The 57,927-nt window shown below is 41.5% G+C and overlaps 2 protein-coding genes across 9 annotated transcripts; one reads left to right on the forward strand and one right to left on the reverse strand.

Annotated features, from left to right (window-relative positions):
* Positions 1 to 274: 274 nt before the first annotated feature.
* LOC101873352 (SERTA domain-containing protein 2-like) lies at positions 275 to 14,755 on the forward strand. 5 transcript variants are annotated; one of them, XM_031049425.2, is made up of 5 exons: positions 1,056 to 1,448; positions 2,295 to 2,393; positions 3,012 to 3,166; positions 3,375 to 3,493; positions 11,107 to 14,755. In XM_031049425.2, the coding sequence occupies exon 5, from the start codon at positions 11,111 to 11,113 to the stop codon at positions 11,960 to 11,962; it is 852 nt and encodes a 283-aa protein (XP_030905285.2). In that variant the 5' UTR covers positions 1,056 to 1,448; positions 2,295 to 2,393; positions 3,012 to 3,166; positions 3,375 to 3,493; positions 11,107 to 11,110; the 3' UTR covers positions 11,963 to 14,755. The 5 variants fall into 5 exon arrangements, with proteins under 5 accessions (XP_030905284.2, XP_005149651.2, XP_030905285.2 ...); XM_031049424.2 differs by lacking the exons at positions 1,056 to 1,448; positions 2,295 to 2,393 and adding an exon at positions 275 to 428; XM_031049426.2 differs by lacking the exon at positions 2,295 to 2,393.
* Positions 14,756 to 19,677: 4,922 nt separating this feature from the next.
* On the reverse strand, positions 19,678 to 30,672 carry CLBA1 (clathrin binding box of aftiphilin containing 1). 4 transcript variants are annotated; one of them, XM_031049458.1, is made up of 6 exons: positions 30,614 to 30,672; positions 28,827 to 29,506; positions 25,237 to 25,385; positions 23,248 to 23,377; positions 21,868 to 21,978; positions 19,678 to 20,434 (listed from the first exon to the last, which is right to left on the reverse strand). In XM_031049458.1, the coding sequence occupies exons 2-6, from the start codon at positions 29,283 to 29,285 to the stop codon at positions 20,279 to 20,281; spliced, it is 1,005 nt and encodes a 334-aa protein (XP_030905318.1). In that variant the 5' UTR covers positions 29,286 to 29,506; positions 30,614 to 30,672; the 3' UTR covers positions 19,678 to 20,278. The 4 variants fall into 4 exon arrangements, with proteins under 4 accessions (XP_030905318.1, XP_030905319.1, XP_005149729.1 ...); XM_031049459.1 differs by having other exon boundaries at positions 30,644 to 30,660; XM_005149672.2 differs by having other exon boundaries at positions 28,827 to 29,285; positions 30,614 to 30,654.
* Positions 30,673 to 57,927: the final 27,255 nt, after the last annotated feature.

Genomic DNA, 57,927 nt, shown 5'->3' on the forward strand with positions numbered 1-57,927 from the left:
CCATCCCCCGACCCGCGGGCGGGGCCCCCTCCCGGAGCGTGAGCGAGCGGTACTCGTCTTCCGATTGGGTGAAGCCGGCGCGCGGCCCCGCCCACCCTAGCTCTCCCGTCTTTCTCATTGGAAGATGCCGCGGGGCCAGTCGGACCTCGACCCCCCTCCCCGGCTAGCCGGCCAGTGAGAAAATGGTTGCTGGGCAGGTTGAAAGGGCGGCTGACCAATGGGAAGGCGGCCAGCTGGCGGGCGCGGTGCACGCAGCACCGCCTGCCCCCCGCCGGCGCTGTGGGTGTCGCGGGCGGAGGGAAGGGCGGAGCGGACGCTGCCTCCGCCTCCTCCCGGTCGGAGTCCCAGCCCTGCCGAAGGGAGCTTGGCCGGTTGGCTAAGGAGGGCACGGCGGGCTGCGGAGGAACGGGGGGCTCCACTGTTCGCAGGTGGGGGTGCCGCGCAAGGCAGGGTCGGGTCGGGTCGGGCTGGGCTGGGCTGGGCGGTGGCTCCGGGGGAGGTGCCGTGAGGGTCAGAGGGCGGGAGGGAAGCCCCGACTCTCCGCGACTGTGGAGCCGGCGAGTCTGCGTGCGGGGAGACGGCACGGTGTGCGGGGGTGGGCAGCAGCCGCCGCCGAGGGGCCGCTGGGCCGGGCGGGGCGGGGGGCGTCGGGAGCCTCCTGAGGGAGCAGGGGGCCCTGCCCGGGGTGGGGCCAGGGCGGGGGCCCGGCGGGGACGGGGAGCGAAGACAGGTGGGGAGGGGCGGTGGGAGGGGGAGTGTGGTACGGCGGGCCCGGAGGAGGAGGGGCGGCGGGGTGAAGAGTGTGGGGGGAGCGCGGCCGGGGCTGGGGAGCAGGGTGTTGGGAGCGGGGACTGCGGTAGAAGTTGTTAGCGCCGTTATAATTAGCTTGGCCGGGGTCTCTGGTAAGCCGGGGAGGAGGAAGGGGGAGGAGTGTAACTTTTCGCAGCTCGGGAAACCCAAGGTTGTCTCTGGTTACTGCTGCCCGCCGCTGCGGGGGGGGGGAGGGGGGGGGGGGAGGGAAGGCGCGGGCGGCCGCTGCAGGAAGTACCAGCTACTCTCCTTCCACAAAGGCCAAATGGTGGCAGGCTCCCTTGGGCTTCATTAGTACGTATGCACTCGCAGGAGTGGCTGCAGGAAGGGTGGCAGGAAGGAGGCTTTCCCTGAATCGCAGCTTTTAATGTTGGCACTCGTTACCGCTGCCTCTGTGGTAGCTACGATTTGTGTATTCTCTGCAGTTAGGTTTTTAATAGCTGGTTTTGTCCGACTCGATAAACGCATATGTTAGTCTGGCCTGGAAGTCGGTGGGAAAGACTAGAAGTGCATAAGCTTGGCGTCTTTTATGCATGTCGTAAATTCATCTCACTAATACATGCAGTTAATAATGTCTGCCCTAGATAGGCCTGGAATTTTTCAAACTGTGTTGGAATAGTTCATTTCCAGAAACAGAGGTAAGAGCCCTGTGCAGTAGTTTTCTGTTTTGTTTTTGATTCGGCTAATATTCTTTAGTTCAGGCAATGAACTGCAATGTGGAAAATAATGTTAACATTGAAATAAATGCTGTAATATCAGATTTCTGAAGTGAAAGCTCTGTGGGGAGATGGTCAAAGAAAAAGACAGGAAAAAGAATCTACTGAACATACAGTTTATAGTGATTTGCCGCTACCGTGTGTCTTGTGTAGTTTAGATTTGCTTGGGGTTTTTTAATCAGATTGTGAAAACTAAACCTTATAACCTTACATCTGTAGCTCTTCCTGACAGTCATCCTAATGTCAGGATGAGAGAAAGCATAGTGGAAAAATCATAACCTCAACAGTTAATTTTGCAAGAGTCCTTTAAAGTATGTAATAAAGGAATTAAATTTGGTAACTTCTTGGACTTCTAGCAGAAGGTTGGACTTCTAACATACAATCAACACAATTAGAACACTTGTTAGCTTCTCGAGGATTCTTTAGTACTAAAGAGACTTAACATTCTAAAACATTTGATGTTTTATGTTCATTGCATAGAAAATGCAGTGAATGTGCACCTCCCCCCTGTGATCTAACAAGTACACTTTAATAAACCTCAGCAGTGACCTTCTGAAGTCCTGCTGTTTCAAAGCAGAGAGGTTGTGAATCTTCATTTGTGTATTTGGTTTTATTTTTTCATTCACAAGTAGCATGGATCTCCTTATGATGGGAAAAAAGTTAGCTTCTAGAAGGAGGGGGAAGATATTACTATGTTTATTGCTGTGGGTTAGATTTGGCCTTCTTAGGTCATGGGCATTTTACTACTGTTTTACTGCATCTTTACAGTTCCAAGATTCTGTAAGCGGAGGAACCATTTGCTAGCATCAGGCTATGAGTTGCTATGTAAGATGAACTGTGTTCGTTTACTTGTCCATCAATTCAAATGTAAGAGTGCTTTTTCACTGTGTATTATGTTAAGATCTGTAAAATAACTTATGACCTCCTAATCCTTGATCGCAAAGGACTGTATTTATCTGGATAAGTAATGATCCTTGCTCTTGTGGTAAATTGGTGAAGTAATTGGTTTGTGGTAGTTGAGGGGCAGGGATGTGTGTGTGTGTATTGTATACAAACAAACCTCACATACAGTCCAGGCAAGTAGTCTCTTAGTTTATATAAGGCTTTAGTTCTTGGAATTAAAAACTTTGCTTCTTTCAGTGGAGTTGAGACCTCAAGAGCATGGATCAATCAGTTTCCTCCACATCTCGTAGTCGAGTCCATAGTTCACTGTCACTTCAGCCTTTTTGCATTTTCTAGCATTTCCAGTGCCTTGATCTAATCCATACAGTTTCTGCCCAAACTGCAGATGCTGCTTTATCAGGGTTTTGATGAAAATTGTGTGACACTGAATATTATATGCAATCATAGCATATCCTGCTAGCTATCTTCTTATATTAGTTTTGTGTGTGCTGAAACTAGAAAAATTAGGGAATTTAAGAAAAATCAAACTCCTTTTGCAGCCTGTAAATGTTAGGGGTAATTCTAAGATGTATTTCTTTACAGTTCATGGTATTGTCTCTACTGATACGTGATTACTGAGATGACTCCAACAGTAAATGGGTGTTCAGTAACCTGAAGAAGTATCAATGCAAGTTCTTATCCTAAAGCCTAACACTTAGAGGATCAGCATTCTATTCTGTAGTATTCATTAATGAAAGGTAATTTCCATGGTTTATGTGTTCATAGGTGAAACTGTTAGGTCCTCTTATTTCTGTGTATTCATGAACTTCAATTTTTCTTATGTAGTTTTAACTGTTTTAATGGGATTTAGCACAAATTGTTTAAAAAGTTTGCTTAATAGTTCTGATTAAAAAAAATTGCATGGTAATGAAATACTGGGTTTTTTTTGTTCTTTTTCCCCTTAAGTCACATCATCCTGCCTCAGTAGGTGGCTTGGCCCTGTGAATAGTTCAAGACTATTGGATGACTACACTTTATGCAAAACCTGGAATCTTCCTGCCTGGACTCCTTTCCATTTTCTAAGGGTAACTACTTGTATGTTCTTATGTGCATAATGCAAGTTCTGATAATCAGCTGTAGATGTTATTTTTGTAGTTTAGGATGGTAATCTGAAAAATAAGAATGGGGTATGTAATATAAAGTGAAATGCTTTAGGCTTACTGAATAGGATAAACTCTTTGATTTGCATATTCTGAATTTACCTTCCCCCCCCCTTTATTATAACGTATTATAATGTCACAAAGAGCATAACATTGCCATCAGATCACATCTGTTGGAAATTTGGTATCCAAGGCCTCAGTCTTAAAGTGAGGTCCACTGCTCAGTTGCTGAAATTGAGTTTACAGTCCTGTCTGGTGAGGAGAAGGCACTTTGGACACTGAAGAAAAGCAGTGTGTTACTCTGTTAGAGAAAATTTAAAGTGATTTCTGATTTGGCTGTTGACCTAAATATCCCATGCAGAGAGCTAGAGTGGATGCACAGTCTTTAATTAATGGTCTGATTTTTTTCTGTTACAGTATGGGCGTACTGATCTGATGTAGTTAATAAGTTAAAAGTTTTATCATGAATGGATCTTTATTTAGATCACTGTAACCCTAAAATACATGTCACTGTTATGTAGATGAATACATCTAGTATCTCTGTATTTGAAGTAAATAGATACTGTTTAGAAAAAGGGTTGAGAACTGTTCAGTTGAGTAGAACAAGCTTTGAAGAGGCATATCATTGCATTTGTAGTTCTAATGATCATTTCTTCAGTGAGATACTTCGGTGGAACTGTGGTGGTGCGGTTCTTGTTGTTTGGGTTCCTTTATGTTCTCATTTAATTACAGTTTAGTTTTACTATGGGAGTTCCTAGATTTACTGACTGTTCATCATGTGTTAGCTTTTGCTAACTACTGTTAAACCTTGGTTTAAATGATCCTGGTCCCTTCTTCCACTAAAAAAAAAAAGAATCTGTTAAACAAACTTGCATTAAGAATATATACGTGTGAGTTTTATTTGTAAATGTGGAACTAAATACACAAGTGTAGAGGGGGAGAGGAAGGAGAAGAGTGATAGTGATTTTGTTTTGTTTCAAGGATGAAATTTTTTTTCTGCCTAAGTAGAGAAAAAATTAAGACTGGTGCTGCCTGAGCAGTGGTCTGTATTAGCTGCTAGTGATAGATACTAGTGCTGAGAATACGGTTCATTTACTATTGTAAAGAACCCACATCCACTTGTTTTAGTGTTTGGAAGGTCCACATCGTAAAAGAGGAGTTTCTTCTCCAGATTGAAATGTTGTGCTCTGAAATCTAGCTGCAGTTGTGTGTAAAACAAAGCTCTTATTATCAGTGCTTTATGAAGTAAAATCGGAGTAAGGAATTTAGGAACATGTCCTTTAAATGCAGGAATTTTACAGATCCCACTAGACATAACATAAACAGGTTGGGAAGGGGGGGTTTCAAACTAGCTTTTAAATCAAGGTAAAACTTAAACTGCAAATGCTTTGTAAACATCATTTCAGCTCCTAAAATACTGGAGTATGTTATACTTACTCTCTGCTTCCACAAATAGTGAAGTGGCAGTGGGAAGGTTATGAATTCCAGACTAACTCTGTGCTAGACTTAGTCTTCCTCTCATTCTGCTTCTCTACTTAAATACTGTTCAGCCTGCATGTTGATTACATCCATAAGTGTGAGGATTTTTTTTCTGTGTGATTTTGGGGTTTGCTTTCTGTGAGCATGTGGGTTATTCTGTTTTGTTGTGAAGTCTGAACAGTGTCATATCTTGATTCTGTGTCCCAGTTGCTTTATTAGTAACAGACTTATATGTATTATAGGTTAGGATGGTGATCAAAAAGTTAACATTAATTCTCCCTTCTTTGAGCAGCTGTTTTCTTGTCATTTGTGACTCCTGTAAAGAAGTTGTTACATAGGAGTTTAGGTATGGGAGTAAGCTGGTAGGACTGCACTCCTCCCTCTATGCACACTTCTAGTCACTCATGCCTTCTTCAGCAGTTACTCATCTTGGCTAAACTGGGGCAGAGCTGGAGGGGGGTGGGGAGGTAGTGGACTTAAACACTTTTTGGTGTGTTTTAAAGTGCCTTCAGGCTGAACTTCCTTTTTTTTTTTTTTTCTCCTATGGTGTTTTCTAAGATGTTAAATCCTTCTTCCTTCACTTCCTCTTAATATTTGCTAAAAGTCAAGATGTGATGTTATATGGAGATCCCTAGCACTTGCTGAGGACACCAGATCAGATGCACTGTTCTATACAGTCTGAGAGCTTACTGTGTTATGTAAGTCATGTCTAAATGATCAGTGCTAAGTCTGGATGGGAGAAAGAGATTTATACTGTGTCTGCGAACCATACCTTCAGCTGTACCCTTTTCTTGTGCAGCTTCTTATACATGGAAAATGTATAATATACATTATACTAGTCTAGAGCCAGTCCACAACTTAATAAATACTAAAGAAGTTGTGCTGCCTAAACCAAAATCTATGTCAGGTAGGGGAAAATTTATCATTAAAAATAGTATATGACATACATCAGGTAATTTTGAGAAATAATGATAACTCTAAGGACATTTGTCTTCCTTTGCATTTCCCACAGATAGATGCGTGCTTGTGAAATGTGTGTCTGTGGAAAAGAGCAGTAAATCAGGTTTTCAGCAGGCTTCCATCGGTCACTAACACAAGGGTATAATCTGAAGAGACTTCTGTTTGGGTTTACTGTTACGTGGCTTCTACAGTTAGGAGCCAAAGGAAACTTTGAAAAGGAATTACCCAAATTACAATAGCAAGGAGTCTCTAATTTTGATTTTAATACAGAAGTTGTATTACTAAAAACTAGACAGGCAGCTTTCACTCATGAAGTGCTTACACCTGTTCAAATCCGGTATTCCTGTCGTACAGGGAAAGTAAGTTTTCACTTTGAGACAGTCTTAGGCTGGAAAATACAACAGTGTGGCTGTATGAAAAGGATCAATCAAGTCTGAATTTAATAACATCTTAAACAGAAAAGTCAGAATGGACCACTATCAGTAAAATTATTTTGACCTGTGTAGTGCAGGCCAAGTACCTTACTGATGATCTTGCTATTTAAACATGTTTTGTAATGGTAAATGAATCACTCTTGTGTAGCTGACTAGCTTGTTCTGTGCACAAAAAGTTTGCATTCAGACAGTGCTGTGCCAGTTGAATTTTTTATACTCATTACTTTTGAAGGTTTTTTTTCTACTGAAAATTAAAGCTCTGTGTTGTTCAGAGTTCTAAACATTGTTTAACTTGCTCTTAAAATGTTTTTTGGAAGGTGAGGAAGAGGAAATTTAGTAGGTTGCCCAAACAGAAGAAAGTGAGGGGTTTCACATGCTGCATTCTTTTTTGTGACTGTTTCCAGATGTACTTCCTAACCATGTGTCAGTAGCAGCTGCACTGGACTTTCAGGCCCTATGACAGATGAAGCCTGTGTTTTTTCCCTCTGAAATGGTGGCACGAGTCCTGTATTGCCCGTAACGCACTTTGTGGTAGCGTGGAATGTTTCTTCTGAGTAACTGCATGCTCTGACCAGGCCTGTTTGTTTGGTATTGTGTGTGGATTTGCCAACCCAGGGACATGCCTCTTCCCTCCAAGTTTTTTCAAACCTTGGTACGGTGTAGGATTACAGTGCATGGTGCTTCTTCCCATCTTAGCAGGGAGGAGTTTCTGTGAAATGTCCTCCATAGAACTGGAAGGAACTCAGGAATATGGTGTCACAGGCAGAATTTCTGTGCACAGACTCCTTTGTCGCTCAGTGACATGAACTACATGAATTTGGTGTTCCTAAATGCTGTGTTCACTTTGCTTTGTTTTCTATGTATCTGCAATGTAATTGTAATTAAAAAAGCATTCTGCCATAAATGGTTTGTGGCTTATTTTTCATTACTATAACGAGAGAATATGAGAAAATGCCAGAAAAAAAATTATGGCTATGTGGTGTTCCTCATTGTTCTTGGGTTTTTTATGACAAAAGATTCTAAAATAGAGCATCTGAACTCAAAAAAATTTGGTTGTTGAACTTTAAGAAAGAGTTCAGAAGGGTAACTTACAGCTTATTATTGAACAGCTGTGTATAGACCTCACATTTGAAGCTGGCATAAACTTTTAATTTTTGAGTTTATTTACTTACAAATTGCAGTTATCAGATTGGCACGTTCTGAAATCCTGTTACTTGATCCAGTTTTTTCCATGATCTGAGTAGGTTCCTGGAATTAGTCTGGAGTAAGGAGATTGCAGTTTCTAGACACTCTTTGTGTTTTATTGTTCTCAATTTATGCTTCTTTGAACTAGCTGTGCCATTCTCTCAGCTGAGTGGAAGGATTGACAACTGTGCAGCAGTCATTTTGTCTGGGCATGCTACCATGGATTTTTGTGTGGACTTGCATTTGTTTTTCTTAGTACCAAAAATTGAAGTGGAGAAGCACTTTGTAATAATGTGACCAACGTCCTACGTTGCAAGTAATCCTGTCAGAAGAGTGCATTTCACTGCTCTGTGAATTTTGGATTTGGGATGTGTGTGTTAATATGTAATGCTACAAAGTGACAAGTTATTTAAAAAATACAGAGCAGGTTGTTAAGGTTATGACTCTGTCAGAAATTCTCATGTTAGAAAATAAAGCAAAAGGCCTGATAAAATGTAGATTAGCTGGTAACAAAGGGGCTTTGTATCTTTTGTAGGTCAGCAGCTGAGTGTTTGACAAGAACAGAAATTTAATGTCTCCTGTAGCAACCATGACACTAGTAATTTTTAAATGCCCTGTACCAGTGTTACTCTGGCTTTCATTAGCCTGTTCCAAATTTTTACATAACTTCTGAAGTCATCTTGCTTCTGCAGGGGGACTTGGGGATCCTTGCAATTAGGCATAAATCATACTGAACAGGCAGAATTTTTACAACATAAGCTAGGACTGTGTGTATTTAAAACAAAATGTATCTTCTGACATCTAGAGAGTGGGAAGTCTGTTAAGTAGAAATGTCTGAAGTTGGAGCAAATAATGTTTCTTGCACTTCATTTTTGTAGTTCAAAGTGCTGTCATGCGCAAGCTTTGTTACTTGTTTCTAGAATGCTCCGGGACAAATTTTATGAAGAAAATTTAAGGAATGAAAAGGAGGGTGTCTGCGTATGTGAGGATGAAATGTTTAGCTTGATTAGACTGCTGTATGAATTTAAAAGTTAAGCATTTCATTTTAAGTTGGTTTTGTGTAATTATATATCCTTGCGTATCATAGTTGCTTGCTTTATAAGTTTGCTTTAAAGAATTTAAATACTAGCACATTTTGGGGATGTTAGAAATTAACAGTATTTATATAATTAACATAGATAAGTCTGTTATTTCATGTGTCTAATGAAGTGTATATATGTATTTTAAAATATATTAAAAGCAGTGAATTGTCAAAACCAGGCATTCTGAATGTATAACATGTCAGAATTGCTTTTTGCTGTATGGTGTTAATTTTGTTCCCTTATGAGTCTGAATTTTGGTCTGCTTAAAGTAGTGAAGAAAAAAAAAGCTAAAATAGAAAAAGCCAGATGTGCAGCATATGGGAGCAATGGTGGTTAGTGACCAAATAGCCATTGTAATATATGTTTTTATTTGTTACAGTAATGGTATGGGGTGGTGCCTTGGATAGTGCACAACATTTAAAAGCTACTGAAAATGGAGAGTTGTTGATTTTATTGTGAGTTTTCTGTGATTTACAGACACTAATTGTCTTCATTATATGAGTTGGTATGTTTAGCAACAGTTTTACTGTAAAATCCTGCATAATCGTGATTTTCCATAGATTGTGTCTAAAATTGCTGGTTGCTAACAGTGTTGTCAATAGTTTGACTAAGATGCCTGACATGTGCTGCCCCACAAAATACTTCCTGTTATTATATTTGCTGTCTGAACTTTGTGTTCAGCTTTCTGATTTTGTTTGTTTGAGTGCTCAGTACTGTCTGATTCTGTTTGCTCTGAAGGGGGGGTGCTGGAATGGGGGAAGCAGTGCGTGGTAGGTGTGGTAAGATCACCCAGGTAAATAGGCACATCCAGATACCTTATGATGTTTAAAAATGCAGCACTGGTAAAATTACAATGAAAGTTTTTTTGTTTTGTTTTAATAGTGAACCTCTAGTAAACTGAGCTATAGGCCAGACTGCTATTACCTGTTATATATAAATGCATTTTTATGACAAATTTAATTTTATCCAGCTATGTCTACCTCCCCCTTTCTTTCCCTTTCTTTCCCGCTGCCCCTCCTGAAAGTAGGGTATGCTCAAGAAGTCTTAAACTTCTCTAGCAAGTGTCTGTATTTTCTTGTGTACTCTGTGGAGCAGTATGCACTTTTCCTCCAGAGGAGCCGAGTTCTCCAACACTCCTGTCTAGGCAGATGGATGTAGCCATGGAGCCCTGCTGTGCTTCCTGCAAATCTGGAGAAATCCCAAAAGCACAAGAGGCTTTATCCTGCTGCCTCCTCCTTGTCCCCAAAAGTGTAGCAACAGGCTAGCAGCTGGCAGCTGCAGAAATCAGCTGAGCTATTGCTGGCAGTATCCAGTGCTCACATGAAAAGGAAGTGGGGAGGCCCTCTGCAGCAGGCAGGGTCTGGATCATTGTGTGTGAAGGATCTGCCCTTAATCTGCCATTGGGTGTCTGAGTTATGACTGCATAATTTTTTTTTCAGTTGTTTGGGTCACATGTATTTTAGGTGTGTGTGCATGTAGGTTTTTTGTACCAGTGTTCTAGACTTACCATATTTGAATGCAAAAGCACACAAAGCAGACTGAAAGCAGCTACGTTCTGTTTCTTTTCTTTTAGGTATTTACCAAAATTGGTCACTTGTAAAACGCCATTTGATAGTCTGCTGCTTGATATCCTTAGCATTAAGTCAGTAGCAGATTGTGAGCACTGATCATCATTCTGTGAGCTCTGTCGCCCAGCCAAATTTCCTCCCCCATTTAGATAAACTACCAAGCTATGGAATGGATAAAAGGATCCCATGGGAGACCCTGTTGCTGGCCTGGCTGTGTAGTTCAAGTGTAGTAAAAAAGCTTTAAGTTACCAGCAAGGGAGAGAAATTAGTTTTGTAGAGGTTTCTCATGAGACACACTGGGCAAGACCCTCGGAGAGATAAAAATGGGTGTTGAAACTAGCTTTAAAGTCTTACCTACTGGACCTAGGAATGAATGTTAAAATGGAAATGTTGAAATAGTCTGTACAGTTATTATAATCCTTAGTATAAGCATTTGTTTATTTCATGTGGACATTCAGATGTTTCTCATTAATGAATTTGCTATATAATATAAAGAAGAGGCTAAAAAGCTCAACTATTAAAGATTTTGAATAATTAAATTCATTTTCTCATAGTACAGTTCAAATCAAACCTGTAGCCTAAAACATAAAAGTATATAGTTTTTTTTACAATTTTACATTTATTTTCATGTTTTCTTACAAAAAACAAATTGCTCCAAAACAGTTGAGCTGGAAAGTGCATCTTCTCAATTAAATTCTTTCAGTATTCGGTGGCATTAGAGTCTAAGTTAACCTGTACATTGTGCACCACAGACTTTTCAAAAGTATCTGTTGAGATCTTGCAGAAGTGATAGTCTTGCTCAAGATTAATTCATAATTTCTGTCTTTCAGGTTCATGTTGGGGAGAGGTCTAAAACGCAAGCTGAGTGACTATGATGAGAACATGGTTGGCCTCTCGAGTGCCTTTGATTCCAGTCGAAATCTGCCATACTCGCTTAAGAGGCAGTTGGTGCTTAATATGTGCCTCACCAAGTTACAGACATACAAAATGCTGGTGGAACCAAACTTGCACCGCTCTGTCCTCATAGCAAACACAGTACGGCAAATTCAAGAGGAAATGAGACAGGAGAGTAATCAGCAGCCAATTAATGTCTGCCCTGGCATTACTCCTAGTTCTCACAGCTACACAGGGATGGAATCATCTGGAATTTCTCTCCAGTCGCCTTCAGGTATTAGTCAGCAAGAGTCTAACTGTTGCGACTTGCGGTCTGTAGAAGACCCAATTGAAAATAGCCTGCTGATAGTTTCAGATGATGATATGTCATCTGCTATTTCATCTATTTTGAAAGATTTAGACTTTGTAGAAGATATAAGCCCACCTACTTGTCTGGTTCCTACTGGAGATGACCAGCCAAAGTTTCCAGAAAATACTGGTCTAAAACTAGAAGATGATAGACAGGATTTGAAGGGAGCTGAATGTGTGTTTGGTTCCTTTGAGATTTCAAATTCAACTAGTTACTTGAAGGATTTGGCGATAGATGACATTTTTGAAGATATCGACACTTCAATGTATGACTCAGACTTTTGTTGCCCTCCACTAATGCCACCCAGACCACCATCTCTTGCTACAGAAGAACCATTGAAAACCTTTCCATCTTGTAATTCTTCTTCAGCAAGCAATATTCAGATATGTAGAACAGATCTGAGTGAGTTGGACCACATCATGGAAATTCTCGTTGGATCCTGATACTTGTTTTACCCAAAGATACTTTTTAACTGCCACTTTTCGTTTGGTTTCAGGATAAAAGCCACTGGAAAAGTTGTAAAGAATTCTTTAAAACACAAACTGAAATAATTTGTCCATAGTGGGATTTTCTAAGTAATTCCAAAACTTCAAAACCAAAAGAGTGGCAGATTTAATTTTTTTTAAGAAATATTTATTTATCAGAACTGTGCAATCATCATTTTCCTTCCAAGGGCGTATGTGGAACAATAGGCACATACCCTTATCACCCCTCATGCTTCTTTCAATAAACTTTTTTATGTGCAATTTTTAATTTGTCAGAAGAAATTTACATGCAAAATGAATTTCATATGAGATGATCTTTTACAAAGCCTCCACTTTATTTTTAATATCAGAGTCTATGCCAAGTTGGCATCCGTCAAGTTGCGTAGTTGGATTGTGTGGATTGCAGATGCGTTACTAGAGATGGTATATTTTAAAAATGAGACACACTGCTTTCTTTTGGTCAGAAAAGCAGATTAAGACACTTATCAACGAAGTCTCTTGCATTTTCTAAAGCATTCAGAACTATTTATTTTTGTAAATTTTATAGTCTTTCTACATTTTACTACGTTATTTCATCATAGTTCAAATATAATGGACTTCTAGTTGGATGTGTTTAGCACTACCTCTGAACTGAAATGCTTTAACTCTTTCCAGTGCTTCATCTAAGACTACAGATCTTTTTGTTTCTATATTTTTCTGGGGGAAAGTACTTCTAACACATTAAGCTGATCTTTTGGCAGTGACATAGCTGATTTGTGAAATCGAGGGTATTCAATGTTTAAACTTTTAAGTATTTACAAATGTAATTTATATGTAGATTGTGCAATTTAACATTTTTCTGTCAGTATTATGTGCTTAGATTTTGAATAATCTTGGCGTTCTTTAAATTAAAACTTATTATGTACAGGTAGCTTTTTAATCTATTTTGGAAAACACTGTCCTTCAACCTGCTTTCACTACAAAGTTTAAGATGATTTTTATGTGCAATATTATTTAAGAAGATACACATTTGTAAACCTGGCATTGTGGAAAGAAACTTAAGACTTAAAACTTCTAGCACCTTTGGAGGATACTGAAGAGTCAACATTGCTGTATCCTTTAAGAAACAAAGTTGAGAACACTTCTTGCTATGCCAGTGCTTACTGCTTTGAATACTCCTGAAATACTCATGGATGCATGGGGAGTCAGTGCTGATGACTGAGTACCATCGTGCCGCTGTGTCGGTACCACAGAGCTCAGGGTCTGACCGCTCAGGCACAGCGCCGGGGCTGGGGCCTGCATGGGCTTTGGAACATCATAGTGGCAGCTGCTACAGCTGCAGCCTGGCCCAGGGAAGGAGGATGCATTGGATGGCAGGCGTGTATATAAGTATATGTAAGCGCACTCGTCAACTGAAGATGAGATTTGCAGTGAGAACTACTTTTCCATAAGGCAGTTTGGATACTGTGTTTCAGCTTGAACTGAGGTCTGTATTGATCCTTGCTATTGTCTTCTGAATTACACACTTGCACATTAGGTTTTGGGTTTGTTTTTAATTTTATTTTATTTTTTAATTCTAAAACCTTTACTTCATTCTTGAAAGATGCAGCACCTGTCTTGTAAAAAAATTTGCAGTTGTAAAAGCTTTGCTTTGGTTTGTTGTTTGGGGTGTGTTTTTCTGTTGTTTTGCTGAGACTTTTCAGGAATGGGGCATGAGCAGAGATAAAAACTGCTGCCTGTGTGTTGCATCTCACAGAAGTTGAAATCCTGGCCCTGCTGAAGGGACCAGGGTGTCACAGAATTATTTCTAGTCTTAACTGATGCTGTGGCACACCTACCCTGTGCAAAGATCTCTTATTTTTTACTGTGACTATTTTGGTTAACAGCTGCCATTAACAGTTTGGTATCCCAAACCAATGGAGAAGCAGTTCAGGTCACATCCTCCCAGCCATCTGGGTTGTTTAGCAACCGAAGGGTATAAATGTATTTATATGCATATAATGTATTGATTCTAATATAAAACTTCTGATCTAAAGTATTTTGAATTGCTGGATAAAGGGATTTGTTTGAAGAGTGTATAAATAGTTCTTGAAGAGGTACAGCTTCAGAATGTACACAGATTGTGCATTGTGTATAGACTACTCTGGCTTTTCCTCAGCCTCTACTTTTGTATTAAAGATATGACTGAATAAATCCTTGAAATATTAAGGGCCTTCTGCACTGTGATGAAACGGAGTTGTGGTTAAAAATGTCTTTAAATTTAGTGATGAGTGATTAAAAGAATCCAATTTCTTTTTGCATTTGAAAATAGGGAATGTTACTATGCAGTAAAGATATTTTGGTATGAAAATTGTATCATGTAGCAAATAGTGAACACTTATTAAATCCACAGACTCACCTTGCAGCCCCTATAAAAACGTGAGAGGAGACAGCTTGTTTTTCAGCATTCACATGCTGAAGGTTTTTGTATACTCTGGAAAAGGAATAAATTGGTGGTAAATATTTTATCAACAATTCAGAATGCATTTGTTGTTGAAGTGCTTGCTACAGAGCTCTGTTTCTAATTGATTGCTTGCATCACAGTGCCAAGACCATAAGTTGGTGTGTAATGCAGTTCGGTTATGTACAGAATTATGTGCAAAGGGAAGTTTAATTTTTAAATATGCACAAATTAATTTTAAAATCCTTCCATGTAAAATGAAGTTAGAGGCTAGTTGTGGTGGACCTATTTATTGTATGTTTGGAAATAAAAGCCACAGTTTTGCAGTTCAACCATTTATTTTCTGAAGCCTTCCGTATTTTAAAACTAAACCAGAAAAACATGGTACCTTGGCACACTTCATTTAGTCTTTCACTCATGAAGATGTAATGTGTTCCCTAGGTTGTTGCTCTCGTACACACACCCACACCCACATTCATTTCTCACCAGAAAGACTAGATACCTTGCACAGCTTCTCTGTTATGGAAATTAGGCATGCCAGCCACCATGTCTTCCACCTAAGACAAAAGGTAGATTCCTTTATGAAAGTGTTCTACATTAATAGTGCTGCAGATTGAGCTCAGTGCCTCTGAAGAGGAACACTGAAAGAAGAAATCCCGGGCAATTGCACCTTTAAGTCAAAGTTCCCCCCCCCCCTTCATGTGCTGCTTCAGGCAAATAGTAATATTACAGCTTGGGGTCTTCTTTTTATTAGTTTGATTTGTTTGCTGTCTTGTTACTAAGCAGCTGCCAAGTTGTCATCTTCTTACACACTGTCAGCATCCTCCTGGGTTGGTTTTGGCCAATTGTGTATCTTACCATTTGGCATGTTGTAATATGGTTGCTGCAGTTCATATACCACAATCTATAGGTTTTGCCTACTTCACCTGTTTGTATTTAAGCTGCTTCCTTGCGTCTGCTCTAGCTGTTACTAATGTTAGTGCTGTTAGCTCTAAGTTTCTACTAACTTTTTCTACAACATTGCATTCCTTTGTGTGTCCTGTCCCTGTAGAACAAGGGGTGGCTGGTGGGGTTGGGGGTTCCTGCTGTGAACACATGGCATGTTTGCTAGCACTTACCTGTCCTCTGGTTGCTGTCTTGACTGTCCTGCGTAGTCTTCCCAGCCCATGCCATTCACGGTGTTTCTTCAGGAGTTGGTGTGCTTGAAACCAAGTAGTGGATGCAAGTATCCTTGCTGCACATAACATTGACGCTTCAGACTCATGTATTGTCTGTCTGGAACAAAAATACTGCTGCTTGGTTCTAGTGGAAGAGTGTTTGCTGCTCCTACACCAGCAGATTACACCAGCACCTTCAGGTTTAAAGGTTTCCACCCTGTTGCAGACCTCTAAAATGAGATCCTGACTCTTTTGTAATGAACTTTGTTGACAGGGCTGCATTGGCTGCTACTTACTGACTGGGAATTCTTACCTTTGTCCCGGGGCCTGCTGACTGCAGCATGGAGCACCTAGGTCTAGAAGTAACTTCACACACACCTGGTTTTGGCTGTGAGGTGGTTACCATCATGGTGGCAGCAGTCTGCATTACTGGAGTGGGACACTGCAATACAGACCTGTGCTTGTACTTGTGGATCTTGAAGTTCAGCAGGAGAAAGTGTTGTCTTGCAAAGGTATGCTGCAGTTTAGTCTTCTACGAAAGTATTTTTAAGTATTACTTTCAGGTTAAGACATTTTAAAGATGGTGTGCAACTTCATAGATTATCAGTTTTAGCCACACTGAAAGATCTGAACTTAAAAGCCTGCTGAGTAGCATAGCCCAGTGCAGTGCTGGTTTAAAACATGGCTGGCTAGGGAGATGCAGGTGCTGCCTGAAGTGCTGCATCAGCTGTTCAATATACTGGAAGGGACACTTAAAAAGGTTCACTTTCCAGCTCAAGCAAGAGTAAAATAAACAAAAGAAAACAACCTACTCACTAGTTCTGCGAGGAAGATGAGTTATACTTAGTTGCAAAAGTAATTTTGAGTTATTAAAAAACATTAGAAGTGAATAACTATTAAGATTAATAAATGGCTATAAATAATGTGTTATTAAAGCAGATGTTGGGGAGGATGGAAGATATTTTGTGTGTATTTGCCAGGCATTCACAGGTATCTTGCCTTGCTGGAAGAAGAAAAAAAATGCTGCACATGCATTCCATGTGGTTTTTTTCTCTGGTTAGGACCCATCCATGCCAGCAGAGCACTAAACTGGGTTAGCTGAGCTTTGGCTGTGCTGTGGGATGACAGTTCTGGAGGTTCTCGCCCCTGTTTCTGCAGAAGGTGCTCTGTGTGGCTGAAGTGAGCTTGTTGCATCTGCTGCTGGAGTGCGTTGTGTGTGAGCCCTTCAAAGTGGAGGTTAAACTCGATCCACAGAGAAGTTTGAGGTTTAAGAATTAACTTTAATGCAACTCATTTTTAGCCACACTCCCTCTGCCACCCTAACTGGAGTAAGAGTGCTACAGAAAGTCTTCCCATTTTTGAATGGGATGACTATTACAACAGATCTTCACTATGAAAAAGATCAGAGTGCTTTTAAACCCTGTGAGGGCTCTGAGCTTTGAAAAGAACGTTTAAGCTTTAACAAGGTGTTTGTTTTTCACTGAATCTTCTGCTTGTCTCAAACGAATGGTGGGCTTATAGTCCACTTAGAAATCGTCCTAGGCTCTGGAATGCCTTCTCCTCTTTTATTAATAAAATTCTACATATTACTTGGACTTTTTACTAGTAAGTCCACAAACACGGGCAATATGCTGTTTCTTAAACTTCTTTGTTATACATTTGGACAGAATATGCATGGAGATTTTCAGTCTTTCACAGAGTAGTCCTTTTTTTTGCATTACAGAATTCTTTCTACAAAGGAAACATGTCAGTAATAACACTGCTGATTTGAGCTTGTTAAAACTTCATTCTATGGGTATATTTTGCCCGTAATCTCGGTGGAAGAAAAAAGGCGTTTCTGCTTAGCTGTGCTGTCTGAAACTCTCACCTTGCTTTAATTTTCACCTTTTCCTAATCCTAAGCAAATGTCAGAAGTCTGTGATATTTGCTTTCTGCAAACATGGAGTACAGTAACTAGTTCATCAAAACTCGTCGTTCTACAGTGAAGAGCTCACAACTATGATGAGAAATAATGAAGTTTGTACCTTAAAACACACTAAAGTACAAAGTTTTATTTCCTCCATGCACCGCTTTCACGGGATAAGCACCTGCTGCTTCTCTGCAGCCGTGCGTCAGGAGCGCGGGCGTGCTGCAGTTGCTGGTGTGCTTGGCTGGGTGCCGGGGAAGGCAGGAACAAGGAAGTGACTGAAGGAAATGAATCGCCAGCATTTGTGCAACACTCTCCGGAGGGGTTTCCGGCACCCCTTTGTTTCCCAGGATAACCGCGGAAGGCTAGGCTACTTCATGCTATGCAACACGCCTCAAAAGGGGCTGCTACGATTTGTTTTGCCCCCTGAGCATGCTCGCTTGTCCATTAAAAGGAACTGCAGTTTTTCCTTTGTGAGTACCCCCAAATACACAGATTGTGCCCAAATTCAGGTGAGGGCTGGAGGGCTGCCAGGGTACTGCAACCATTAAGCCGAGTTGAGTTCCTTTGTAATTCAGATCTGCTAGTCTCTCAGACTGAGGTCTCTCCTTGCAGCCAGTGCTCACAGACAGGAAGGGCTCAGGTGGCCCAAAGCATCGTCCAAAACAGAAGGACCTGAAGTGTGGACCCTGTCACCTGTGTAACCCCAGTTGCATTTTTTTTTTTTCCTACTGAATCATAAAGGGCTGAAACCCTTGTTTCCCCCAATCTGCACCTTGGACAGGGCTGAAAAGCCTGCTGCTACAATGGAAAGCTGATGTATTTGCCCTTCTCCAGGGGTAACAGTGCAAAACACACTTCAATAGCTTCATCTGCTGTTAGTAAAAGCAAACTTGGAACACCCAGAAGAAAGGAGGACCTCCATGCCCCAGTGTATCAGCTGGTGCCGTATGTGCCACAGACAACTCGCTTGGGCCCTTCCACAGGGCCCTGCTTGTCTGAAAGCAGAAATGTGGGATTTTATTCTTATAATCGATGTCAATAATGTTTATTACGAACCTCAACTACCCTTTTATCAGTTGGCCATTTACTATTTTGTAAGTTCATGAGTACAGCCTATTTAATACATGTTTAACTCATCTGAAAGACCTAAATGGGGCCTACAAGAAAACAGAAAAGCAGCTTTTTACAAGGGCATGTAGTGACAGGACATGGGAAATGGCTTGAAATTGAAAGAGGGGAGATTAGATATTAAGAAGTTCTTTACTGTGAGACACTGGTACAGGTTGTCCAGAGAAGCTGTGGCTGCCCCGTCCCTGGAAGTGTTCAAGGCCAGGTTTCATGGGGCTTTGAGCAACCTGGACTAGTGGAAGGTGTCCCTGCCCATGGCAGGTGAGTTGGAACTGGATACCCAAACCATTCTGTGATTCTATGAATTGAAAACTCCAATCCAGCATTTAGTGAAAAAGTTGACTCTGCTCTTGCAACCACATTGAATTTTCAGTCTGGCAGTGCAGAACTTCCCCTAGAGCCAGAGAAGCTGCTCAGACATTTTCAAATAGTGCTTTCCCAAATGGCTTGTTACCGTTTACTGAGTAACTAATACACCATTCATCCCATGCGAGTTGCACTGAGCCATCACAAACATTACTGAAGTCATAAATTATTATAGCAACTGTAATTTCACTGCTGAACAGCTTATTAGATTAAGGGTTGGAGTCCGCCAGTGCTTTATAGTATTTTTAATTCTAAGAACAGAATAGGCACATCATTAAATAATTAACTGACTTAGTTTTGGAATATCCAGGTTTATTCCCTGCTTTTAACACATAAAATACCATTTAGGAACTCTTCAAAAGCCATATAAAACTCTCACACTCAGTATGGTCAAATAAGTAAACAGGTAGTAACCTGTGTAGAAGTTATTACCAGTGAATAAATAAAGCTGGTGCAGTTGGCAAGGAAGCACCACGGTTACATGGATGAAGGTGAAGTGCATCCCCTCTGGCACCCAAGCACACAGGAAGATGGGCAACATAGTCGATAGTTACTATAAAATTTTAAAAGGGCAGCAGTTTGCAGCCTTGTGGAATGCAAGTTCTGAGCTACATCCCTGCTAGGCTTTAACAAGTGTGGCTGTGTGGGGTGGAGGTGTTTGGTACCTGAATGAATCCAAGAAGTACTGTTAATGTCAGCTGCAGAGAGGCGATTTATTTCAGTTAGAAACCTATGCCAGAGCAAAACGTTTCACTGACTCTACTCAAATCACCACAGCAGGCTTTATCAGAAGTCAAAACAGTTTTGTTCTAAAGATCAGTGAAAGCCACCATATGTAGATGGCTCCTGTTATTGTGTTACGCAGTGGAGAAGTAACAGATCTCCGCTGATCCAAACTGGACCAAATAGGAGTGATGGTGACAAGGCACACCTTACAATGCACCAGAGCTGCATTTAGATTTTGGCAGGAAAAGGAGTTTTTTGATCAGAGGCATTAAGGCCTGAAAGATCAGTAGTTCAGGTCCACTGCAGTACCCTTAAAGCGTAACTGCAGTGGGATTTACTATAAGAGACATGACTGCAGCAAAACTTAGTAGGGCATAATTACACCTCTGACTTCACAACTAAATATCTTCTAGTAACATGGCTTTAGGAACCTCATATACAGCAATATGTCAGTTTCCTAAAGGACACATGTAGTCTACAGTACCACGCCAGTAACAAAATTAAGATAAATTGCATTCAGTTCAAAAAGAAAACAAAATGATTAAAAAGTGCATTTGGTTCAAACATCACTACTGAAAAAATTTCATTTTTAGGTTGCATGCAGCAAAAATGTGCTTCTTCCTTGGGGTTGTGATATACTGCATGTTTCCATTTGATGATGTGGTTTTCAAAAAGAGGTCCCAGGTGAAAAGATGACCATGTCTGGAATCTGGTGTTACAGAAAGCTGAGTGAACAAGAAAAACTAAGTTAATTGTTTCCATCCTACAGTAAATTAATCACTTTTCATATTTCAATCTAATTTTATAGAGTTTTCATAAAAGTAAAATTAGCATTTAAAAAAGGACATAACTAAGAAGATAAATAGAAATTGTTCTAATGATTTAACTTACTTAGAAGTAGAAATGGCAACATATGCTTCCTGATGAGCTTTACTTTGAGACACCAAGCTGTAGAGCTTGTTCTTCCCCTTCAGAGGCTACTCTAGGAAAAATACTGTCCATTTACCTCAACTTTGTATCATGTATCTTTTTACTCTTTCTCCTTTTTCTTCATCTACTTTGAACCACTTCTCCTTTGCCTAAACCCTGCCTTTGTATTTTACACATTTCAAGTATGTCAGCTACTGGGATCCCATCGTCATGTACTCACTGAAAAAGCAGAACTGAATTACGAAGGAATAAGCTACACCGTCTCTTTCAGCTTTCTAAGTCTCCAGACTAACATCTCTTATGTACAAGGTTCCCAGAATAGTTACACATCTTCATTGTCTGATGCAGTAAAGAGAATAAAACAGAGCAATGAAAGTGCACCTCAAACTATGCATCTCCACGGCAACACCAGTTGTTTTAGGTTATTTTCCTTAACTGAAGAAGGGACCTTGACTTAAGAATATTCATCCAAAGTACTCTGTTAAAAGCAGAATGTAACTGATTTTATCTTTTTTTACCACAACAGGGAATGATAATATTCCTTCCAACTTGCATTGCTTTAGCAAGAAAGAAATTAAGTTTATTACATCCTGTTTGAGCAATGATATAAATGCACTAACAACAAAGCATTTAATTTCACTCTCTGTTTTGTGACACGGCTTCAAAACAGTAATGTTCTCAAATCCTTATAGTTACAACATCAATTTTGCCTTCCTCTTGAAGTAACTCCTGTTTTCTCCCTGAGTGAACCAACTAAATCTGAATCATTCCAAATATCTGAATTGCAAGTTTGAATGTGATTTCTCTCTTACCATGTATTTTTGGAGTAGGTTAGAACCATCATTCTCAGTGACCAACGTGTTGGTACTTCCATATATATGCTGATCTTCCTTCGTCATCAAGAGCATCCTAACTACTTTTTATATATTGCTGCTGTCTCTCAACCAACAAAAAATTTGTCCTGCAGTCCAGCTCATGAAACAAATAACCTTATATTTAAGCATCCCCCATTTTATGTTGCTCTGTATTTGGTACATTATATTGTACCTCTTCTGAAGATGTCAGACACATTTCAAAGAGCAAAAAGCAACTCCACATCCAAACAATTATATTGACCAAACAATTACATTAGGACACTTCCTAGAACAGCGGGCTAGAACAGCAGAGAGGAACACATAAAATACACTCTGTGGTTCTTTGAAGCACTTACTTTCAGAGCAATACTTACCTTGGTCTGGATCAGTGCTTTGCAGTCATTAATATTGAATCCATCAAAACTGAAGTCGTCAGTATCTTTAACATTTGATTCCTCAAAAATATCCTTGCTCTCTGAAAAGTCCTAATAAAACATATTTTATATTTTCTTTATGAATTCCTATCTAATCTCAAAGCACACAACCTAAAGAGAAGCTACCCTCAAAGTAAGAATAACCACTAAATTTTACCTTTTGAAGCTGTGTTTTGATTTATCATGTGTCCTCCTTGCATTAAAGCAATTTTATGCCAGAATAAGTTCTACACACATTAATTTAATTGACTTAAATTAATAAAAAAGTAATTTCCAAATAAAATTAGCCTTAATAAACTACTCCAGAAAATAGCTGAGAAATACATCTTCATCAGTATTCTTAAAAGCAATACAATCTTCCTGTACCAGAAAAGAAGTAATGACCTCAGTTTAAGCTGCCTGGGCATTAATTTAATGCCAGTCTATCCATGGGAAAGGAACAGAAGGGGAGTTTAACTACGTTGGAGAAATGTCTCCCATTCTCTCCTGCTACGTGACAGTTCCAAAAAAGTGACTTTCAACTGCAGTATAGATTCTACACCTTCAGCACTGTCATTCTGTTTGCATATAACTTGCATGAAAGATCAAGTGTGTCCATAAAATCAGCATTTAATGCAGGACTCCTGACCCATGCTTCAGCAATCAAATTATCAATTGAGACAGTTACTTCCATATACAACTAATTCATCCCAACTAAATAACCAGGTTGAATACCAAGCCATGTATGATACCTTGATCTTCTCAAAAAAAGGAGGGTAAACAGAAACATTTCTTTTTGAGATATTTTCAGTACTGTTGGTTTGGTCTTGATTCAATTTAAAACAGACCCTTCCCTCAAGCCTTGCAAAAAAAGAATAATCTGAGGAAAAGGGAAGCGGAACACACTTTCAGTTCATATACAGTAAAAACATCCAGTAATTACTTTAACACCCTCTCTGATTCAAATCTGATTTTCACTTACTGGAAAGATATTAGATGCTAACAATTTTCTTGTCCTCTGAGAAAAAAGAAAACATCACACACATATCTGAAAGCTAATTCTACATCTATACTAAAGATGAACATACCACCCAGCAATAGGACACTACATAGTGGAGACTTCAATGGAAAGATGATCAAAATTTGATCCTGCACAACTTCATACTTCCTTACACATAATGATGAACAGACACTAGACTATCACTTTAATAGGCTCTCTCTAAAAACACTTGCAACCCAGATCTAGTTTCTTATGCATCTATCCCAATGCATAGCTTACAGAAAGTAAGATTCATAAGAAAGTGTTTATGCTGGCATCCTAGCAAACCATTGTTCAATTACCTTTTGATTTGCATCTATTCCAAGAACACTCAAGAGGTTTTCTTGGCAATGAGATTTACTCCAGGGATGTCTTAAACTGGGAGCATTATAAAAGTCTCTAAGTGTTCTCCATATGTTTCCAGAATCAGTGCTAGGAAAGAAAACACCATTTGAGGTTGTAAGGTGTACAGAGTTTCCAGTGAACGTATATAACTTCATTATTTTCACTACATATAGCCTTACTAGCTTACCTTGATCTAAAAAGCAACTCTTAAAACTCATTCTACATCCATTCAAATTATCTACCCAATGCACTAATAAGCTTTTGTGACAATTAACGGAAACAGTAAGTCAACATAACCGTACATTTGCACTTCTCAGATAAGAAGTTCACTAGAAGCATATTTAAGAGATTGTTACATGCCAACAGCTTGCATTATGCAGTTTCTTCTGTGACATGTGGGTAGGGTTCAGCCCTATTATTTCTGCACTTTGCATCTTCTGTCTCTCAAAACTCCTCCTTCCTATCAGTCACACCTCACCACTGCAGCAGCTCAGTGCTCTGGTGGGTGACCTACATCTGCCCTGGATATACAGGTACTACGAAACAAGCCGCACACGCTACTGAAACAGGAAGAATTAGAGTTCCCACTACACAGTACTTTGGATTCTTATATTGCATTCATCCCATATAAAGCCAGTTGCTTTTTGCTTAGGACAGGATGCAGTTATGACTATCTTCATTATTCACCATGGTACACCAAGGCTTTTATATCTGTAGCTGGTACTCTGCTATAATACTGCAGTCCTTTTTCATAGGAACATAGACCGGTTTGGGTTGGAAGGACCTTAAAGCTCATCCAGTTCCAACCCCCTGTCATGGGCAGGGACACCTTCCACTAGAGCAGGTTGCTCAAAGCTCCATGAAACCTGGCCATGAACACTGCCAGGGATGGAGCATCCACAGCTTCTCTGGGCAACCTGTGCCAGTGCCTCACCACCCTTACAGGGAAGAATTTCTTTGTAATATCTAAACTAAATCTACCCTCTTTCAGCTTAAAGCCATTCCCTCTTGTACTATCACTACATGCCCTTGTAAAAAGTTCAGCTTTCTTGTAGCCCCGATTTAGGTACTGGAAGGCTGCTCTAAGGTCTCCCTAGAGACCTTTTACAGACATATATTTCTCTACAAGTCTGAGGCTAATTAAAAATTAACACATATATAAGAACCTTGCCAAAAGGATGTTCACATTAAATGTTTTAACTACATTTCTTGTGATTCTTACATTTCTAAAGCATAGTTTGACCCAGCTTTCTAGATACAAAACCTCATATGTATAAAGAAATAACTATAATACTGTTCAGCAATTATAATACTGCTCAGAAGCTACTGATCCTTCAAAAAGATATAACAAAAGATATAACAAAGGATATGTAAAAGGATTCCAGCAGTCTTAAGAGAAAGCTAAGTTAATGGTACTAATTGCTACTAACATAACCCAAGGAAAGAAGCCAGATGCACCACAGATTCTGAAGCACATCTGGTAAAATACAATAAGCCACCACCAGGGAAAATTTGGCAGGGTATAGAAAAAAACAAGCAAGTGGGTTTTCAGTAGAAGCAGCAGCAGTGCTCCTGCCTCAGATGATGCAGAAGTCAGATGTGTGGTAAAGGACAGACAAGCAAACAGGAAGAACAGGTTGCCTGTTGGGTGTTCTGGCATTCCAGAGGCTTAGTCATAAGAAGGCACATCACAAGCAGGAAAAACACTAAGCAGAAATTGTTAATTTCTGATATATTCCCTTCTCTGTTTACCAATGGCTAAACCACAATACTTTTCCTTTAAAAATACAATACAAAGCTGGCAAGGTCTGCTGAAGAGCATAGTGATTAAAAAGATTTTTAAGTTCACCTTCAAGTCCCACTGATTTTTGAAGTATGAAATAAACTATAACTGCTGAGGAGCTTTGTAAGTAATATTTTTTTAACTGTTGATCTAAGCTCATTACCAAAGTTCATTCTTCGTAAGTTCAGGAATCCCAACATCTTCATTATTTGTATCAAGTACTTGATCTAAGCTTCTTATTCTCTCGCTGGACTGTGATACAAACACTTCTGGAAAGCTCAGCTTAAACATATCCTCATAGCTCTGGCTTGCCTAGAAAAAAAAGAATTTTATTAGATATGTTACACAGGCCATCCACACAGTTCATGAAGAACTTAGTCCAAAGATTGTATTATTGTTTTTAGATTTTGTATCACTATTAATGGCATAAAAAAAATTAGCCCATAGCTAATTGTTTTGAGTATTTACCTCTAATTAGAATTAGAGGAGGAGAAGCAAGAGTCCAAGAGTTTCTAATGAACCCTGGTCTCCAGCTTCTCAGCTACTAAATTGTACATTGGTTTGCCTATTGGCACTCAAGACTTCTTCACCTCAGCTAATTCAGTCCAGGTCAAAACTGAAGCATAGATAAATTCAAAAGTTTGCTTTGCTAACTTAGTATTCAAACACACCCAATTCAGTCAAATGTAACATATTACTAAATGCTATAGTTACCAATGTGTAAGTCTGCATAGAGGCTGGGGTGAGTATGTCTCTGCATACTTGCATTTGCACCAAACTTTTTCCAGCCTGTGCTAAAAATCAGAGACAGAGAGTTATATATTTTTTCCTCCTCCAGCAGTCATGAGGAGTAGGTTTGGAGGACTGAACATAGTCACATGAGTGATCCAAACAAGCCTATGGTAAGTAACAGGGTTATCTGAAGTGTAAGAAATACATATACTAGGAAAAATGTGCATAATCTACATTCTATCCTAAAGGAATGTTATGATGCCATCTGGTCCAAAATGACACATTTGTCCTTCTGTTCCTTCAAAGAAGAAATGAGTACCATTTTCTGAATTGAATTAATAGGCTTCAACATCCTGCAGAGGGACTGCAATTTAAGAGCAGCAATGTTGTGTGAAAACTAGAGAATAAAACCAGTCAGTTTGTTTTCTTTATCTAGCAATCAACAATTAAAACTGAAAAACACAAGTATGGATGCTCCATATTTTGACAATTTCATTTGATTGTAACACAAACAGCTGAAATAAGTGGAGGTATTTCCACAGGTTCATTATACTGCACTCAAACAAGTGCAGTAAATACTGAGAGAGTATTGATTTAATCTAATGATAAGGGGTAAAAATCAACAGAGCTGGTAGAAGGCTTCTGTACTTCTGAGCATGCTTCTAGAAATCGGTGCCCCACACTGCTCCCTCCTCAAGTAAGGCCTTGCTAAGCTGCGTACCCTAAGGCAACTGCTGGGTCATTCAAAGACTCTTGGTTAAAATCCTCTGAATCTTGCCCCAGATGTCATAATACTTTAAACTGATTTATAAATTATTTCAGTAGACTTAACTTGCATCAGGGGTACTATATGGCAGAGAAAGATGTATTGACAAGCAGAATTCTGTGAAGCACACTTGCTAAAGCATACATGGAGAGTCATGGTCAAGAAAAACAAAAACAACTTCCAAGTAGGTACCAAAACCTGAATGGAATTGGAGCTAAGGACAAATCAGGCAGTTGCTCTTGGCTTTGGTGAGTGTGTGAAATTACAGCCATGGAAGTGTGAACTGAGAGAAGCACAGGTCTGCCTCGTTTGTAATGTCTTCTTAGAGCCTGTAATGCTACTCTGACATGCATACAAGTCACTGGCTTACACTTTAGCCAAGCCAGATAAAATACGCAAGTTTCTTATGACCTTTATTACTTTTTACTCCAGCAGGTGTTTCTAAAACAAAATTTGTGTATATTTCCATCTACCCTGTAGCTTTAATTATAAAAACAGGAATGCACAAATTTCACAATTGTGCTTTTTGACTAAATCCTCTATATCCTATTATATCAGAATACTCCAGTGCTTAAGGAAGTGCACTCTCACAAAGGCCAGTATTTAAAGAACACATGAAAAATCCTTAAAGTTATTTGACCATGTAGGCAAAATATGCAGCTACTGCCAGGAAATTAGTGGTTGTTTTCATCTTAAAACACATGATTCTGGTCCACACTGACATTTAATTAACTAAAGCATTACGTATTGGATGTCAAATCTCTGACCTCAAATTATCTCTAGAGGTCTCTTCCAATCTATCTGGACCTTCTTCTATTATCGTACAGAAAACAGAGCCCTAACCCTAAGAATTTATGGCCTCAAATAAACAATATAGAAAGCACAGGAATGAAGGACAAAGCTACACTTATATCCTACACCCAAAGAAATCTCCAACAGCTCTGCAGATATTTTTCTACCCTGAGATAAGAAAAGCCAACTTGAAACTCTAGGTACTGTTAACTTACTTAGCTTATACTGGACACTTCCTTTTGCCTTTAATAAATACAAAAATAAATCAAAGGCTTCTGGAAAGAAAGCAATGCTATTTCATCTCTAATTGTTACATACTCTCTCTTTTCAACATAAGACTTCTTGTCACCAGTTCCCAGCATTACAAATACTTTACATTCTCTGTTTGTGCAATCCCATAACCAGGTACCTTGTGACCTCCACTCTGCCAGTGCTGGACAGCTTATCCCATGTGCATCTTTGTGCTTTTCCTGTTAACACCTCTGCCACAGGTAAAGTTCCCAAGCAAGAGCAAGGCAGCCCTTCCCCAGAAAACTCTCAGTTCCATACACATACTAAAACTCATCTTGCAGAATACAAGTAGTAAGCTGTTATTGCTCCTCATGAACCCCATGGAAGCCTTAAATCACTGCTCTTTTTCAAATGTTTTAGTTTAGGATAAAAGTAGGAGGGTGTTTTGTTTTGTATATTTGTATTTTCCTTTTGTTATTTTGTTTTCCTTTAGTGATGCATGTTTGACAAACATAGAAACACATCAATTGCAACAAGGTACAACCCTTAACTTTAAACTTCAAACCCTTAACCTGAACTTTTTTTTTTTGTGATAAGGACACATTATAGTATTTGTTCAGATTATTAGTTCTAACACTGTATGAGAGAATGGAACATCCTATGCTATAAAAAAAATAAATAAATAATTATACTAAATTACTTCTGTTCACCTTTTTGTCATTAACTTCCACCTGCAATCAGCCTAAAATTCCAAAAAGACCCCTAGATTATTCAGGCAGTATAGTAAGTAACAGAAGTTATTGTTTTTGCCAATTTCTAAGTCAGTGTTATGTTGCTTTACTTCAATAAGCTTGCAAGCAAGTCATATACTTTTTGACTTTCCTTTTTTGACACTAATTTTTTGTTTCCCATGCTCATTCTAATCTAGCTTTTATATTACGTGAGCTTCAGGGCAAGGTTCACTGTTTCTCTGTGCTTACTTATTCCTAGTGCCTAGAAGAAAAGTAGTACATTACATTCTTTAAAGCTCTCCAACAGGATAACATAAGTATTTGTCAAACACTATAAAGAAGTTGCTTTTCTTCCACCTGAGTTAGCTGCAAAGTACTTTGACAGTTTCTGTCCCTATTGCAACATCATTCTTTACAGAGAAGGCATTCAGATACAAATATTGAGATGTAGGAAGCAGTAACACGAACATTTCTGTTCTTTGGATTACTGTTAACACATACCTCATTTAGAGAGCTTGAAGCCTCCTGTATCACACTGTGTAGAGATGGCTCAGAATAAAAGTGATCAGCATCAGTGCTACAGTGTCCACTGCTGAAGTCTCTATCAACTCGAGAAGTTTCTGTTGACTTCACCAAAACTTCAAAATTTTGACTGAATCTCTCTGAGTCACCCAAGGACTCCTCAAAGCCTTCAAAATCACCCCAGGAACCACTGGGTTCTGAGGTAGTGTAACTGCTTTCAGAAAACCCCTCACAACTTCTCTCCTTGCTATTCGCTACAGGGAGGCTTTGCGGCATGACTTCAAGATTAGTACATTCTTCGTTAATTGTCCTTCCATTCAAGTTATAGTCACTTTCATCCAGAGACGTACCACCTGCTTCAACTGCCAGGTCTTTCAGAGACATTTGGTGCCATGTGTCTGTATCAGTAAGACTTTGTCCTAGTGACAGGTTCTGCATCTTTAGGAAAAACGAATTTGTTGAAATCTGCACTGCAAAAAAAAGACTACTGAAGTGCAGTTGCACTAGAAATATTAATATTTCCAAAAGAGAATCAAATTTCCCATTTCACCCCAAAGAACAATAACACTGCTAAATTAAAACAGGATGTCCTTCAACCTCTCCTCCAGTAATCAGCATGTGCATGTTATTCAGCCTCATTTTCTATGTAGGTTATTAGTCTGCAAAGAAAGAATTATAAATAAATACTTCTGTGATAAGGGCTGTGTCAGAATAAAGAAAGATAGCTGATAAGGAAGGAGAATGAATGCTCAGGTTAAAATAAACACATTCCACTATTACACAACTGAAAATTGCTGTAGGCAAAATGATATAAAATTCACACTGAGCTGTCTGCCCACACCACATGCAAGCTATGGAACTGGTGAACAGTATTCAGCAAACAACAGAAGTTGTTGGATATTAATTGAGTACTGATTGAGTATACAGGAAACAAACAAGAATAATTATAGGCAGTATCTGGTACTTATTAAATATTTTCTGTAACTACTACTTTTTACTGTAACTATTTCATCCACATCATGCATACTGGAGCAGCGCTTTTTGCCTACCAGGGCTTCTCCTATCTGAGCGATTACTAAAGAGATGAACGAGACTTGCAGCGGCACGGGCACTGGCCGTTTAATCCTGTGAAAAACAGTGCTGCAACTGCTTCAGCAATTAAGAGTTAAAAAGTTCAGTTTGACATCTGTAAATTATACAGGCAATACTGCATTTATCGTACGAGATTAATCACGTCTCCTCAAGCACTTTACGGACTGAGAAGCTGTCAGTAAGGAAAGGGTTTGGAGCTTCACTAAAACCACTTCGGAAAGACCGTCTGCTATTAGGTGTTCTCCGTGTTTAACAGACCGAGTTAACCTGGGGGGGTTCTCTCCAGAGTTCACCTCGAAGGTGGCTCAGGGCCGGCCAGGCACAACCCAAGGTCCGGATGGACCCGAGCCCACCCTGCCGTGACGCGCAGGGCTTTGGAGGGGTCCGGGCTCGGAGCGAACCGCCAGGGCACGGGAGCAGGGGGCCACGGCGGCCGAGAGCCCGTCCCCAACCCGGCCGAGTCTGCACCCGGGGGAAGAGGCTCCTCCACTCGGGTTTCTCACCGCCAGGGCTGAGCGCTGGCACCTGCGCCCCGCACAGCGGCACAGCGGACCCCTCGCCCCACGACGCCCGGGCAGCGGAGGACTCGGGCAGGGTGAGGGGGAAGCTGAGCCGCAGCCGGGACACCCACGGAGCCTGAGGTGCGCCGGCCGCCTGTGAGGAAACCGCCTTACCGCCGATCCCGGGCCCGGCCCGTGCCGTACCGCGTCGCGCAGGCAGGTCGCCAGGGGCGGGGCCTAGGTGTGCCGGGCAGGCCGGCGGGGCCGCTACCGGCCGGGGCGGGTGCTCGCGGGGCGGAGCAGCGCTCCCAAGCCCCGCCGGCGGGCGGAGGGGACAGCTCCTCCGGTGGGACCGGCCCCCCGCGGGCATGCTCGGCTTCCGCCCTCAGCGGGGAGCAGCCAGGGGCCGCGGGGCCGCAGCCCCTCCTCAGCGTTCTCGCAGCCTCCTCCGGCTGCGGCCCCGTTATTCCCCCGCTCTCTGTTTTGACAAGTACTTCCCCGGCTCTCCGGCCTTACCCTCGGGCCTCGGCCATTGCGGTTGTTGTCACCGGCACCTCCCGTGGGTTAAAACTGCCCTGTTGCCTTCAGCCAGAAGTCAGCTGCCACCCTGCAGAGAAAGACTGACTTTAAACCCCTGATGTGAAAAGTATTCACGTTTTTCCAGCTGCTTCTTTCCAGCCTCGCTTGGCATAGTCCAGAGTATAGCGTCCCTGCCCGTGGCAGGGGGGTTGGAACTGGATGAATTGAAGGCCATTTCCTACCCAAGCCATTCTATGATTCTATTATTACAAAATTCCAGGGTACAGACTTAAAAAGAGTAACAATCAATCCACCAGTAACTTAAGCTCATGGTAAAATGGTAGGAACACACCACCACCAGCTGCTCAGGATCTCCTCTTCCTCCTTTTGCTCCCCAAGGTGTTTGGCTGCCCTTCCTCTCTCTCTGCTGAGGCACTTGTAGCAGGTAAATGCAGAAGCTGTGTGTCCGATCGGTGTGTTGGGGTCACCCCACAGCTGGGGGTGACCATCACTTCTTGCCCTTCTCTTGAGGAGCAGAGGTGTGTGCTGGTGGTGGCTTGCCCAAGGCTGGGAGTAGAATGAAAGAGGTCAAAGAAATGTCCTCAGCCTCCTTGTCCTCAGGGCTTGGTTAAACATCCGGATAGCCCCAGGCAACGGGGGCATTGTAAAAGTAAAGGAAAAGGTTTTCTGGAGCAAGGCCCGAAGTAAAAAGCTTTTTCTGTTTGTTACAGGACGTATGTCTTCCAGCCCAGGCACAGATACATGCACTCCCACATATCTGACTCATTCCAGGCTGTAGTGCTTTATCTGAGGGCAAGGGGCTGAATTTGGGAGCAATATCCAGGGGCAGAGCCAAAGAAACTTCACTGGCAAGTTTCTGACAGATTTTTACACCTCGTTTTCATTCTCTTTGTAGCAGTTTCTTACTCTCCAAGGCCATCCTATGGCAGCCTGCAGCTCTGAGGATGTCCGACCAGCTCAGCGGGACTGTGATTCAGCCCCAAAGCATCTGACACTTGTTGAGGTAGCCTTGTCACCCTACAGTAAGTTGGTGCTGGGGGGACCTCAGGGTTTTCAGCTCTCTTTTCAGTTGTGAAGGGAGCTCAGCATTGTTTCAGCTACCGAGATTGTTTTACATTTTCACCTTTGTCTTCTCAAAGGGAAAGGCTACAGACTGTACAAAGGCTGAGATGCAGCTCTCCATACCATGCTTTATACCCTGAGAGGAAAGCCTATGTAGGTTTTGCAAACCTGTCTCTGTCCTGCCAAGTTCAATCTGTCTTTGCAGTAGTGCAAGCAGAGTGATGGGAAAGCAGAGAGCATCAGAAACTGCCACAGGCTTTAGAAACCACAGTGCAGGAAAACGAAACTGTAGTGCATTCTTCCCAGGGTAACACCAGTAACTTTATTAAGGACTTGCCGCATAATGGTGTTTATTTCTCTCTCCAGCACACCCTATAACCCACGCTGGGAAAACCAAGTTGCTAACTGTGAGTCCATGCCGAGGAGGCAATGGGCTGCACTATCTGTGAGATGTATCTACTGCTGCTTCCACTCTAAGGCAAATGTAGCTGAAGCCCCACAGAACCAGCTTCAGAAGAATCTGCCCTGGTGTATTTTGTGCAGGTTTTCAAATCAGGAGTCAGCATGAGGTACAGCCCCCTGTAGACTGTATCTCATCCGCTCTCCTCTGAATTCACTTCCTGTGATTCAGACCAGGTGAGTGTGAGTGTGACAGCTACTGCTGGGATCCCCAATTCCTGTTTTAAATGACACCCTGCTGTAGACTGAGTAGTTAAAGTGAAAAGCATGATCACAGTTGGATTAAGGATTTTTGCCTCTGAAATATATTGGGGGGGGGGGGAAAGATGTTATCTGGGGCCATCCCCAAAGTCTTTACAATTTTATCTGATACATACCAGGCCTTAGGATTTACCCCACAATAACAGCATTAAAACGATATTTTTTAATGAATTGTGATTTTTATTTTTCTAAAACAACCCAGTGTTTATTTCAAAGGTAAATATGCTAAAAGCTTCAAATATGGACTATAAATGTGTGCATCTACTAGAACACTATCTCACTACTCAAAAATTCACCAACACAAGCAACTGCATTGGCTGAACACTCATCTGCAGCTACTATTACTCCTGTCACCATCCGTACTGGAAAGTTACTTGAGTTGGAGTGCATATACTCTAGATTTACTCTTTTTTTTTTTTTTTTTCATTTTCTCCTTTGGAAGAATTCCAGTCTGCAATTAAAATATTCAACAGGATAACTGAAAAGTACTTACTCGCAGAACAAATCAGCACCACACTGCTGTAGTATGAATTATATGTCTGTGAAAGATCTGGTCCTCAATTACGAAATTCTGTGCTTCCCCTGTAAATAATATGGATGGCTTTTTATTTCCTTCATTTGCTTTCTTGGAAAAAAAATATTATAAACAAGCAGTACCTCTGTATACAAAATTTTTAGGTTGTTTTTCAATTGAAACATTAAGCAAGATTAACTTGCTATTTAAATGAAACATTTTCTTTGATTCATATGAAATATTTGGGTGCCTTTTCATGTAAAAATAATGAATTACATTTAGCTAAACTGGCTTAAGATGCTGCTTAGAAAGTGAGAGTAAACATGTTTTCAGAGTCGATAAATGATTTTGATTGGCTCAAAAAGACTTTTCATTAGATGAGCTGTCTTCTAAGTGGATGATTAATAATTTTTTCTCACCATGAGGATCCAGATTTTAGAAGTGCAGGAACATCAGCAATATTTTCATTTCCACAGTAATAGTGCTCAGCTTTTTTAAAAAACCCAGTGCAGATATCGGGTTTAGCACTGATTTAAGTGACTACCTATGGCTTAAATTTTAAAATGTCATTGATTATTCCATTAAACTCCCCCCTGGAGACACAGTGATTTTCACCATACCTTCCAGCTTTCCTTTGCTGTTGGTACAGATGGTTTGAAAGAAAGGTCAGTAAAATCAATCGTCTTTTCTCTGAGTTAGATATGAGAACAGCAGCACTTCAGGGCAAACTTTCATTCCTCCCGGGTACGGTGGCTGTGGATTTTGAGACAAGGCACAAAAGCACAAAGTGTAATCAGTTCTAAATAATGTTAAGTTTGATGGCTTTGTAATGGAAAATAACTGCGGTGCTTGAAGGTAGCTGACATAGTTTCAGGTCCTTAGGACCTTAGTACAAAAGGTGTAAGAAAAGCATAATAGAAAACCAGCACGTGGGTATGGGGAGTACCCTGGACTAGCTGATGGCCAGGATGGGAGCAGTTAAACTAACTGATAAATAGAAGGACAGGATGATTGCTATGTCTGTAATGGTACTTAAGCTGGTTATGAAGATTGTTGGGAAAAGTAAACGACCCTTAAAGACCACCGTCACATTTTTGTATGCATGCGGGAAACTTTCTGGAAAATGATGTAATATGCCCAGTGACCATATAAGGATGGTCTGTATAGCAATACAGGGACACACGTTAGGAGAAGCTATCCCCCGTGTCTCCCGGCGCCACAATAAAGAAAACCTGCTTGTCAACTTGAAACTCTGCTAGCGAGTTTGTTCATGGAGTTTTCCCCGAATCAAATTGCAGCACCCCCTGTGAAATATTGCTCTGCTTGCTAACGCAGTGTGTGATGGGAATCGCTGTCGTTAATGAGTCACTTGCAGCAGCTGGCAGTGCCTGGAATGAAAGACGAACCAGAATCTTCCCAACAGCAGATGGCAGCTCTCCCTTGTCTCTTCCGTACCCACAATATTGTCAGTTCTCTTGAGCAGGGGAGTGATTCAACCCTTCTAAACACTGCGTTAAAAAGGTATTGGACCACCTGCTCTACGACCTGACTACACAAAAGACATTTCACATGACCCCTATATTGGTGGGCTGTCAGTGTAGAAAGACCTACCCATAAAACCACAATATCCTTTGCCAGGAGACCTAAGTTATACTTTAGGTGCCTTTCTTTTTTCTCTCAGGTGTGGAATTTAAGGAAGCTGTAATCCACCTCTCAAAAAAGCTAATGTGCAAGAGGTGTGTGTGCCCTTGGCTTAGTTGGGGTTGAGGTTGTTCAGAGGTTTGGGGTTGTTCAACCTGGAGAAGACTCTTGGAGAAATCTTATAGCAGCTTCCAGTACCCAAAGGGGCCTACAATAAACCTGGGGAGGGACTTTCCACAAGGACATGTACTGACAGGACAAGGGGAAATGGCTTTAAACTGACAGAGGGGAGATTTAGTTTAGACATGAGGAAGAAATTCTTCACCGTGAGGGTGCTGAGGCATTGGCACAAGTTGCTCGGACTGTGGGTGCCCCATCCCTGGCAGTGTTCAAGGCCAGGTTGGATGGGGCTTTGAGCAATCTGGTCTAGTGGAACGTGGAGGGCTTGGAACTAGATGACCTTTGAGGTCCCTTCCAACCCAGACCATTCTATGACTCTGTGGTTCAGTGTCTACCTTTAGCATTTTTTTTTTCTGCTTTTAGCCCAGTAGTGTGGGTTTGAAGCAAATCTCATGTTTGCTTCTCTGACTAGCCTGGCTCTCAGAGTGATTTTTGAGGAGCACAAACTAGGTGTCTTCTGGGTAAAGGCAGTGAAATGCCATTCCACTCTGGCATTTCATGGAAACATCATCTTCCAAATCCCTATATGGGCTGCACTACTTTTCAGATCCTCCAGCATGTTACATAGCACATGAGCTTAAAAAAGACTCTCAAACCACTCAGAGCTTCCACAAGATCCTGATTTTTTGTGTGTGCTAAATGCAAAGGGCCAAGTGCCATAAGCACCTTCCTATTTGCCAGGTTCTGCCAGCATTCAACTCTTCACCACCACTCCATCATCCACAGACACTTCTAGTTTGAAATAATTTCCTGTCTTTAGCTGCTCTCCCTTCTGTTATAGTCTCACTTGCTGAACACCTCGTTTCTATTATCAGATCTTTTTCTTACTATCCATTTGCCAACTGTTCTTTCCTCTGCCTTTAGCCTCCCGAAAACTAAGAGAGTTGTAACCTGGGCCCCTTGTGGAAGTGGTAGTGCTTGCTATTCTGTGAGAAGAATATGAGAGGCAGATGGGAAGGACAAAGGTTTCCTGGGTAGCAAGAGTAATTTGCTGGCAGAAGCAGGAGGTTGCTAATGTCACGACTGCTCTTGGTATGAGAACACTGGCAAGCAGTGGTCCACAGATTTCAGGAGAATAAAGGTCATCCTCTTGAAGTCCTATTACACTTCACCGAGAGCATGGCAAACATATACCTCTTACATGAGTACAACATGGCAGCAGCTTCTCACATGGGGTCTCTCATCATGGTAGAGAACCTGGAGAAATGACAATGCTTTGACATGGCTCCAGGGTTCCTATTCTTGTATCCCCCAAAAGATCCCTTCAAGGTATCATAAGGTACCTTTTTACCTCCTCTGCACTGTAGATGGAATCAACACTCCCTATGCATACTCTTGTTTCCAGTACAGTACTGCTTTTCTGTAAGTGGAATTACAGCTTTGTGCTTAGGTTTGCAGGGAAGTGATATATACCACCAGGCTGCACAGAAGAGCTGGTATACCTCTAAAAGCAAACACAGGGGCTACAAGCTGCAGGAGAAATCATTCACACAGCAGCTACCTGAAACTATAAACAATGATAGGAAACTGCCTGCCCAGTCCTGACTCAGTATGAATAACTGCCTCAAAACTGTGCAACAACCGCGCTAATGTATGTGTAAAAAAATGGAAGAAGAGCTCCTTCATTCAGCAGGGCTGACAGCTATTCCAGACGGCAGACTTCTACTTGGAAACAGAGGCTCTGGAGGGGTGTCATGGCCCCACAACATTGTCTCCCTCCAGAGCCACCCAGTTGCTGCACAGACATCCTGCAGGTGGGCCTGTGGCAGGAGTTGGAGAAGGAGGGAGTTCAGCGCCTTCCAGTAACTGACATGCGAGTCCAGACCTTGGAGAAATTGTCTTGTACCAAATTATTTGCTACTGTAGGCATAACCAATGGCCATATGAAGATTTTGCTTCTCATAATCCATCTGGCCAAGGAAAGGATCCTCAGGGCAGACAATTACACATCTGTTGATCTCTGAAACCTACAACTCCTGATTCTCTTGCTGTTGTTTTCTTCTCCTATTTAGATCTCTCCTTGCCCTGAGTGTAGTCAGAGCAGGTCTGCTTAAGTTACCCCTTCTGAACACAGGTGAAAGTGGGCCCTGAGCTCCCTGGACCTTCTAAAGCTTGTAGAAGGATGTGATATATCCTACAACTTGAAAAAGGCAGTTGTTTGGCAGTTGTGTGTGTGGTACCACAGCTGAATTGTATTCGGTGCTTCACAGTCATCTACTTATACATGCTCCTTGCTCTATTATCATTTCCCATTAAGCTACTGTTCTGTGTTGCTTTTTCTGGTGATCATTCAAAATCATCATTTACATGTATTGTCCAACAGTTCCTGCTGCCCACATGGGCTTTTCAGATACATAGACTTTAATTTACTGAAACCATGCCTTGTAATTTTTGCCAGTCCCCTGCATACACTGTTAACCGAGTTGTGATAGCTGCAGTTTGCAGCTCACTAATCCTCTAGTTTAATGCCTGATTAGATCCTAAATCCGTCATTGTTAGTGAGATGTGGGTGTGGAGGGCAGGAAGATTTTGTCCTCTTGGCTGAGAGCTAAGCTGCTAGAGGTACACCCGACTGGTGCTGTATGAGTCTGTTAATTAGCTTGCCTGGAAATTTTGCCAGTGCTGTTCAGTGAGAGGACAGACACTCCACTAGAAGTGTTGTGCTTCATTTTTAAGTCACAGCACTTGAGACTTAACAAACTTCAAGGAAAAAAAAAATCAAATCATTAGCATAAAAATATTTTTAAAACCTCAAGTCCCCTCTTCAAGCAGCATTTGAAAGAACACTGAATCATAATAACACTTTTATAGCTCCTGAATGACAAGGATCTTGCTTCTTCACTCTCCAAGTGAACTTCACAAGGGCTCCAGCGTAGCTAGCGCAGTGGTCACCACTGCATTTTGCAAGGGGGAGTCGTCACCACTCCATCTTGCACTGTGGAAACAGAATTAAAGATAAAGTTATCTGCCCCCAAAAGAAGATACCAAGGCCCTGTTGGATGTCTTCATTGATGAAGAAATCAATGATCAGTAAAGGTGTTATTCTTCTGCTTAAATTGTAGCACTGCAGTATTAATGAAAAATACATGCCATTCTTGCAAGAAAATAAAAACGTAATTAAATGGCAAAAAGGCAGAATTCGTGTGTTTTGAGTATGTGTGCAAGGGACTTATCTGCCTTTCCTGCTGGATGGTGCCATGGCAGACCATTATGACTGTGTTACAGACAACAGGCAAGGGCTCAGCTGTCAAATAAAATAGATGACAGTTTCTGAAGCAGAAGTAAACAGCAAACTGAACTTCAAACCCTTGCCATGCCCGAAGTGGCAGGGCAGGCTCTCAGCGCAAGGGTCTGAGGGAACAAGCCCTTCTCTCCCACCTTCACTGCAAACATCCTACATGTGCTCTCAGCTTGTTCCTTCCCATCACAGTTAAAAATACAGTGTGTACCACACTGACAAATGTTTTAGAAGTGTACACATGGCATATGGATTGCATTTAAACCTTATTCAACCACCTCCTTGAACCATATTTCCAGATGCCCTTCGCAGCATGAAGTTAATAAGAAGGCAGGCCTTAACCTCAACTTCCCTTCTAGCAGAAGCTGTCGCTTCCCCTGGCAGGGGAGTTGAAACTAGATGACCTTTAAAATCCCTTCCAATACAAGCCATTCTATGATTCTGTGATTTTGCCTGTATTGCAAGTGGCAAACTAAATACAACTAAATGGATCACAACATAGACTTTTTTTTTTTTTTTTTAAATGAGAAAACTGTTTAAACCCACAAGTTAGAGCTAACAATCAGGAGCTGGATGGCAAAGGAGGCTGCTCTCCAGCTCCATGTAGCACCATAAATCTAAGGCTGAACAATTTACAGAAAAGATCAAAAGAGGGCAGGCGAGAGCACGTAACCAGTTCCTCCTTTCCTCACGACGCTGAAGCGGAAAGAGGGCAGCATGTGTTTTATTTAATGGTTTCTATTGCTCCACTGCTAAGGCTGGATTTCTGAGAGCAAAACAAATCAGATGTAAAAGCAGGGAACCTCTGCTGTGGCAGCTGGGTCTGGCTTGGAAATTAAAAGTTTGGGTCTAGATCCAAACTCTCCTACAAATGCCCAGGGACTTGGTTTTTAAGATTTAGATTTTATTCATTTGTATTTATGGTAAAAACCAAAACAAAACAGAAAAAGCTTAGCGTGCATCTGTTAGCAGCTGGCCTAGGCTTCCTGAGCTATTGTAAATGAGGTTAGCAGGGCTCTGCAAAATATTATCATAAGGTTGCAATTAGTGATAAGAAATATGCCACACACATTTTCCATTAAAAGAAACAGTTGCAGTAAAAGGCTTTTCAATGGAGGCCACATCAAAGCATGGAGTTTGTGTAAATGAATAATACAGCAAAATACAAACTTCAGATGCACAGACACTGATGGTTTACATTTCTAAAAGGTCTTGTTGAGAAGTACGGCCACACCTTATATTAATTTTCCATTTTAAATGTTATATAAAAGGGCACTACTTAATTTATTAGCTTGAATATAGACATGATTTATAGAGGTATGAATGTGTTAGGGAAAAACAAGCTATATGGATACAAACATGTCACAGAAAGGCATTTTGTTAATCAAATCCCTCTTTAAAAGTAAACTTATTGAGCTATTAGATTTTGTAAAATACCCATTTACTAGTCTGTTTATTTACTGGTTGCTCTCCACTTACAAGCTGCTGAAACCTTATAGGATGTTTAGGAGTAAAACCTTGCAGAATAAGGTGACTTGAAAACTTCAGAGTTTTGAGCTTATAGCTAACACATGGATGTTTTTCTCCCTGCAGTCAATGAGACAGCTTCATTAACTGTAATTAAAGTTTACCCATCAGAAGATTGGGTCCTCTCTTTTGAAATAATGACACCAAGGTTTCTATATTTAAATCAGTTCATATGACAAAAATATTCTGAATACAAAGAGGATTAAACTGAATATAGTGGGGTAAATTTACTATATTAGGTCTTTGCCTTGTTTAATTTTAATGTATTAATTTTGCATTTCTATACCGCATTGTTCGACGTAGAATAACTGAGCTAAATTTAGTTCCGCTTTATGCAAGCCCCACCAAGTAAGTATTCATGAAGGGCTGTAACAGCACAAAGCACTTTCTTGCAGTGAGTCCCAAAAGGTGGCTTGGAAGTCAATGACATCAGGTCTCAAAAGTATGCAGTCAACACATCTGGATCAGCACATCATAACAGCATTTGCTGAAGAGGTCCTTTGGAGCCACAGTCAGGTTCAAGCTGCTGTTTTCCAGGCAGAAGCCTCATGGAGGACAGCAATATAATCTTTCTAAGCAATCCCTCAGTTGAGGCTGCTGGTGTATTGTGTGTGTGTTACAGTATCCTGCTTACCCTGCTCACCCAAAGGGGTAAATTATGCCTAGAAAGTCTCACTGCAGGAGTGCTGAGTATTTGAAATGCCATTAGTGAAGTGGGAAGAGAAAAGCACCAAAGCAGAGCCTATGATAATCGGGGAAAGCAGCCAAGGTGGTTCCACAGGTTGAAAATGATCTTCAGTCACAGTGCTGACAAGGGAAACACCAGCTTAGCCAGAGAGCCACTGCAGTGGCAGCTCTCTGAAAGGCAGTGGCTGCAGCTGAGCCATTGCTAAGTTCCAACAGCTCTTGGGCTGCTCTATTGGCTTTGCCATGAACTCTTTACATCATGGTCATGGAAGCAGATAGCCAGGATGAGTGCTGCTCCTCTTGGAGCAGGCATGAGGAACAGGCCCTCTCGACACCACACTGTGCACCCAAATGATTGGTTAGGCTCCTGTCCACTCTCTGCTCTGTAAGTCTCAGGATGTTTTTGGCAGAGATGACATTCATGTTGTCCTCTTGGTAGTTATCAGGCATGATGAGAAGTTCAGGATCAGATCTGTTTTCAGCTAGCAACGCAGGTGAGAGAGGCGAACCTGCTTGTCCTATAAGCCACATTCCTAGATTTGCCCAGGCATCCAAAGTGCTGGGAGAACTCTTGCAGCCATCCCTCCATCCTACTGACAAACTGAGAATGGCTTCAGCTGGTACTGGGCACCCTGATTACTTCAATTTGAACATGCATATTCAGTCTGTCCCCCAAGCCTTGCCCTGGGTCCCTCATGTATTGGTGTACACTCAGGTGAGCTGATAGAGGTTCTTTCCTTTCTCACACGTGGGCATGAGGATAAAAATATGACTCCTTGTCACTTGCTCCCCTTCTCAAGCTCAACTGTCCATGAGAGAGTAGTTCAGACAAAGGATTAAATGGATGATTTCTTCCTCTTTCCCCAGATAGCAGTCTAAAATTCACAGCAGTCCATCAAGAAAGTTATCTGTTCTATCATGGGTTTGCTATTATTTTTACACTTTTATTTAGCTATATCTCAGGGAAAAAAAAAAAGAAAAATCCCTGCAGTTTTAGCTAATTTGGCTTCGTTTACTCCAAAGATTTTAGTATTCAGTGAACCAGACCAAATCACTGATTTCAAATGTCTGATCTGCAGCACAGAGTCTTGAATCAATTCCAACTAGCAGAAATGTGTGTGTGCAGAAGTGCTGACTGGTTGTAGCACCATACCCCTTTCCATCACTATACTTTTCCCAGGATTTAAGGAGACTTCTTCAACAAGATACAGTCTGTGATTTTACAACACTACTTCCTAGAGCTTAGTTTGCTCGCTCTGCCCTGAAGGCTCTAAGCAGCAAAGCTCAGCCAGAAACCTAACAGTGTGTCTGACTGCAGCACACTTGTTCTATGAGGAGGAACCTGGGGATACAATTTCCCAAAATTTTCTTCATGAATGGTCAGTTACCTTCCCAGCTGTTGGCTTCACTAGAAGCACTATGAATAAACCCACAAAAAGTGTAACCAGCTGCTGCTATTGCAATTTAAAGCAATTTCAGCCATCAGTGGATCATACTGCACAGCATCGGTTTTTCTTAGAGCTCTTCCCTGAGCAAGGGGATCATGATGGCTGAAGGAGCTACCTCTGTTCAGCAGAGCCTGGGATCTGACCCTATAAGCATTTCCTATGAAGCTAACGTGTGTTTTTTTCCTTGTGTGAAGCAGATGGGAAGCACACCAGAGACTGTTATCGGGGTTGTGGCACCTTAATAGCTTTTTATGTTTGTGCACAACTTTCCCGTAACAATGAGTTGCAAAGGTTCACCTGCTGATCCCAGTCACAAGTGCTGTGTTTATAACAAGTATGTTTGTGGTTATGGAGCTCTTCCCTAGGGTCTCAGCTGCTGGTACAGAGGGAGAAGCCTGTCTGTGTGTTCCACTAAAAACTGTTCTTTCATTTGCTCAGATTCTCTACCAACTTAATCACAATTTTGAAATAACTAAGATCAGGAAGTAGATTTACAAAGTTCATACTGAACGGTTCTTCCCTTTTCTTAAATAGCAAGTTACCCTAGTATCATATATGAAATCGTCGTATACGATAAACTCAAACCCAGCTTTGGTTGTTCCAACTGATTAAACAGTTTTTCCCAATTAATGACAACAATTTTTATGTAATATAAAAATTAATCAGATGATTTTATAGATTTGCAAGGTGAACTTTTCAATTAATTAACCCAGAATTTCACATTGCTGAGATGGATCCATAGTGCTAGAAGAGTAGATGTGCATACAGCAGTTTAAATAATTGGACTAAGTGATTCACAGTGTGTATATAAAGTTGCAAAAAATTCATCGTAAGGAAAACACTTCTGAAGAACACTTATTGTTTATTTTGCTATTATTTGAGTAATTTTGAAAAGCTTTTTTCAAGGCTATAGAATGTTAAGTAAGAAATACCACAATATTTTGCCTTAGGGGGATTGTGTTCTTATCTGCTGACTTGCAAGAGGCATGGGGTGAAACGCCCAAGCTGTTCTAGCTGTCATAACTACATAATACCACTTTGAAGTATGTTAATATTCTTTCTGAGCTGTTCCACTGCTCTCCACTGAAACCCTCCTATTACAAGTTGTCTTCAAATAACAGAAGGAGCTTGAAGAACCCTTAATCTGCAGGGCTGTGCAATGCTGCTTTAGAAATGTTGCAAAAGGGGACAAGAAAAGACAAGAAATTAAAACTAACTGATGTGGTTAAACTGTGGAAATTCATACCTCTTGAATTCCATAGACTCAATTTAATTGCCCCTGCAATCTGTTTATTGAAGCTGCTGTAAATACTAGTATATGCAGTATGAGGGATATTTAATAAGGCTAAAACTAGAAATACTTGTTTCCCTAGACTCTTTCCGCAGTCACAGGAGAGAAAAAAAGACTTTTCCGAGAGAACAACTGGATCTGCAGGTCCACTGAGCTCATGAAAAGATACTGGAAGAGTGATGTCCTTTGCTCCAGTCTGTCTGCTCCCTCCAGTTAGCTCCTGTATTCACTGGACTTTCCCATCAGCCAGATCAGCTTTCTAACACAGAAGAAAATTATGCTGTATTTTTCTGACAGGTACATCTGCTGCCAGCCTGGTAGCTGAACTGGTACATGGGGTGACCTGGCCTTGCCTAGGTAGGAACTGCATTCACAGGATGATGAGCAGTACCTTGAATCCCTGAACATCTTCAAAGAACTCTGTGCCTCATAGGGCAACACCATGATTCTGCATTACATATATATATACATATACACATATATATACATATACACAGATACATGTCAATATGTATATATACCTGTTTAAATACTAATTATAGAGACATACATGCACCTACATCTGCCTAGGAAGGCATTGCATAAATATATTAAAGTCATGCTGAGGCAGTTTGTTTAAAAAACTGTTGCTATGGCTGCAGTGGCTTTTGTGTATGGTTATTTAAAAATAGGCTTGTGCCAAATGAAGTGACAGAAGGATGTGTATTTTTGTGTGGTCAAACTGCTACTGGCTGTTGGTTCAGTTTTGCTTGCTATGACAAAGGACAGCATCTCTTTGGTGTCCTGGGTGACCAAGTCTGGAGCTCACTACTCATAGCCATCTTCAGGAAGCTGTGACTCAACCAGCCAATCTGAAACTGTTTGTTTGCTTGAGAAAGGAGGTGGATGTGTGTAATTTCCTTGCATAGACACATAAGCATCATTTTCCTTTCTCATGGTGGGTTTTTTTTGCTGTTGTATTTTTTTAATGAGATGGCAAATCACTTGGGACCTACAATGCACTGCAAACTGCATAGGAAGGCCAAGGCTTCTGAGCATGAAAAAGACTGAAGGATCTGAATTTTTTAATGGTCTTCATTTGAACTCCTAAAAAATCCAAGAGGCACCTGAAATGACAAGGCACTTAACAATGTTGTTATTGGATTACACAGGGAGAAAGCAGTCAATGAGCCTATCAAACAAGTCATAAAACTTAACTTGAGGGGCATGGGAAAGAAATGTGGCATGGGTTCTGGAGCTGAAGGGACAGGGGAGAAGTGACTTTAAGTAAGAGCAAGTGCTTGGCAGACATTAAAGGAATACTTGTTTATCTCTATGAGATAGTTCAGCTTCCCAGAAAGAAATATTATAATGGTCTGATATTAGGTATTATTTTTGTTCTTCTTGTTTTTTGTCTTCTGGGAAATCAGCTCAGTGGCATAATCACAAATTTGAACAGTATGATCTGTATCTGATGGGCCATAACAGTATTTCCAGTGCTCTGTTCATTGCTTTGTTGCTCTCCAGTTCATTTACTTTCTTACATAAGCACATACAAGTAAAAGGAAAAAAATATAACGAGAGAGGGAAAAGAGGGCAGACGTTCAGACTTCAGAGATCCTAACACAACTGAAGAAGCCCTGAGTACAAATCCTGAAACTAATATCATTCCTTTCTTCCCCCAGTCTTGAAAACATTTATGAACAGTATGCTGGTTTTCATTTGCTTGCAAAGTCCAGATCCAAGAACTGTGCCATTAGTGAGATGCACAGTGCAGATCACTGTAGCACATTAGCAGAAGTCTACACGCTTGCTCACTTGTAGATTGAAATCTGGGTTTTGCCCATAGAAAGGGAAGGTGAAATTTTGAGGCTCATCCTCTGCTTAGGATAATAAAGGGTTTAACCCCTTTGGAGGAGGAAGCCTAAATAAGACGTCCATCCCAAGCCACCCATCTTTATGGGTCATTATTGATCTGGTGCTTTGTACAGACCCTCAGCTTCCCTAGGAGTCAATGGGTAAATGTTGTGTGCAGCAAACAGATCCCAATCCCATGAGACCCCCTCTGCTATTTTGGACCAACTCTGCCATGAATCTGTCAAAAAACAATTTGCAAATGTTTCCATAACTATGTCTTTATAATGGGGTCTTTAATTATCCCCCATGTTATTTTTCAAAACAGTTCTAGTGATTTTCAGACTTGGCCTTTCCATGCTGACATCTGTGCTACAGAGACCAGGGCCCTGATGGACATGAGCTCCATCTGGGGAGACTCTTCCTCAGGTGACCTCTCTGGAGAGGCAGACCCTCCATCAAGCAATCACAATGGATCAGAACCGAAGGTTTTGCTTCCAGGAAATTCAGAAGTAAAACATCCTAGACCTGGGAGGAGAAGAATGCCAGAAATGCTGCTTTATGCCTGTGAAATTAAGAGAAATTGAGTGGTCTTGATTTTATGGATTAAATTCTTGGCTATAACTTGTATGGTGCATCCCTAGTGTGTACTACATAAGTAGCTGAAGGTGTTATATGTATTTTTTAGAGTTGCTCATCTTCATAATTACAATCAGTAGTCGTATTTCCTATTCAAAACTTTAAAAGAATGTTGTGTTTTCACTTCCAGTCGTGACATTTTTTGTTGATTCATCTGTTTTTTCTTCCCTGAGATGCACCTAAACAGGATTTTAAGTAACAAGAATTTGTTCAAACCACCCACTTTTTGCCAACAGAGGTATAAGCACAAATGTGAATAAATTTCCTAGCAACTCCTAACTTAAGAGACAGGAACAGAGAGATCAGAAAGATAGCATTTAGTTGGCAAGGGTTCAAACTGGTTTGGCCAGAAAGTATCTTTCTATCCACAAGAAAGATACTATCTGTTATCAGAGACTGATGTACCAAGTACGTTTGTATCGATGATAGCCTGTGATTACAGCTGCATCAGTGTTGGTGTACCTGCTAGTTACCATCAGGTGTAAATACTAAAAAGAAATCAAATCTCTTTTATCTGGGAGGAAGTGTAGCAGAAACAGAACATCTCCCAAGGGATGCTGGTCACGGTGGAGTAAACCTGGCATCTCCATAAATAGGTGTCTGGGCCTCCATAGTCTGAGATAAAACTTCATTCTCTTTGAGTAAATAGCACAGGACCTGGGTCTGAGCACTGCACAGGATCATCTTCATCACTAAGCTGCTAATTTATTTCCTGTGTTCAGAGACAGCTGGGTCAGCATTGCTCCTACAGGCCTCTTGGTCATAGCCACCATGTCCTGGGCAATAAGAGAGCTGTCTTAAATGCTCTTAATGCCCCTCACAGAAGAATGTGCATGCAGCACATTCTTCAGTATGATGCTGTATTTCACATTTTGAGAGAAGAAAGTGTATTTTATTTCTATGAAAACAAGTGCTGAGGTCCCTCTCTTGGTATGGTGCAGGTTATGGGTCCCAAATGAATGGGGACCCAGGCAGGAAGCTCTAGGAAGGAGTCTCATTGCTGCATGTGGGTGAGGTTTATACAATTCTCTCTGCTATTCCTCCAGCAACCTGGTGATCCTGGATTACACACTGAGGCCCTACTCCTTGTATAAGGAGCCCAAGTACCCAGAACTGATGGTGGACTTCTCTGTGAGCTATGGGCATACATTGCTGTGGTAATGAGACACTTCCATCAGCTCCTGAGTGTGTAGTGCTTCAGGAATGATGAAATCTGTTGGCTGAATGCAGCTAACACAAACCACAGATCTACATCTCAACCCAAATTGTGTTGTGCAACCTTAATAGCAAATTATATAATTTATTCCTAAAGCACTGTATGAGCATTAGGAAGAATTATTAGTCGTGGGAATGAGCAAACACACTACTGTTGACTTGTCTTTTTGGCCTATCAGTTCCTCTGTCAGTTACTGAAATCTTAAATGCCCAGTAGAACCAATTGAGGTTCCTGAATATTATCTTTCTTCCCCTGAAGTCAGGTTAGCAAGGACAGATGGCTGGACCATAGGCAGCACTTGCTCTGTATAGGTCTGTGTCTGTATGTATGCATATGTATGTATGCACATATGCCTGGACTGACAAATACGAACCGTGTTCTGGTTTATATTGCAAGTAAACGTTGCAATACTGTACCACTTAGAGTGATATTATAGTATCCCATGCAGACAGTACTTGGCAAGGATCAATAATCATATTAATTAATAGTGGCTAAAACCTCTATAGACTTGTTTTCCAAGGATATCAAAGTACTTGGCAAGCATGGGACTAATTCATGCTGCTATACCATCCTATGGACTTTGCTTGAAATGTTTATGTAGAAAAAGGTGTAGGAACATTTGCTTATTTCAACCCAATGAAAGCAGAAAAGGTGAGTTAATCTTTGTAATTTATTTTTGGAAAGGACCTGGCATTCCTGGCTTGATGGTATGTAATATTGGCAGTCCATTTTATTCTTTTCTTCACTCTAACCTCAGTGAGAGTTAGGTCTTCCTTTAAGGCTTTTGATATTCTTCTGGATTAGACCACTGGTTTTCCTAAGTTAAACCACTATTCAAGATCCCTATATTCATGCTTGACAGTGTGTTGAAGTAATCAAAAGCAAAAACTATATCACCGTAGAAAGAAGTGGCTGTATGAGGGCATAATTAATTAAGCTGCTCCAAGCCTCTTCTACTGGTATGTGACAGTCTCCTTTCCTCTCACCAACCTGTGTAACCCCTTTCCTAAGAAATGTTTTTGCTGCTGTAGAATCAAAACAAGTTCTTAAAGAGTGGAAAGTCAATGAAAGAAGCAAACTACAATTTATTAATGAGACATCTGTGAAGGTGAAAGAATGATCAGTTTTCCTGGATTCCAAATTCATCCTCAAATTGATCCTCAGATCTGGGCCAGCCAAAATTGTTTCATATGCAGGTTTCAGAGCAATGACTAGGCACAGCCACACAAAGCCACTAGCACAGAAGAAAAATGAAAAGAAAAATTACATAAGAAATCATAGAAACATTGAAAAATTCAGGTTGGAAGTGACCTCTACCTGCCACCTAATCCAGCTCTTCACCCAAAGCAGGGCCAGCTACATGGGCTGCTTTGCGCCTCATCCATCTTTTTCCTGTCTTCCAGGATAGAGATGCCCCATCCTCTGGGGAGCCTGCTTGCCCAGAGCTTGCTTGTCCTCATAATGTATTTCCCGCACACCCCCCACCCCCCCTTTGTTGCTGCCAAGGTAGTTCTAAATTTCTGCTCATTGCAGTTACTGCTATGGGAACATTGCTGGTGTAACATTTTCCCCTGGAGCCTTTCTAGAGCACCTGCCTCATTCACCACGTGTGCAGACAAAGGCCAGGACAGATGCTCAGGGAAAGAGCTGAAACCCCAAAGCTTACAGGGCTCATGCCCTTTTTCAGAAAGGAGGCCACCCAAGTTCTTCACTTAAGGAGGGAGACAGGAAAACGTATTTGGAGAAGAAGCAGCTTCCTTAAACTGTTTCAGGAAACCCTTTCCAGAGACAATATTAAAAATGCATGGGTGGGGTGAGAGAGAAAGAATTCTTATTTATGTATAAAGTTACACATGGAGACAATGTCCAAGTTACTGAAGAAAAGAGTCTGTGTGTCTCTGTTTTCCTGACTTGTGACAGCATGTGTTTAGTATTACTGCTAATCCATTTTAGGAGCCAAAGTTAACATCTTCCAAAACATCAGTTGTTGCGTTTTTCTTTTAAAGCTCAGTTAAATTCTAGTGCTTCAAACCAACTGAAACACAGGAAAAAAAATGCACCAAAACAAGCCAAAACAGAACCCCCTCTAAAAACTATTTAGTTTTCTGTAGTTGAAACAACTATTTAATTGGATAAGCAATTAGGCCAGTTCAAATTGGTGAAATATTGCATGAAGGAGCAGAACATATTATATTTTAGCCTGGAGTAAAAAATAATGTAAGAAATTCAATGTTTTTTTTTTCCATTACAAAATAACAGCTCCATAGATCTCATCTAAAGGAGTCTTACTGTAGCTTAAGGAAACAAACCTAGACTTCACATGATGACATACTGTGTACATCCAACAGCATAGAGCTGTCACAGGATAGTTGGATGCAATGAAAAGTGGCTAGAGAGGGTGTCTTTGGATGCTCTGCATAGTTCTTATGTCCCAGCGTATGACATTCCAGTCACTGAGGCTGTTGTCTGTGGGGTTTATGTGCCCAGCATGCTGAAGTGAACAGGTACTGAAACGAGAGACCGGAGCAGTTCGTGCCTCCCCATCCTGTTTTTTCAAACAGTGTGGATGACAGACCAATGAGGTAGTAAGGCACGCATGTGTTTCCTAAATGGCTTAAGTCATTTGTCTTTAACACAAACCTCTTTTCGTTTGTGGAATAAGGGACTTCACTTTTAACAGGATTACTCCAAACAAAATTGCTGGGAGCTGTGAGTGTGTGTATTTTGTTAAGGGCTTTCCGTGGCATTGCTGGTAGGAACAGCATAAAAAGGAAGGTTGTAGAAGCGGTGCATTGGGAGGATTTTTTATGTAGGGGAGGACACAAAGCTAAAAGGGATGCTACTTTCCCCCAGATCTCCCACATCCTCTCCCCTCCAATGGCCTTCAACTCTCAGCTGGCTTGTAGTGACAGTGACCTTGCTGTAGTGCCCTGCTGTCAGGATCTGTATGTGAAACACTATAGAATCATAGAATAGTTAGGGTTGGAAAGGACCTTAAGATCACCTAGTTCCAATCCCCCTGCCATGGGCAGGGACACCTCACACTAAACCATATCACCCAAGGCTCTGTCCAACCTGGCCTTGAACACTGCCAGGGATGGAAGTTTCACAGCTTCCCTGGGCAACCCATTCCAGTACCTCATCACCCTTACAGTAAAGAACTTCCTCCTTATATCCAGTCTAATCTTCCCCTGTTTAAGTTTTAACTCATTATCCCTTGCCCTATCACTACAGTCCCTAATGAAGAGTCCCTCCCTAGCACCCCTATAGGCCCACTATGGGAGCATGTGGGTAGGACAGGCTCAGTGTCCCTGGTCAGTTTAGCCAGGACTAGGTCTTCTGCCATGGTCTGCAGTTCAGGACTAACAGAGCAGGATTCTTTTTTCATATATGAGTTGCCTAAGAAAATATAGTACTGCCATTTACTGTTGATACAGAGGTTTTCTTGAGTAAGTTTTTTGTCTTAAGGACTAAAAGACAAAGGTCAGAACTCACTGCAGCACCTTATAATGCCTGGAGAGTGGGACTGCTAAGAGCAAGAGCTGTGATCCCCTTCAGGACTCAGTTCTTGCAGGACAAAGAAAGCACAAAGTTGGTGGAGTATCAGCACCTCATCCCTTCTTTGTCCAAGGACAGTTAATTCCATGTGGTTTAAAGCAGACGAACTGAACAGGTCCCTTAATGAAAACTTGAGAGTTTCAGTATGGACTCAGTGCCGCTCAGTGTCAACCAGAGTTCCCACTCATCCAAGCTTATTTTCCTGTAATTTGTTTCATTCCAGCAAAATACTGCATAATAAATCACCTTCTCAGACAGCACAGGGAGATAATCATAATTCCACAACATGGTATTTGCAAATGAAACATTATCAAGGTCTCCTTGGGCAAAGAGCAACCCAAGTAGTGAGGAGCCAACTTCTGGTGGTTTCATGAGCAGAGCAATTTGTTTTTTTCATTAATCTAGCAGAAGGAGCAAAACATTGAACTGTTGACTTGACTGATACCAACATCGTCCAGGCTGCCAAACATTTAGCAGCTGGTAGCTCATTTGTACAGCTGCTTTCATCTGGCAGGTGCAGTAACTTTTCCAGAGTTTTAAGGGGAAATATGGCCAGATCGAATTCCTGTTATATTTTCAGAGACAGGAGAGACAAGTGATATCAAACATGGGCATATCATTTTTCTACACATAAGGATCGGAAAGAAAAAAAAGGAACTTTCAGTGTTTTTTGAACTGGATAGCTCAGCTAATCTCCATCCAAGCCAAAAAGAAAGGAGGAAAAATCTTACTACAAATCAGCACCTCAATGGTGAAGACTTATTTCTGCAGGAGAAGAGCCACTTTGCTGTGGTATTTGCTCATCTTCCCAAGCTTGGCCCCTGGGTTTTACCTGTTCACACCTTCCTTGTCATTCAGTTCTCTCTACCTCATTCTCTATCTGGAATTCAGAAAGAAAACTTTTCACAGCCGAAGGGCTGGCTGCTCTGTAGGGATGTTGGTGTCCTGTAGAATATTAGAGACTTGATCTCTTCTGTGGTTATAATATTATTTACCCTGCACTTGCCTGGCCACCATATCCTTGTGTTATGTACTCAGACTTTGCAGTGGGGACTTGCATACACTTAATGAAGTTGCTTTAGGAGATTAAAAGCAGCAGTTTTGTAATTCTCACTGTTTCTCAAGCCCAGCTGTGAATCTCCCTATTCCTCCCATGCAGGCAGAGACACTGTCAGACATAAATTTTTACCAGGACTTGTGGATTTGCTTAGGTGGATTAAATAGACACAAAGATGAAATTTGCAGTTATCTTCCTGAGGGGCTGTGGATAGGAACAAGAACCTCCTTACCAATTCTGAGGTCTAATCACTTCAGCTCCTCCATGTTTTAGAGGTTCAGATGGCAGACAGAGATGCTAGAGAAAAAACAAGCTATACAAAACTGTTATGAGGGTCCAGTGAATATGAAGGACAGATGTCTCAGTCTTCAGACATTTCTGAGATAAATGGTGGGACATAGACTGATAGAAGACAAAGCAAGGATAAGCCATAGTGTAAGGGACCCACATGAGAAGCTACAAGCTGGAGAACAGACAATTTCAAAGTTACATCCAGGCTACTCACTGTCCTGCAAGAGATGGTGCAGGTGTGAGAGCTGTTCACACCATCTACCCTTGAGGCTGTTAGACCATGGCTCTCCAACAGTGAGATGTCAAAACTGTATTTAGATATCCTGTTATAAACTACTTTTTTAAGTGCCAAAATAGTCTTTCTTTCCTTCACCTACCTCTTGGAAGAGCACCAAGCAGCAAAACTAGCTGGACCCGGGTCCCTGTGTGAGCACCCCAAGGATGTGATAAAAGCAGCACTCACCAGTTGTGATTTTGCTGACAGCACAGCCTAGAAACAATGCAAATAAGTAATGGCACTCCCACACTGAAATGCATAACTGACCATTGATTTATTCTGTACAAGAGGTGTGTGAACTCATCCCACACACACAGAAGACCCCCTCAAAGCAATCTTCCCCATAGGCATGTCATCAATATGACCGCAGTTTGCTTCACAAATAAGCTTGTGTTCAAAACATAAATGTCAGCTAAGTCAGAAAGTCCATCTAGCATGGTCTTCTCTCTGACACCAATAAGAAGCAGATTCCTGGGGGAAGAGGTAAGAAACATGACAAGTATTGTACTGCCTATTCCCTGCTTATGCCATCCCAGCCAAGTTCCCTGCAACCAGTGCTTTAGGGACTGTTAGCTATAGCTAGTATCTGAACTATCTTATTTAATAGCCCCCAATGGACTTCTTTTCCCTGAGTTTGCCTAAACCTGTGCAGGCTTTTGGCCTCCACAGTATCCTGTAGCTGTGAGTCATGATTCAGTTATGCATTGTGTGAGCAAGTATTTCCATGAAAAAAAAAAATCTGCTACTTGCTATTTTCAGTAGGCACCCTTCAGTTCTAATGTATTACAAATAATGCCCTGCTGCTCCTGAGCCACCTTCTCCACACCTCCTGTGACTGTAAACCCCTCTTTATTGCTCCCCCCCCTTTGATAACTCACAGAATCATAGAATAGTTAGGGTTGGAAAGTACCTTAAGATCATCTAGTTCCAACACCACTGTCACGGGCAGGAACAGCTCACACTAAACCATATCACCCAAGGCTTCATCCAACCTAGCCTTGAACACTGCCAGGGAAGGAGCATTCACAGCTTCTTTGGTCAACCCATTCCAGTGCCTCACCACCCTCACTGTGAAGAACTTCCTCCTTATATCCAGTCTAAACTTCCCCTGTTTAAGTTTTAACCTGTTACCCGTTGTCCTGCCACTACAGTCCTTAATGAAGAGTCCCTCCCTAGCACCCTTGTGTCCTTTCTATTTATTGCTATTTAGTCCCCCTAGTGTGAGGAGTTGAACAAGATCAGTGCCCTCAAATGCAATCCAATATTTTCTGTGGTACTGCAGGGGCAGAATAGTCTGCTGTCACCCATAAATGCCAGCAAACTTGGAATTAGGCAGTGGCAAATAGATTAGCCTGTTGCACCATGAGATACAAGCTTGCTTTCAGTACTAATTACAGGCAGAAACGAGCTGAACAGAGGCTTTGATGGTACCCTCATTTGAGAAAGCCACCTCATGTTTTCCTGCCAAGAAGGATAAGACCTTGCCTGCTTTGTGAGCTTAGTGGCTGGACCCCAAGTCAGACCTGTAAGCTCTTCTTGCAGCTTTGTGCTTTCTGAGGAGCATGTGCCTGAACCAGTAGTGATCCTTATGAAGTGGACGGATCACTTGATGAGCTAAAGGTAAAAGTACCCATGAAAAGATGACAAAAAATCACCAAGAACATTACTTCGGGATGGTGACAAATGCAGGAAGACTTGCATCATCTATTTCTAAATGCATCAGCTTTCATACTTCGTTTTGCTATACTAAGTTTAACCAAAGCAGAACTGAGCTCAACAGGGCTCATCATCTGAGCAGTGTGGACAGAAGTGTATCTCCTGGCTAAAATAAACCTGCCTTGACTTTGTTTTGTTCAGTAACGGATCCTTGGACAAATTAGTCCAAAATACAGCTCAACAGAATTCAGAAGAGATGATTGATGCCCAACATGGCTCCACTTGGCTTTGAGTCATACAAATGTCAGATTTTGGAAGTTTATGGTGTGGAAATGTTATTGAAACCACACATCCATTTGGGTGGTAACTGAAACATTATTTGGCTCAGAGGGTTTCTAAAAGAATGGAATAAACCTCAAACAAAACCAGAAATTGTTTAGTATGATAGAAACTAGCTAATTACTCAACATGGGGCGAGGATTTGTTCATTAGAACAAGCAAATGCTTGCCATGTTTGTTGGCATCTCATGACCAGTTAACGAACTGTTACTCTCAAAACAGTTTGACAATGTAATTTGAAATGAATAAGAGTCATGGGACTGACCCCATTGGGGTGGTGTAAGGTAAGGTTATTCCAAAGGAATGTAACAGAAGTGCAGAAAAATGTCTGGCCACTATGCCCCTGTGAGGCAGCAAGTTTAACAAAGGTGGTATTTTTTTTCACTCATTACTGTTACAGCCAGCCAGACAAAAGCACAAGGATAAAAATATGAAAAGATTAAAAACCTATAGAATCATAGAACAGTTAGGGTTGGAAAGGACCTTAAGATCATCTAGTTACAACCCCCTTGCCATGGGCAGGGACACCTCACATGAATACTGGTAGCTGTAGATGAGCCTTCACAAGTGTCAGAGGTCAGGTAGCATAAAGTAAACTCCTAATCCTGCTAGCCAGGGACTGACAGACTCCAGGCCTGAACTTTGGCAAAGGAATTCATTCTACCAAAGTGATGGATTGAGGTTACTTTTCAGCAGCAAGGTCACAGCAGTGAGATAAGGAAATACACAGGAATCTGTTACTCATCACAGGTTTATCCCTCTGAACCACAGTGTTGCTACTCCTAATTTGCACCAGTGCAAAGGTGAGCTGAAGATGATCATTGCTGCGTGAGTGGTTGCGTAAATAAAATGTGATGTATTTCACCAGCTATGCCAACAGTGAACTCCTTTTCTATCATCTTGGTGATCTCCTATGGGGCCAGGTCAGGCACAAGGTCAGAAGGGATCTGTAGTGCCTAAGCAGGTCTCTTGCTCCAGACAAAATGATCTCTAATGGTGAAGAGCTGGAGACTGATCTACAGCACTGCTTGGGTACAGTCCCATTCCCAGAACTCTCTCATGGTCTCTGAGATGCCATCACCATCCACAACTACAACCTATTTTAGCTGGACTGGCAAGCCACTGATAAAACCTCACTAGAGAGCCCTTCTCCACACTTGTGACCCTTTCATGATGGACAGGGTACTTGGGCAATCTTGGGATTTTCCCTGTGGCTTCCTGGAAGGAACCAAGTGAGTTCAGATGCTGTAGTGATGTGACAGCTAGTTATTCTCATAAAAAAATATGTGAAAACATTTTGTCTTGATTCACCTGGAGGGAAGGAGGGTGACTGAGAACAGAAAGGGGACCTAGAAGCAGAGCTCAAATGGTTTCTTCTATAAGATGGTAAAACTGTCCACCAAAAGTGCATTGATTTCTGCACTTTTTCTCTCCAGCCCTCTCAGTTTTGCTCAGCCTTTCTATTCACTGTTAGCCTGTGGGTCTGGGCAGAAGAAGAGGAACTTCTTTTATTTTCCAAAAGGCAAGAACAGACTGCCCAGTGCTGGGAACAGCATATTGACCCTGGTCCTGTTCCTGGTGAAGCTGAAGCAGTGTTAAGACCCATAAAGTAAGGCATATCTGACAAAGGCATGGGTAACTGAAGTAGCTTCTACTCTGGACAGAACTAGAAGCAGCAAACATAAAAACTGTGGCTCCACAGCCTAAGCTGTGAAGCTGACTATGAGAAATCTGCAGTGGACTTACAACTCCTACTCTTTAGCAATGGAGAAATGGAGATGGCGGAACTCAGCATCCTGCATGGGGTAAGCAAAACAGTAAATAGGACTAGAACCCTAAACTTCCAGAAAGTTTACTTCAGCCTCTTCAAAGACCTACTTAAAGAAACCCCATGGGATAGGGCTCTAGAAGAGAAGGGAGCTCGAGTGAGCTGGTCAATATTTAAGCACCACTTCCTCCAAGCCCACAACCAGTGTATTCCCATGATGAAGAAATAAGGCAAAGGGGGCAGGAAACCTGCATGGATGAGAACGGAGCTCCTGGTAAATATTAAACTCAAGAAAGAAATTTATGGGACATGGAAAAAAGGAGAGGCCAAGTGGGAAGACTATAGGAATATCATCAAGGTATGCAGGAATGCAACAAGGAAGGCCAAGGCCCACTTAGAATTGAGTCTGGCAAAGGACATCAAGAGCAAGAAAGTCTTCTACATCATCAGCAAAAAGAAGGTAAGTGAAAATGTGGGGCTTCTGCTGAATCAGATGGGTGTCCTGGAAAACAGAAGACAGAGAAGGTGGAATTACTGAATGCCTTCTTTGCATCAGTCTTTACCACTTTTCTGTGATTCTGTGAGAAAGATGCCATCCATGTTGGTGTTATATTTGCCAGAGATCCTGCTTCGGCAAACCGCTGCCAGCAGGGGGGTTGCAGGGTTTGTGCGTTGTGGTTTTTTTCCCCTCTGCTGACCGGTGGAGCAAATTGTTTCTTTCCTTTCTGAGTCTGGAAGTTTCTGGCCTTTGACCCATCTGTACACATGGAGCAGTTCAGGGTCAGCCCGTGGGTGAGGAAGGGGTCAAAGCAAGGATGGTTCTGGAGAGCATCAGTGCAAACATTTTTGAAGGACACTGAAAAATTATTCCTGCTATTATCTGCTGTGGAGCCATTGCAGTCAGAGAAGATGAGCTGAGCTGAGGGTATGGCAGGGAGCTGCCGGGTAATCACTGCTCTACAGCTGTGGTTCTGTGTGATTCTCAGAGGAGGGCCTTTCCCTTTATTTCTCCTTTCTGCTCTCTTTGGCTGTCTTTCCTCATTTGCCAAGATTATGTACTGGAGAGAGGAGAGAGTATACTGGGTTTGGCTGGCTTAGAGTTTAATTTCATTTGGCTTTAATGCCTCCACAAGTGCACAGACCCATCTGTAGTGTGCATGGTGACATGGAGGGTGGAAGGGTGATAACCAAGCAGAGGCCCTCTGGGAGGGATGTTTTCCTCTGTGGTAGCACTTGGGAGCTCTTTGTACATGCATCAGCAGCAGAAGGATTAACTATTGGGATGTGGTACACCTCCCTATAAATGGCAATGTCAGAGGGATGCAGGGCTGCAGAGCTCAGTGCTGGGGCTAAGGTTTGTGGGGGACACCAGGCCAAAGACGTGCCAGGAGGACTTGATACACCTTCCCAGACAGCATCTGCATCCAGGCCAGGCCAGGGAGAAGTAGGATGCTGCTGCACGTCCAGCCACTTCTGTGCAGACAAACTGGCCCCAGCGAGCAGCCCACACAAATTGTGGTGCCTTCCCACAAGATCAGAATCAATCTCTTCAGCATTACACTGTCATCTTATTTGCTTGCTTAGTCTTTCCTACATATCCCATAGACAGTGCAGGGAAATGCGTTTTTTCTGGTATGGCCACGCCCATGTGCATCTGAGTAAGCTGGCATTGTCCCAGCCTGAGATCTCTCCATTCTAATGGCTTCAGGTTTAATCATAAAGCATTGTTATAAATAATAAATCATGGGAAACGACATCTTCCAGTAAATCCCACTGTGTCTGCTTGTGTTTGGATCACTACATTATGCTAAAGTCAGCTGCTCAGAGGCTATTCATGTGGGGAGGCACGGTGTGGATGAAGGAGAAAGAGAGAGGGAGAAAGGCATTAATCTGCTTTGTTGGGTGGTGATCAAGGGACAGTGCTGGGGTGACTAGGTTGATGCTCAGAGTGGCCTGATTGCTCCATGACAAACCATGGGCAAAATCATCAGGAGCTGGATCAGACA

This window comes from Melopsittacus undulatus, chromosome 4 (genome assembly GCF_012275295.1).
Source record: "Melopsittacus undulatus isolate bMelUnd1 chromosome 4, bMelUnd1.mat.Z, whole genome shotgun sequence".
NCBI lineage: Eukaryota > Metazoa > Chordata > Aves > Psittaciformes > Psittaculidae > Melopsittacus > Melopsittacus undulatus.

Bases quoted from the DNA above. Each gene is read 5' to 3' on its own strand.
- LOC101873352 (XM_031049424.2), top strand. From the start codon at position 11,111: ATGTTGGGGAGAGGTCTAAAACGCAAGCTGAGTGACTATGATGAGAAC.
- CLBA1 (XM_031049458.1), bottom strand. From the start codon at position 29,285: ATGCAGAACCTGTCACTAGGACAAAGTCTTACTGATACAGACACATGG. The intron at 25,386-28,826 runs GTATGTGTTAAC...TTTTTTTTCTAG, and splicing joins CTTCAAGCTCTCTAAATGAG to GCAAGCCAGAGCTATGAGGA. The intron at 21,979-23,247 runs GTAATTGAACAA...ATGTTTTATTAG, and splicing joins GAATAGATGCAAATCAAAAG to GACTTTTCAGAGAGCAAGGA.